The 72089-nt window shown below is 39.0% G+C and overlaps 3 protein-coding genes, 2 long non-coding RNA genes and 2 other non-coding genes across 8 annotated transcripts; 4 read left to right on the top strand and 3 right to left on the bottom strand.

Annotated features, from left to right (window-relative positions):
- Positions 1–2195: 2195 nt before the first annotated feature.
- LOC148577520 (small nucleolar RNA R71) lies at positions 2196–2302 on the bottom strand. Its single transcript, XR_015902789.1, has one exon. It is a non-coding gene; the product is annotated as a small nucleolar RNA R71 (small nucleolar RNA).
- An 18835-nt stretch (positions 2303–21137) lies between these two features.
- On the bottom strand, positions 21138–22016 carry LOC107610089 (uncharacterized). Its single transcript, XM_016312166.2, has one exon. The coding sequence runs from the start codon at positions 22014–22016 to the stop codon at positions 21138–21140; it is 879 nt and encodes a 292-aa protein (XP_016167652.2).
- Positions 22017–34239: 12223 nt separating this feature from the next.
- Positions 34240–40326, top strand: LOC107632687 (DEAD-box ATP-dependent RNA helicase 20). 2 transcript variants are annotated; one of them, XM_016336356.3, is made up of 11 exons: positions 34240–34312; positions 36265–36551; positions 36653–37230; positions 37342–37521; positions 37630–37791; positions 37875–38029; positions 38232–38324; positions 38413–38498; positions 38576–38802; positions 39580–39813; positions 39886–40326. In XM_016336356.3, exons 2-11 carry the CDS (start codon positions 36496–36498, stop codon positions 39999–40001), a joined length of 1887 nt encoding a protein of 628 aa, XP_016191842.3. In that variant the 5' UTR covers positions 34240–34312; positions 36265–36495; the 3' UTR covers positions 40002–40326. The 2 variants fall into 2 exon arrangements, 1 of the variants encoding a protein (XP_016191842.3); XR_015902383.1 differs by lacking the exon at positions 34240–34312 and having other exon boundaries at positions 36262–36551; positions 38576–39433.
- Positions 40327–45145: 4819 nt separating this feature from the next.
- LOC110271577 (uncharacterized) lies at positions 45146–45881 on the top strand. The gene is made up of 3 exons (XR_002362188.2): positions 45146–45190; positions 45305–45412; positions 45795–45881. It is a non-coding gene; the product is annotated as an uncharacterized LOC110271577 (long non-coding RNA).
- Positions 45882–46275: 394 nt separating this feature from the next.
- LOC148577519 (uncharacterized) lies at positions 46276–47412 on the top strand. Its single transcript, XR_015899745.1, has 5 exons — positions 46276–46349; positions 46536–46604; positions 46860–46936; positions 47180–47258; positions 47348–47412. It is a non-coding gene; the product is annotated as an uncharacterized LOC148577519 (long non-coding RNA).
- Positions 47413–47841: 429 nt separating this feature from the next.
- LOC107618916 (phosphoglucomutase, chloroplastic-like) lies at positions 47842–48484 on the top strand. Its single transcript, XM_016321099.3, has 3 exons — positions 47842–47924; positions 48106–48244; positions 48384–48484. The coding sequence occupies exons 1-3, from the start codon at positions 47842–47844 to the stop codon at positions 48465–48467; spliced, it is 306 nt and encodes a 101-aa protein (XP_016176585.1). The 3' UTR covers positions 48468–48484.
- Positions 48485–54265: 5781 nt separating this feature from the next.
- On the bottom strand, positions 54266–54373 carry LOC148577518 (small nucleolar RNA R71). Its single transcript, XR_015904010.1, has one exon. It is a non-coding gene; the product is annotated as a small nucleolar RNA R71 (small nucleolar RNA).
- Positions 54374–72089: the final 17716 nt, after the last annotated feature.

Raw genomic sequence — 72089 nt, 5'->3', positions numbered from 1 at the left:
CCAAGCACACATAATGGGCATGGCACGCCAGACCCTGGGCGTGCCATGCCAGTTCAACTTTCCAAAAATCTAAGAAGAGGAGGAAGAAGGCCTGGGCGTGCCACTTTGGCTCGAAGGCGTGGCACACCAGACCACACAAGTGTTTAAAGAACCCTCGGCTTGCCACATGGGCTTGAAGGCGTGGCACGCCAGGGTGATCAATGCAGGAAGGCGTGCCACTTGAGAGCTGGGCATGGCACGCCAAGTCAGATTCAGAGCAGGCGTGGCACGCCACTGAAGCGCCAACCACATGCCAGCTGCGAGATCACGTTTATTGAGTTTCTTTTCCCTCCAAATTGTATTTTTCTTTTCAATTTTTGTAATTCCTTTATTTGCTAGTGCTAGGAGTAGTATAAATACCCCCTGAAAGTACTGAAAAAGGGGGTTAAGCTATTGAGCTATTAGTTGAAGCATAGTTAGATTCACTTTTCCATCTCTTACTTTTTCTTGAGCTATGAGTAGCTAAATTCCCTCTCATTGAGAGAGGGAGCTCTGTTGTACTTGATGGATTAATGATAGTGAACTTCTTCTTCTCTTCATCTTCTCTTTGATTTGCTAGAAGGAATTTCATTTTAATGTTAGTATTCAATCACCTTGGAAAAGGGGTTGAATGCAAAATGGGTTTCATAGGAACCTTGAAAAAGGAAACATGAAACCAAGCTAGAAATTCCTTCTCACACTTGAATAGGATCTGGGTTTTGGTGTTTGGATATGGTGACATATAATCCTCCCTCTACTTGGACCTATGATGATGTGTGGTATAATCATGGACCAAGCATATCTCTCTTCATGAGCAATTAGATCAAGGAATTGGCTATTGATCAAGATCTGAGAGATTGAGTCACCAAGGGTTTGGGGCTCAATCAATCATGATTGCCAAGAGGTCAATGAGTTGCATGATTGAAGAGGATATAAGCTGGATTTAATCCAAAGATACAACATCTCCTGATCTCAATGAATCCCCCTATTCTTATCTTCCACTTTCTTTATAGCTTTCTTTATACTCTGCAAATCCCCATTCCCATTTACTTTGAGTCATTTATGTTTATGCACTTTACTTTATTGCCATTTACTGCTTTCCTTTACTTTTGATGTCATTTATATTTCTGCACATTTATAATTCTGCAATCACAATCTATTCTGCTTAGCTTGACTAATTCACCAATTGATTAAAATTGTTCAAATCTACCAATCTCTGTGGATACGATCCCACTCCACTGTAGGTTATTACTTGACGATAATTTTGGTGCGCTTGCCAAAAGAACGGATTCACCATTTTTATATGGGGAGTGAATTCGGCTCATCAAGTTTTATGGCACCGTTGCTGGGGATTGGTTTGAATTTGACAATGATTAAATTGATTGGAGAGCTAGATTAAGCATTTTTTTTATTACCTTGTTATTTTCCCGTTAGTTCTTTAAATTTTCTGTTCACTCTGTTTTCTTTTTTTTTTTACTTTGATTCTCTTAGTTATCCGTTGTCCATATTTCCATTCTTCTAACTGTTTGATTAATTGCATCAACCAAGCTAACCACTAATCTTAACTAGAGTGATTCCTTCACTTGTCCTCTACTTGCTGTTTGTTGAATGTATGACAGGTAAAAGGGGAGAAACTTCATCCTCTTTTGATAGTGAACATGAGAGGACCTTCCTTAGATTAATGAGGGAAGCAAGAGGCAAAGGCATAGTTGGAGAGGAACTAGTGGAGGAAGATCTAAGAACCACAATGGATGACGAAGTGCAAGACAATGTTGGAGGAGATGCTGGCAATCATGTTGGGCAAGAGAGGAGAGTCTTAGGCTCTTACATCAACCCAAATCCAGGAAACTGTGGCAGCAGTATTCTGAAGCCAACAATCCATGCTAACAACTTTGAGTTGAAACCTCAGCTCATCACACTTGTCCAGAACAACTGTTCATATGGAGAAGGAGCTCAAGGAGGACCCAAACCAACATCTCACTACATTCTTGAGGATTTGTGATACTGTAAAGTCTAATGGTGTGCACCCTGACACCTACAATCTACTTTTGTTCCCTTTCTCACTCAGAGATAAGGCAGCAAAGTGGTTGGAAGCATTTTCTAAGGAGAGCTTAACCACATGGGATGATGTTGTAAACAAATTTCTAGCAAGATTCTACCCTCCAAAGAGAGTCAACAGGCTAAGAGCTGAGGTGCAAACTTTTAGCCAGCAAGATGGTGAAACTCTCTATGAGGCCTGGGAGAGGTTCAAAGATTTGACAAGAAAATGCCCACCGGATATGTTCAATGAGTGGGTGCAACTACACATCTTCTATAAAGGGCTGTCATATGAGTCAAAGCAAGCAGTAGATCATTCTTCTAGAGGATCACTCAATAAGAAGAAAACCATTGAAGAAGTCATAGATGTCATAGAGACTGTAGCTGAGAATGAGTACTTCTATGCTTCAGATAGAACTCAAAAGAGAGGAGTAATAGACCTCAATTCAATGGATGCCCTGCTAGCCCAAAACAAACTGATCACTGCACAACTAGCAGCCTTGACCAAGAAGATGGAGAGTAATCAAATCTCAACCATTCAAGCCCAAGCCCCTCAACAAGAAGGAGATGCACCAGAAGTTGAAGGTGAATAGGAGCAAGCTAACTATGTGAACAATTCTAGACCAGCATATGATCCAAACTCCAAGACATACAACCCAGGTTGGAAGATTAATAGCAAAGATCGTGTTGGTTAGGAATTTCTCTTATAGAAAGAGGAATTTCTTCGTTGTAAGCATAGCTCCAAACCAACAAACAATTCTCGCATCAAATTAAGATATGGTTTTGTCACAAGTACAAACCCTAATAAAATTAACAAAAGTATTTAGACTCTGGGTCGTCTCACGAGGAATTACAATGAAGTGTATGCTTATTGGCTATGAAGGAATAAGAGGGTTTGATTTATAAGGGGCGAAAATAAATGGCAAGAAAAGTAAATCAAGCAAGCAATTAAAGAAAGCAAAATAAAGAAAAGCAATTAATAAAGAGAGATATTCATGGCAAGAATTGAGATTATAGGCCTTCCATCCTAGTCACTAATAACAATAGTTAACAAGAATTTATCTTATTAGAGTCAATGAAAATGATATTAACTAACAACTCTAGATCACCAACATAGGTTGGGTTTTCATGACTCAAGATTGCCTAATTACTCTTTCCAAGCCAAGAATGCTCAAAGTCTACTGTAAAGCCCAACCAAGCATTTTGTCAAACACTTGGTGGGTACAAATTGAAAGCATAGTAAAAGTGCAAGAATAATAAATCTACCAACTACTAATTGCAAGAAAAGTAAATTCACAACTCAAATCAACAATTAAAAGAACATCAAACATAAATTTCATAAAAGAGATTCAAATCCATCAAGAGTTCATCATCACAAAAGAGAACAAAAAGGGAAATTAACAAGAGAGAGCAAGAAAGTTATATCACTAGAGCATAAAATTGTAGAAGAAACAAGATGAAAGCAAATAATTAAACATGGATCTATGATGCAATTAACCCTTGGAACCTTAATTCTAAAGAGAAGAGGGAGCTTCTCCCTCTCTAGAAACTAACCTACATGATGCTAAGTTACAAAACAATTGCTCCCCCTTTACCCAAACTTGAATTATGCATGAAATAGCATTAGAAATGAGTTAGATTGGGGCCAAAATGCTCTACAAATCGCTGGCCACGATTTCACTTTAGTGAATCACGCTGCTCCATCGGTGCACACACGTATAGTGCACGTGCGCATCCCTAAACCTGAAGTAACTATGGCAAATTTTATATCATTTTGAAGCCCCAGATGTTAGCTTTCCAACGCAACTAGAATCGTCTCATTTGGACCTCTGTAGCTCAAGTTATGATCGATTGAGTGCGAAGAGGTCAGGCTTGACAGCTTTACGGTTCCTTCATTTCTTCATGGGTTCTCCCACTTTGCATGCTTTTCTCCTCACTTCTTCTATCCAGTACTTACCTTATGAACCTGAAATCACTCAAGAAATACATCAAGGCATCGAATGGAATTAAAGTGGATTGAATTTAGCTATTTTAAGGCCTAAAAAGCATGTTTTTACATTTAAGCACAAATTTAGGGAGAATTACAAAACCATGCTATTTCATTGAATAAATATGAGAAAAAGTGATAAAATCCCCCAAATTAAGCACAAGATAAACCACAAAATTGGGGTTTATCAATTCTCCCCACACTTAAACTAAGCATGTCCTCATGCTAAAATCAAGGAAGAAGCAAAGGGGTATCAACATTTATTCAATGCAAACTAATTAAATGCAATCTATCTATATGCAATCTATCTACATGAAATCTATCTATATGAATGCATCCACTTGGTCAAACAAGTCAATTTCCAATAATATATATACAAACACAAGGGCTAAGGTAATAGCAATCAAATCAACCCACAATTGAATTGAATTATTGAAAGATTTTACGAACTTGCAAGAAAAGATAATCATGGGTGGAAACATATAATTGAACAATCGAATCCTCACCGGATGTGTATCCGCTCTAGTCGCTCAAGTGACACTGATGAAAAATAGTTGTATGGGTTCTAATTTGCATGTGGGTTAGAACTCACACCCTAGTATTTAAAAATCATGTCACAATTATACAAAAGAAAACATGCACTTCACTCATTCTAGTGTGCTTGAGATACTTTAAAAGACTTGTAGGCTAAAATAACCCAACAAGTAGTGAAGAAGCATAAAATCATTCAAGCAAAACTCAAGCAATTGTGAAATTGGATAATGCATGGACATTGATTGATGTGTAGGTAGGCTTAGTGAACAAAATAGTATATGAAACTCACACAACAATCAATGATACATATTGAAGTTGTTGCAACACCTAAGTGACATAGAAGTGAAACACATGGATGCTATGGAACTTAGGAAAAAGAAGATAGAAGTGAAAATCAATCACATAGCAAGCATGGCCCACAAAGCTTTACAAAGCTAAAAAATATTTCATTAGGTAAGCTTTCGATCCAATTTCACAACTCTACAATCTCAATGCATGAAATAAGTGATGTGAATAAGGGTAAACCATAAACAAGCATCACCAAAAAATGCAATGATAATATACAATTGCCTAACAATAGATGATGAATGCATGGTGGCCAGAACATGCAATTCAAAAGAGTTAAGAAGCTTAAAGGCAACGTAACATTCACTTGGTGCTCACAAATGTTAAACATGAAAACTCAAAACCAAGTGATAAAATATAACCTCAACAATTAAATCCAACAATAAAATTAAAAATAATGATGTTAAAATAACATCTCATCAATAATCAGCAGCAAGAAATAGTAAATAATATTAATAATCCAACACTTATAAAGAAAAATAGAAAACAAAATAAAAATGTACTAATTAAAAAATTAACTAACTAACTAAAAGAAGTGGTTATGGATGGTGTTCGGTAGTGTTGGATGATGATTAAGGGGTGGAAAGAAAAGAGAGAAGAAGGGAAGAAATGGAAAGAAGAGAAGAAAAGGAGGTGGGTGAAACAGGGCAATCCACGCGTGCGCATCATGTGCGCGAAAGCGTGGATTGATGAAATGGAAGCGACGCGTACGCGCAGCTGACGCGTACGCGTGCATGGCAAAGCAGAGAGTTGACGCGTACGCGCAAGGTACGCGTGCGCGTGCCTTGGGTACAAAGTTGGCACACTTTAGGCACAACTCTCGGGTGAATGTATAGGAAGTGGAAAAATTCAATCCACGCGTGCGCGTACATGACGCGTGCGCGTGGATGGTCGAAATTGCTTGATTCACGCGTATGCGTGAAGCACGCGTGTGCGTGGATGGTACTCTATTTTTCAAATTTTTTCTATGTTTTTGCACCAAACCAAGCATTCCAAACCTCCAAACAACTACCAAAACACCACAGAACCTTATTCAACACACTAAACTACCAAACAAACTTAACAAATCAATCAAAACATGAAATTAAACGTATTTTACCAATATGTACAAAAGAGAAAAATGAAAGGATATTACTATGGTGGGGTGTCTCCCACCTAGCACTTTTGTTTATTGTCCTTAAATTGGACTTATGGGGAGCTATCCATCAAGATGGCTTGTGCTTGAATCCATCCTTGAACATCCACCAATGCTTGGACTTCCATTGCGCTTCATCATTCAAAGTTAATAACTCCAAGCTTTGATGGAGTTCTTCACAAACCATGGGCTCCCAAAGTTGATTTTCCTTCTGTGATCCGGGATCCGACACTTTGTTTTTACACCCATCCTTGAGTGGATCATGGTGATTTCCTCCGAGTGGCAAGAGAGATGAATTCTCATGGAAGCACCAAATTATCCTCCTAGACCCATTCAATTGAGCACTAGTCCAACCTTTGCTCCTTGAAGCTTCAACCATAATGAGCCTAGACTTACAACGCCAACCACTAAACATCCTCCTTTTACGCTTAATTCCACAAAGTGCCCTAAGTTTGCCATCCGTCTCAAGCAAACCAAATTCAAATGGTATAATAAAGCTAAGAGTTAGATGTTTTACCCACTCAAATAAAGGAATAGATGACAACCTAGGTGGAGGAGTTCCCAATGATCTTGACAAGGCGCGCTCTACTCCCTTCCATCCTCTCCTAGAGGCTTCCACCACTTGGCAAGGTTCTTTAAGCTTTACCTCTTGCCAAGCTTCCTCAAGTTCAAGTTCTTCTTCACCAATGTCCTCTAGTCCTTCCCCATCACTCAAATCATAAATAGGAGGTTGAGTAAAATCTACCTCATCATCAATTCCAAGTATAGTGGGGAAGGGTTCCTCACACTCAAAAGGATCATATGTTGATGCGGAATCATCATAAATAGGAGGCCTATTGGTTGGAACACTTCTTCCAATTCTTCAATCACATTGTGTCTTGGAGATTGTGCACTCTCCTCCTCAACATTAACTTCAAACTCCATGGAAGAAGGCTCTTCAATTTGTGACTCCTCTGTATACTCAACATATCCTAAGGTTCCAACCACTACTTCCCTTGGTTTAATCATCTCTACCTTCTCTTCTTGTTGCACTTCTTACTTTAACTCATCTTCTTCACCTTGAAGCTCCAATTCTACTCCCTTACTAAGCTCTTTGGGTGCTTCTCCATATTTAACAATGGGAGTGCCTTGATCGCATAGGCTTAGGCGGGATGAGACTATGTTGCCAATGGCTTCTACCATGATAGCCATTTTTGCTCTTAACTCCTCAAACTTCTTTTCATCCTCCTCGTGTCGCCTTAAGATATGAGATTCAAGATCTCTTAATTCTAGTATGAGGGCTTCATCGGGAGGTGATGATGGAAGAGAGGGTTCACTGTTTGAGGGAAGGTTGTTGTAATTAGAAGGTGGTTCATATTGGTGAAACTCTTGAGGTGATGTGTGTGGAATTTGTGGCTCTTGGGAGTATTAGTGTTGGAATGGTGGTGGCTCTAGATATGGTTGATATGGTGGTTGGTATGGTAGGTATGGGTTAGGATCATATGGAGGTGGATGGTAGTATGGGGCATGTAAGTATGGTGGAGGGCTATATTGAGGAGGGGGTTCATTTGCATATGATGATTGTGGTTGACAACCACAATGAGGGTCATCACATACATTTGATTGGTATGCATCAAGATTTGAATTGTACCCATAAGAAACCGGAGGAGGTTGTTGCCAAGAAAGTTGTCCATAAGCTTGGGACTCCTCCCACCTTTGATCTCCAAATCCTTGATGCACGTCTCCATTGAAGCTTCCATTTCCTACAACATAGTTGTAACCATGCTCATAGCCAAAAGGATGAGAATTCATAGTGAAAGAGAAAATAAAAACAAAGACTAATAAGAAACAAAGAGAGCAAAATTCTACACTAGCAAAAACTAACAAATAAACCAAAATTCAAGCTATTCACAATATATACAATAGCCAATAACATAGAACAATTGCAACTCCTCGGCAACGGCGCCATTAATTTGATAGCAAGGATCGTGTTGGTTAGGAATTTATCTTATAGAAAGAGGAATTTCTTCATTGTAAGCATAGCTCCAAACCAACAAACAATTCTCGCATCAAATTAAGATATGGTTTTGTCACAAGTACAAACCCCAATGAAAATTAACCGAAGTATTTAGACTCCGGGTCGTCTCACGAGGAATTGCAATGAAGTGTATGCTTATTGGCTATGAAGGAACAAGGGGGTTTGATTTATAAGGGGCAGAAAATAAATGGCAAGAAAAGTAAATCAAGCAAGCAATTAAAGAAAGTAAAATAAAGAAAAGCGATTAATAAAGAGAGACATTCATGGCAAGAATTGAGATTATAGGCCTTCCATCCTAGTCACTAATAACAATAATTAACAAGAATTTATCTTATTACGTCATCCCCAATAATGAAAGAAGATATAGGTTATCTTCCATGAGAGAAAGTCTAACAAGACTAGCTAATCTCAATCTAAATGTCCTAATCAACTCACTAATTGGATTAGCAAGAGATTAGAGTCAATGGAAATGATATTAACTAACAACTCTAGATCACCAACATAGGTTGGGTTTTCATGACTCAAGATTACCTAATTACTCTTTCCAAGCCAAGAATGCTCAAAGTCTACTCTAAAGCCCAACCAAGCATTTTTTCAAACACTTGGTGGGTACAAATGGAAAGCATAGTAAAAGTGCAAGAATAATAAATCTACCAACTACTAATTGCAAGAAAAGTAAATTCGCAACTCAAATCAACAATTAAAAGAACATCAAACATAAATTTCATAAAAGAGATCCAAATCCATCAAGAGTTCATCATCACAAAAGAGAACAAAAAGGGAAATTAACAAGAGAGAGCAAGAGAATTATATTACTAGAGCATAAAATTGTAGAAGAAACAAGATGAAAGCAAAGAATTAAACATGGATCTATGATGCAATTAACCCTAGGAACCCTAATTCTAGAGAGAAGAGGGAGCTTCTCTCTCTAGAAACTAACCTACATGATGCTAAGTTACAAAACAATTGCTCCCCTTTTGCCCAAGCTTGAATTCTGCATGAAATAGCATTAGAAATGAGTTGGATTTGGCACAAAATGCTCTACAAATCGCTGGCCATGATTTCACTTTAGTGAATCACGCTGCTCCATCGACACGCACACGTATGGTGTGCATGCGCGTCTCTAAACGTGAAGCAACTATGGCAAATTTTATATCATTTTGAAGCCCCAGATGTTAGCTTTCCAACACAACTAGAACCGCCTCATTTGGACCTCTTTAGCTCAAGTTATGATCGATTGAGTGCGAAGAGGTCAAGCTTGACAGCTTTACGGTTCCTTCATTTCTTCATGAGTTCTCCCACTTTGCATGCTTTTCTCCTCACTTTTTCCATCCAATACTTGCCTTATAAACCTGAAATCACTCAAAAAATACATCAAGGCATCGAATGGAATTAAAGTGGATTGAATTTAGCTATTTTAATGCCTAAAAAGCATATTTTTATATTTAAGCACAAATTTAGAGAGAATTATAAAATCATGCTATTTCATTGAATAAATATGAGAAAAAAATGATAAAATCCCCCAAATTAAGCACAAGATAAACCACAAAATTAGTGTTTATCAAACAACCACCTAAATTTTGGGTGAGGGAACCAACAAAGCCACAACCAAGACCATAACAAGCCATACCAAGCCAATTAATACCACAATCATAACCCCAACCATCAATCAAACAACAAAAGACCCTATCACAACTCACAAAACACATCATACCATTCTACTCAACAAACAAACAACAACCCCCATCAAGAAGCATCAACCTCAACCATGCAACCATGTGAAATTAAGAGCAACTTTGAGAGAGTAGAGGCTGCAATAGCACAACTGTCATCACAGCTGACAGGAGCTATTTCCACTCTTTTGGAGAGACAAACACAAGCTGACAAGAGGATAGATGCCAACCAAGAATAATACAGATCGAATCTAAAGAATCAAGGTGCAACTATTTCAAAATTGGAAGCACAAGTGGGGATTCTATCCAAGCAAATTCCTATGTCTACACATACATTTCCTAGTGATACCATGGCCAACCCAAGAGGAGAATGCAAGGCTATCACACTTAGAAGCAGAAAAGTTGTAGAAGAGGCAACCCCAAGCCAGGACGACCATGAAAAAAAAGCTGCAGAAAAGCATGAAAATAAGAATGAAGAAGCAACCCCTGCCCCCTCCTCACCAAAGCCAGTCTTGAAGCCTTATGTGCCAAAGGCACCATATCTACAAAGGCTGAGGAAAGATGGGAAGGATAGCCAGTTCTCTAGATTCTTAGAGATCTTCAAGAAGCTCCAAATCAACATACCATTTGCTGAGGCATTAGAGCAAATGCCACTTTATGCCAAATTTTTAAAGGAGCTCTTGACAAGAAAAAGAAACTGGGGAGAAAAGGAGACCATAGTGCTAACTGAGGAGTGTAGTGCCATCATACAAAAGAAGCTCCCTCAAAAAATAAAAGACCCAGGGAGTTTCCAAATCCCCTGCTTCATAGGGAATATCAATATTGTGAAAGCCTTGTGTGACTTGGGAGCTAGCATCAATATCATGTCCCTAACCATGATGAGGAAGATAAATATTGAGGAAGCCAAGCCAACAAGAATGGCACTCCAATTGGCTGACAGAACATTCAAATTCCCACATGGGGTAGTGAAAGACTTGTTGGTGAAGGTGGGAGAGTTCATTTTCCCAGCTGACTTTGTTGTGTTGGATATGGAAGAAGAGGCTAACACATCAATTATCCTAGGAAGGCCATTCCTAGCAACTGTTGGAGCCATCATTGATGTGTAAAAAGGGGAACTAGTCTTGAGGTTACATGATGAGAAGATGGTCTTCAATGTCTTTAAGGCAATGAGTTACCCCAAGGAATCCATAGGAGAATGCATGATGGTAGACACCATAGAACAGTAGTTCAAGGGGTTTTGGAAGAAGAACAATGTGAAAGAACTATGGGGTTAGAACAACAAACACCAAGTGGAGAACTACCACAAAAAACCATGGAGAATTCAATCATGTTGAACCACAAGGACAACAAAGAAGTGGAGGCACCAAAACTAGAGCTGAAGACCTTACCACCAAGCTTGAAATATGCATATTTGAGTGATAACAACACTTATCCAGTGATCATCAATTCAAGCTTGAGTAACGAGCAAGAAGAGGAGCTTATCCAAGTGCCGAAACAATATAAGGATGCTATAGGTTGGACACTTGCAGACTTAAAAGGAATCAATCCTTCAATGTGCATGCACAAGATCCTACTTGAGGAAGGTGCTAAGCCCTCAAGAAAACAACAAAGAAGGCTGAATCTAACCATGAATAAAGTGATCCAAAATGAAGTGTTGAAGCTGTGGCAAGCAGGGGTGATTTACCCCATTTCAGACAGCCCTTAGGTAAGCCCTGTGCAAGTATTTCCTAAGAAAGGAGGGGTCACTGTTGTGCCAAATGAGAAGAATGAGCTGATACCAACAAGACCAGTGACTGGCTGGCACATGTGCATTGACTATAGGAAGCTTAATGAGGCCACCAGGAAGGATCACTTCCCCTTACCGTTCATGGATCAGATGCTTGAAAGATTGGCAGGACATGAATATTATTGCTTTCTGGATAGTTATTCGGGTTACAACCAAATAATTGTAGACCCCAAGGACCAGGAGAAAACCTCATTTACTTGTCCATATGGTGTCTTTGCTTATAGGAGAATGCCCTTTGGATTGTGCAATGCACCTGCAACATTCTAAAGGTGTATGCTCTCCATATTTTCAAACATGATTGAAAGATTCATTGAAGTGTTTATGAATGACTTCTCTGTATTTGGTAACTCATATTCTAATTGCTTACACCACTTAGCCTTGGTGCTAAAGAGATGCCAAGAGACCAACCTTGTCTTGAACTAGGAGAAATGCCATTTCATGGTTACAGAGGGGGTGGTTCTTGGTCATAAGATCTCAAAAAGGGGCATAGAGGTGGACAAGGCTAAGGTGGAGGTGATTGAAAAGTTACCCCCACCTTGCAATGTCAAAGCAATTAGAAGTTTTCTAGGACATGCTGGCTTCTATAGGAGGTTCATTAGAGACTTCTCCAAGGTTGCCAAACCTTTGAGCAACCTACTTGTCTCTAATGTACCTTTTGTTTTTTATAATGAATGCATGCTAGCCTTTGAAGAACTTAAGAACAAACTCTCCTCTGCGCCTATCATAGCACCACCATGCTGGGATTTACCTTTTGAGTTGATGTGTGATGCATCAGATTTTGCTGTGGGTGCTGTTTTAGGACAGAGGAAGGACAAATTGGTGCATGTCATTTATTATGCTAGCAAGGTCCTTAATGAGAATCAAAGGAACTATACCACTACAGAGAAGGAACTACTTGCCATTGTCTTTGCTTTTGATAAATTTAGATCATATCTTATTGGTTCTAAAGTAATTGTATTCACTGATCATGCAGCACTCAAATACTTGCTTACCAAACAAGAGTCCAAGCCCGGACTAATAAGATGGATCCTGCTACTCCAAGAGTTTGACATTGAAATTAAAGATAGGAGTGGAGCAGAAAACAAAGTAGCTGACCACCTCTCAAGGATTTCACAAGAAGAAGAGGAGGCATACCAATTTGCAGTGAATGAGAGCTTCCCTGATGAGCAGTTGATGATGATCCAAGAGGCCCCTTAGTTCGCAGATATAGCCAACTTCAAGGCTATTGGGGAACTACCAACTAACATCAACAAGCACATGAGGAAAAAGCTAGTCAAAGATGCTAAACATTACATCTGGGATGAGCCCTATTTGTTCAAAAAATGTGCATATGGAATCTTGAGAAGGTGTATTTCCCATGAAGAAGGACAAGAAGTGCTTTGGCAATGTCATGAATCTGTATATGGAGGCCATTTTAGTAGGGAAAGAACTGCAGCCAAAGTGCTACAATGTGGATTCTACTGGCCAACCATTTTCAAAGATGCAAAAGACTTGGTGTCAAGGTGTGATGAATGCCAAAGGACTGGCAATCTACCTAAAAGAAATGAGATGCCACAGAGGTTCATAATGGAGTTAGAATTTTTTGACGTGTAGGGAATTGATTTTATGGGACCATTCCCATCCTCCTACTCAAACAGTTATATATTGGTGGCTGTAAATTATGTGTCAAAGTGGGTAGAAGCCATAGCCACTCCAATAAATGACAACAAGGTTGTGATGAGCTTTTTGAGAAAGAATATCTTCAGTAGATTTGGAGTTTCTAGAGCTCTCATCAGTGATGGAGGAACACACTTCTGCAATAGGCAACTTGAAGCACTCCTCTCTAAGTATGGAGTCAAGCACAAGGTGGCAACTCCATACCACCCACAGACCAACGAGCAAGCAGAGATTTCAAATAGAAAACTCAAAAGAATTCTTGAAAAAACTGTTGGAAGCTCAAGAAAGGATTGGTCTAAGAAGTTAGATGATGCATTGTGGGCCTACAGGACAGTCTTCAAAACACCTATTGGGATGTCTCCATACCAACTAGTGTTTGGTAAGGCTTGCCACTTACCAGTTGAGCTTGAGCATAGAGCATTCTGGGCTCTAAAAATGCTAAACTTTGATGATTAAGCTACTGGAGAAAAGAGACTAATGCAACTCAACGAGCTGGAGGAGTTTAGGAATCAAGCATATAAGAATGGAAAGATCTACAAAGAGAACACAAAAAGGTGGCATGATCAGAAGATAGCATGGAGGGAGTTCACTAAAGGATAAAAGGTGCTGCTGTATAATTTAAGACTCAAGTTCTTCCCAGGAAAGCTTAAGTCTCGCTAGTCAGGACCCTTCACCATCCTCAAGGTGTCCCCCTATGACCATGTAGAGCTTATGGAGGACAAAACACAAAGAACCTTCACTATGAATGGCCATAGACTCAAGCCTTACCTAGGGGACTCACTGGATGAGAAGAGAGTGAGCTACAACCTCAGCTAAGAAAGGAAGAACGTCAAGCTAGTGATGATAAAGAAGCGCTCGTTGGGAGGCACCCCAACACTTTATATCCTTTTTGATTTATTGCTTTCTTAGAAGTAGTTACAATTTGCCAATTTACGTAGTTTGAGTTTCAATTAAAAGTTGTGTTTTCTTGCCTTCTAGAAGTAGATTGTAGGTAGTGAATTAAGAAGTTTAATATTAGTTCTGGTAGTTTACGAGATCCTTATATTCTGTTCTCTTTTATTCTGAAAATGCAATTTGATGAATACATTTGCTAATGATAAGTTATTGGGCTGGGAACTAGCTAAAGAGCTAAGTTTGGTGTGGCCACCAATCTACTTAATCTAGGCTTACTACCGTTGAACAAATTATATTTGAAGGTAAGCCCAGAGATTAAGTTTGGTGTGACCACACCCATATAAAATACTATCATCTAGCAAACCCAATACTACTCGATCTGAAAGCATTTAATATATTGGGAAGAGCATGAATGTGGTTTGATTGTGTTCAGAAGAGGATGGAAGCAAAAGGATATGAAAGGATTGGAATTATTCTACCTTTATGAACATATTAAAAACCCAATGATGAACCCAATTTATTATGATGCAATGGGATTAAGTTTGGTGTCCCAAGGGACACCCATCAGTTGCAAATTCATTCACTCATATTAAAAAGGAATGTGGAGGATTCTTTTGTCATTACTAAAAGGGTTTCAGTTTTATTTTCAGGAGAGAGAAAGGGGCCCACATGATTGATAGCGCATAAAGCAAAGAGGTCAAAGTGTACTTGCACTTTGGAACTCAAAACATGCAGGAAGCAAAGTGGGATAAGGATTGGCGCCTCTTCCCACGCTAGGCGCCACTCCCTAAGTGGGAAAACATTGAATTGCCTTACTTTCTACCATTCGAACCACACTTTCCACCCCTATAAAAGCCCCCACTTTTCCCACCTCTCCTTACACTTTAAACCCCAATTCACATACGAAAAGACTCCACAAGTCTTTCTTTCTTTTCATCTCTTTTCTTTTATCCTTACCTTTCTTTCCTTACTTCTTTTCCTTTTCTTGATTGGGACAATCAAGCTCTAAGTTTGGTGTTGGGACAAAACTTTATTTTACTTGCTCTTGCAACATTCCCTAACTTTCTTTAAACCTTCAAACACACTTTCTCAACCCAATGGCACCACCAAAAACCTCAGCATCAAAGGAAAAAAGACTAAGGAACCAATCTATGGATCCTCGAGTTCAGGCTTCAATGAGTACAAGTTCCTCTCCGTATTCAACCAAAACCAGTTTTATAGTTGGATGAGTGAGAGGGGAATCATTCCAGAGGTTGGTTTCTAGCTGGGGAGAAACGAGCACCCTGAGATCAACAGGGAGATCAACAACAGAGGCTGGGCACTCTTGTGCAACCCACCAAAGAAGGTGGTGGAAAGCTTGGTGAGAGAGTTCAATGCCAATGCCGTGCCTCAACCAGGACAACCCTATGGCTATCTTAGCTATATGAGGGGGAAATCCATTGATTACAGCCCCACTAACATAGAGAGGATGCTGATGGTGAAGTGGACAACCTCCAATCGAAGCTATGAGGAAAGAATGAAGCAACAAGACCCATGATTTGATGAAATTCTCAATAAAATCTGTGTGTTGAATGTACAATGGATAAACGACAAGGATGGGAGGCCCAACCAGCTGAGAAGAAGAGATTTAAGGCCCCTAATCCTCACATCCAACACTTCAGAGGTGACCAAAGAGAGAGATGTGCTCATATACAGTATCATGAAAGGTGAGAATGTCAATATTGGGGAATTGATTGCCAACAACATCAATAAAGTGCTGAAAAGTACCAAAGATAGCTCAAGGTTACCATTTTCCAGCATCATCCAGAGGCTGTGTGATAAAGTTGGGGTAGAGAAAATTATTGATGAAGTGCTAGTGGAGTAAGAAAAGCCCATAACTGCCAAGAAGATGGCCAAAGTGGTGGCCGTCAACCCACTTCAGACGGCCAGGGAGCATAGAGCTCATGTTCATGAGCCACATGTGCAACAACAACAAGAAGAAGAAGAGGCAGAGGAGCAACCACATTTTCTAGCACTCCAACCACCATATCAGCAATACCAACAATTTCTAGAAGGATTCAGTTGGGAACAATTGCAAGGGGATGTACACCAAATGAAGGGAGACCTACATCATCTGAGAGAGGATGTCAACCAACTCAAAAATAATCAATAACAACAATGGAACCAAGTAAATGAGAACATACAACAACTCCAAGGGAGTATGGGGCACCTAAAAGAGCAGCAAGACCATATCAATTGGGGAGAGATGCAAGGCAGCCTAGGAATGATTCTGGAATATCAACTACAACAAATGGGGAGCCTTGCTGAATTCAGACACCTTTACGAAGCAAGAACTGTAGCAAGAAGGGAATATAATTGCTATGCACAAACAAAGTTGAGCTACTTGTGCAATGTAGTAGCCAACATGAATCCCAATTACCCTACCTATATGCAAAAAATGGAGGAACTCAGTGCACGGCAGGAAAAAATCGCATACCAGCACAAAGAAAATGTGAAATCCTACATGAGAAGGCTAGGATTTTGGAAGCCCAAAGATGATAAGGCACAAGAGGGATCTTCCAAAAAGGATGAAGATGACTCCTCCCCTTCCAAGAAGAAAGACAAAGGAAAAGGGCCAATGAACTAAAGTTGAAGCTGCTCAAGGTTGTTAAGTCCCATGGTTGACACTCTCTGATTTCTGAATTTTGCTTAGTTTTCTCTATGTTTTAAATTCTGTCTCTGAATAATTGCAACATTAGGATAGTTTAATTTCAATGCTTAGTTTTTTTTCATGTCTTGAAAGCCTTTTATGAGTCCTTTTTAACTACAAGAAAAAAAATGCAATGTTACTTCAAGTTTTTGCAACATCAATAAAAGCATAGTTGTTTCCATAAGAGTTATTGTGAGTTGTTATAAGAACAAGATTAAAAGAGACTAAAACCAAGAGAGGCCATTCAAAAACTAAGAGACAAGGAACTAAGTGTAGAATCTTGAATGAGCTAAAAAGAAAATGAGTCATGAAAGGCAACTAGTCTTTGAAGGGTATAACAAGTAAAGGTTAAAGGGTGTTCCTTGAACATCTATAGAACCAAGAAGTAGTAAGCAATAAAGACCCAAGGCTCTGAGCATCAACAACTAGGATGGAAAGAAACATTAAAAAGCTCAAAAGAGTTAGAGAACCTAGTAGATGCTTGTGGTGAAGAATGTGTCAAGAAGAGACCTGGGCAAGTAAATTCTTAGGGGTGTTTCAACACCTAGTACCCTAAAGCCAACTGGTTTGAGAGTACTAATTGAAAGCCTAACTAAAGGGTTGTCTTGAGACAAAACACTTAGAGTCGTGGTCAATAAATAGAAAAGAAAGAACATCCAAAAAGAAATTAAAACAACTCTTGCTACTTCAAGGTGACAATCAATAAAAAGGACCCCTAAAGCTTATACTTGAAGGAACCCTCAAAGATCTAGGAGTTCTTTGTGACATTGAAACAAAATTATTCATGCATATGTTAAGCACTTAGTCCTACTCTTAGTCATGTTTGCATCCATTCAAGGTCAAAGTCTCAAATCATAAAAGGGCTACTCACACTAATTTGCTTGGGACAAGCAAAGCTTAAGTTTGGTGTTGTGATGACTTGCATCATCTACCCTTTTTCTTTCATAAAAAGGACCATAAAAGAGAATAATCTCATTTGATCATTGTAATTCATGCATTATTTGATGAACATTATAGTACATTGCTTTGAAATGAGTTTGTGCTGAATTTCAGGTAAAAAAGACATCAAAATGGGGAAGAAAACAACAAAACAAGCTGGGCGTGTGAAACTGGCATGCCACTTGGAGCAAACGCCACAAAAATGCTTTGGCGTGGCATGCCAGGAGCTGGGCGTGGCACGCCAGTACTGAAGTCCAGAGGGGATTCTCTAAGCATTTACACGGGCATGGCACGCCAATACAACTTTCCAAAGAACAACAATGAAAGCCACTAAAGGGGCGTAGCACGCCAGGCTGGGCGTGGCACGCCTAACCCACCACTTGAGCCATGGACATGCCACTTCGTATCGAAGGCGTGGGACGCCAGCTTTAAAAATCACTTGGGCGTGCCACTTGGTATCGAAGGCATGGCATGCCAGCTACTATTCTCCACCCAGGCGTGCCACTTGAGTCTCAGGCGTAGCACGCCATCATCACCAATCAAGCAAGAGAAGACCTGGGCGTGCCACTTGAGTTCTGGGCATGGTACGCCAGCAAAGAAGCCAAGCACATGATGGGCATGGCATGCCAGACCCTAAGCGTGCCACGATAGTTCAATTTTCCAGAGAGGAAGTCCAAGCACACATAATGGGCGTGGCACGCCAGACCCTGGGCATGCCACGCCAGTTCAACTTTCCAGAAGCTAAGAAGAAGAGGAAGAAGGCCTGGGCATGCCACTTGGGCTCGAAAACGTGGCACGCCAGACCACACAAGTGTTTAAAGAACCATGGGCGTGCCACTTGGGCTCGAAGGCATGGCACGCCAGGGTGATCAATGAAGGAAGGCGTGCCACTTGAGAGCTGGGCGTGGCACGCCAAGTCAGATTCAGAGCAGGCGTGGCACGCCACTGAAGCACCAACCACACGCCAGCTGTGAGATCAGGTTTATTGAGTTTCTTTTCCCTCCAAATTGTATTTTTCTTTTCAATTTTTGTAATTCCTTTATTTGCTAGTGCTAGGAGTAGTATAAATACCCCCTGAAAGTACTGAAAAAGGGGTTAAGCTATTGAGCTATTAGTTGAAGCATAGTTAGATTCACTTTTCCATCTCTTACTTTTCCTTGAGCTATGGTAGCTAAATTCCCTCTCATTGAGAGAGGGATCTCTGTTGTACTTGATGGATTAATGATAGTGAATTTCTTCTTCTCTTCATCTTCTCTTTGATTTGCTAGAAGGAATTTCGTTTTAATGTTAGTATTCAATCACCTTGGAAAAGGGGTTGAATGCAAAATGGGTTTCATGGGAACCTTGGAAAAGGAAACATGAAACCAAGCTATAAATCCCTTCTCACACTTGAGTAGGATCTGGATTTTGGTGTTTGGATATGGTGACATGTAATCCTCCCTCTACTTGGACCTATGATGATGTGTGGTATAATCAGGGACCAAGCATATCTCTCTTCATGAGCAATTAGACCAAGGAATTGGCTATTGATCAAGATCTGGGAGATTGAGTCACCAAGGGATTGGGGCTCAATCAATCATGATTGCCAAGAGGTCAATGAGTTGCATGATTGAAGAGGATATAAGCTGGATTTAATCCAAAGATACAACATCTCCTGATCTCAATGAATCCCCCTATTCTTATTTTCCACTTTCTTTATAGCTTTCTTTATACTCTGCAAATCCCCATTCCCATTTACTTTGAGTCATTTATGTTTATGCACTTTACTTTATTGCCATTTACTGCGTTCCTTTACTTTTGATGTCATTTATATTTCTACACATTTACAATTCTGCAATCACAATCTATTCTGCTTAGCTTGACTAATTCACTAATTAATTAAAATTGTTCAAATCTACCAATCTCTGTGGATACGATCCCACTCCACTGTGGGTTATTACTTGACGATAATTTTGGTGCGCTTGCCAAAAGAACGGATTCACCATTTTTATATGGAGAGTGAATTCGGCTCATCAATAGGATTCTTTAATTCTTATTCCCAAGTTAAGGCTCTTTTATGTATTTATAGCATTTTCACTAATTAAGTTTTGATATTATTTCCTTTTTACTTGCATTAATTTCAATTTTGATCTCTTCTTAGTTCTTTCATTCCTTAGTTCTTTTAATTTTCCATTTTATACTTGAAAAACCCCTTTTCTTCACAACTAAGAGTATTGACACCTTAATTGCAAATCCTAGGGAGATGACCCGAGGTTTAATTACTCTCGGTTATTTTTATTTTGAAAATTAAACTTTGACTGAGAGTTAGTTATTGGTTTGGACTATACTTGCAATGAGATTCTATTTTGTGAAATTCTAGACCAACACTAATTCTCGCAACAACAGCCCCTATAGCATAATCACTGGCATCGCACATTAGCTCAAATGGTAAATCCTTTTTGGGAGGGGCTATGATGGGTGTAGAAACAAGCTTTGCTTTTAGAGTTTCAAAGGCATGCAAGCAATCATTGTCAAAATTAAAAAGAGTGTCAGCAACCAAGAAGTTGCTCAATGGTTTTGCAATTTTAGAAAAGTCATTTATGAACCTCTTGTAAAATCTTACATGTCCTAAGAATCTCCTTATTGACTTAACATTAGTAGGAGGTGGTAATTTTTTAATCACCACCACTTTAGCTTTATCAACCTATATTCCTTTGTTTAAAATCCAGTGACCAAGAACAATACCATTAGTTACCATAAAGTGGCATTTTTTTCCAATTTAAAACAAGGTTTATTTCTTGACACTGTTTCAAGACGAAGGATAGATGCTTAAGGCAAGAATTAAAAGAATCACCAAAAATAGAGAAGTCATCTATAAATATCTCAATGAACTTTTTAACTATGTCTGAGAAAATAGAAAGCATACACCTCTGAAAAGTTGTTGGGGCATTACAGAGTCCAAACGACATCCTCTGATAAACAAATACTCTAAAAGGACAAGTGAACGCCGTCTTCTCCTGATCTTGAGGGTCTACAGCAATCTGATTATAGCCAGAGTATCCATCTAGAAAGCAGTAAAAAGCATGGCCGGCTAACCTCTCAAGCATCTGATCCATGAAATTTAGGGAAAAGTGATCCTTGCATGTAGCATTGTTGAGCCTTCTGTAGTCAATACACATGCGCCACCCTATGACGGTTCTTGTAGGAATGAGCTCTTTTTTATCATTCTGAATTACTGTCATCCCTAATTTTTTAGGACCCATTTGTACAGGACATACGCATGGGCTGTCAGAAATAGGGTAGATGATCTTGGCTTCCCAAAGCTTCATTATTTCTTTCTGGACCATTTCTTTCATGGTTGGATTTAGTCACCTCTGTAGTTGCATAATTGGTTTAGCATCATCCTCTAATAAGATCTTGTGTATACACTTGGTTGGACTAATCCCCTTTAAATCACTAATGGTTTATCTAATAGCAGTTTATGACTCCAGAGTACTTGAATCAGCGCCTTTTCCTCCTCATGTTTTAGAGAAGAGTTAATGATCACTGGATAAATGTCTTGTTCTCCCAGGAAAGCATACTTTAAAGATGGAGGTAGAGGCTTCAACTCAAGTTTCGGAGCCCCTTCCTGAGTGATAGCCGTGTGGGATTTCTCCTTATGAGGTGTTGAATCATCAATTTCAAGCAAAGTATCCTCAGAGGGAGGCTCTAGAACATCATCAAGTTTCTCAACTTCAAATGCCTCTTTAATCAGAGGTTCAATCATATCAACTCTCATGCACCTTTCGGAGTCATTAGGGTATTGTAAGGCTTCGAACACATTGAGGACAATTTCCTCTTCATTGACTCTCAGAACCAATTCGCCTTTTTCTACATTAGTCAGAGCTCTTGCTGTGGCTAAAAAAGGTCTTCCAAGGATTATAGAGGCATTTTTGTCCTCTTCCATATCTAATATCACAAAATCAGCAGGAAAGATGAAATGTCCTACTTTCACTAACAAATCTTCAACAACTCCAAGGGGATACTTAATAGAATGATCACCAAGTTGAAGGAAAATGTGAGTGGATTTTACCTCATCAATTTGAAGTTTTTTCATCAGTGAAAGAGGCATGAGGTTAATACTAGCCCCAAGATTATATAAGGCTCTCTGAATCATGGTGTCTCCAATGGCACAAGGAATGAGAAAGCTCCCGGGATCCTGCAACTTCTCTAGAAGATTTTTCTGGATAATTGCACTACATTCCTTAGTCAGCACCACTGTCTCACTTTCTTTCCAATCCCTCTTCTTACTCAACAACTCCTTCATAAACTTGGCATAAATAGGCATTTGCTTAAGGGACTCTATAAAAAGGATGTTGATCTGAAGCTTTCTAAAAAACCCCAAAATTTTGGAAAATTGCTTGTTCTTAGATGCCTTCTAAAGTCTCTGAGAGTATGAAATCTTAGACATATATTCAAGCCTTGGGCAATGCAGGATGTGTATCAAGAGTGACCAAAAAGGGGTTGTCAGGGTGCTTAGAGGGGACATGCTCTGCCTCCTCATTTTTCCTCTCTGAGGTCTCTTTTTCAACCTGCTCCTCATTAGCCTTAATCTATGATCATGTTATCTTCCCACTTCTCAATTGAATGGCCTGACACTCTTCTTTTGGATTAGGTGTCATGCCACTGGGAGCAGTATCAGTAGTTCTCTCTGGTGCTTGCTTTCTTAACTGACCCATTTGAGTCTCCAAGTTTCTGAGTAAGGCTCTAGTTTCCTACATAAAATTTTGTTGATTTTTGGAGAGTTCTGCAATAATAGATACCAAGTCAGAAGTACTTTGAGGTTGAGCTTGTTAAAACGGGGGACTATTGAAATAATTTTGATTAAAATCGCCCTAAAAGCTTGTTAAAATGGGTATTATTTTTCTTGTTAATTTCGAATTTTTCCGTCCTAATTTTACCTACAATTTTTGAAATTTACTTATTTATTTTATTTAGTATTTTTATTTTATTTGTTTACACAGGTTACCTCACTGAAAATTCTCTATACTCTAACATAGAGAGTCCCATCATTTCTTTTCTTCTGTCTGTTTATGAGCAAGAACAGAGACAAAGAACCTCTGTTAGACTTTGATCCTGAACCTGAAAGGACTTTTAGGTGACGTTTACAATAACCAAGACTTTACAAGGCTACAGAGTCCAACATGGATCATAATAATCATGCTGCTAATGCCAATGTGGCAAATCCAATTGGGAATGAGGAACCTAGAAGAGTACTTGGCTCTTACACTGCTCCTAATGCAGACCTTTATGGAAAAAGCATTGTGGTGCCTCCTATAGCTGCAAATAATTTTGAACTGAAGCATCAGCTTGTCACTCTTGTACAACAAAATTGTCAGTATCATGGACTTTCTCGTGAAGACCCAAATCAATTTATCTCTGATTTTCTGTAGATTTGTGATACTGTGAAGACCAATGGAGTGAATCCTGAGGTGTACAAACTCATGCTCTTCCCATTTTCTGTGAGGGATAGAGCAAAACTATGGTTAGGTTCTCAATCCAAGGAGAGTCTGGATACTTGGGACAAGGTTATCACTGGATTTCTGACAAAATTTTTTCAACCTCAAAAGCTTACTAAGCTAAGGGTGGAGGTTCAGACTTTCAGACAGAAAGAGGATGAGACCCTTTATGAAGCTTGGGAAAGATTCAAGCTACTGATTAGGCAATGCCCTCCAGACATGTTCTCTAGATGGACTCAGCTGGATATCTTTTATGAGGGCTTATGTAAAATGTCCAAGATGCGCTTGGATAATTCTGCAGGTGGTTCTTTGCACATGAAGAAGACACCAGAGGAGACTATTGAGCTTATTGAGTTGGTTGCTAATAACCAATACTTATATTCCTCCAACAAGAATCCTTTGCACTCTGAGACCTCTCAGAAGAGAGGCGTGTTGGAAGTGGAAGCTGTTAATGCTCTTCTTGCTCAAATCAAGCTTATGTCTCAGCAAATAAGTCTACTTACTCAACGGATGAGTGGAATGCAAGTTTCAGCTATCAATACTCTGCACCTCAAGAGGTCCCTTATAACATGACAGGTAATTTTGTGCAGAATGATAATTCTGATTATGCTTGATAAACCCATATTTTATGATATATTTTGTGCTTAATTTGAGTGATTTATTCAATCCTTCACCCACTTATTCATATTAATTGCATGGTTTTACTTTCCCTTCCTTATTATGTGATGTATGTGAAAAACATGTTTCCTATGCTTAGAAATAATTATTTTGATTACTCTTTATTTCCATTCAATGTCGTGATTCGTGAGTTGAGTAGTTTCAGATCTTCTAAGGCAGGAATGACTTAATGGATGGAAAGGAAACATACAAAATTGGAAGGAAAGCATAAAACGGAGTTTTTGAAGAAACAGGCAGCGACGCGATCGCATGGACGACGCGGCCGCATGCCAGCGCGAATTAACAGCGACGCAACCGCGTGCTTGATGCGATCGCGCGCCTTAAGCGAAACGCATATGACGCAGACGCATGACTGACGCGACCGCGAGACAAGGAAAACTCCAAGTGGCGCGACCGTGTGACCCACGTGGCCGCGTGACAGAGGCCACGCACCAAAAATTACAGAAAATGCTCCCAGCAATTTCTGAAGCCCTTTTTGGCCCAAATCCAAGTCCAGAAGGCACAGATCAGAGGTTATGAAGTGGGGGAATGCATCCATTCAGAGGAGAGTCTCCAATTAGTTACTATTCATGATTTAGATTTAGTTTTGAGGGAGAGGTTCTCTCTCTCTCTTTTAGGATTTAGATTTAGGATTTTATTCGCTTTCAGGATTATCTCTTTCTATCAAGTTCAATATTCCTTTTTATTATTTTCTCAATTTAATTTATGAATTCTTCTATGTTACAGATTACTCTTTGAATTAATGTTATTTGAGGTATTTCAGTTTACAATTGCTTCCTTTTTAATTATGTTACTTTTATCCCCAATCTGAAGACATTTTTTTATTCCAGTAGATTTACTTTTCCCCTTTTGGTCTTGGTTAAGAAATCAGTAACTCAGGAGTTATCAAACTCAATATGATTGATAATTGTTATCTTTGCTAATTGAATTGAACTTCAATAATCCCAATCTTTCCTTAGGGATTAACTAGGATTTAAGGATCTAACTAATTAGTCACTTGACTTTCCCTTGCTCTAGCAAAGGTTAACTAAGTGGAATTAAGATTCTATTTTTATTATCATTGATAAGGATAACTAGGATATGACTTGTAATTTCTCATACCTTGCCAAAAGTGTGTTTTACAGTTATTTATTTAAATTATAGTCTTTTACTTACTTTAATTGCAATTTAAATTACTTGTTCCTCATCTTCAAAACCCCAATTTACAATCTTCATAATCAATAATAAGAACATACTTCCCTGCAGTTCCTTGAGAAGACGACCCGAGGTTTGAATACTTCGATTATCAATTTATTTAGGGGTTTGTTACTTGTGACAACCAAAACGTTTGTAAGAAAGGTTGATTGCTTGGTTTAGTAACTATACTTGCAACGAGAGTTTACTCTAACTTCTAAACCATCAATCTTCAGTTCTTCAAAATGGCGCCGTTGCCGAAGAACTGCAATCGTGTGCCTTATTATTGGTTATTGTAAATATTTTTCTTTTACTTGTTTATTTTCCCTTTTTATTTCCATTAGATACTATGAATTCTCACCCCTCTCGCTTCGAGTTTGGTTCTAATATTGTTGAAAGGAATGAAAGTTATAACAGGAACATGCATCAAGGTCAGAGCAATCAAAGATGGATGCAGCCAAGAGGATCTGATCAACCCTTTAGGCAACAACACCCTCCAAGATATCATGGACAAAGACCATTCTACAATGCATACCAAGCAAATAGACATGGTGGACAACCTTGTTGCTACCAACAAGTCCCACCCTGTGTTTATAGGCCATCCTCTCAACATAACTTCGAACCACCACACTCACAAGCTTCTTTTCACCATTCGCCACCATACGATCCTCATTTACCCCGATTCCAATCCAATTACTCCCAAACACCACCACTTTCCAATATACCACGTCCAAATCCAGCACCCCGAGAATCAGAGGTTTGCCTCAAGGAAACAGTAGATCAATTTCAAACAACCCTTTATCAACTGAAGCAAGCAATAAGTCAATTATCTTCTAGACGTTCAAACATTCAAAGACCCCCCACAATTCCGCATGGACAATCTAATGATGAGCGTAGCATGAAGAAAATACTAGAAACTCCAACGGACAGAACAGAGCATGACTTCGTACTGGAGCAAGTAGAGAAAGCTGTCATTACACAAGAAAGAGAGTTGGTTGAAGACCTAGGTGACGCTGAGCCTCCATGGGAATCTAGAGTTGTGGAGAATTCTGTCAAGGACATTACAATTGATGCTGAGGAGGATAGTACACAGCCCCCAAGGCAAGTCTTTTATGAAGAACTGGATGGAATAATCCAAGAAGCAAGTTTCCTTGATGATAATGATCTCAAGTTAAGTTCTCCCAGTAGTGAACTTGCACCAGCAAGTGAATTCTCTGAGATTGCAGAATCTTCCCCAAGTGAATGCGAAGATGATGCGGAGGTAGATTTCTCTCAATCTCCCGTTTATGACTTAAGTGACGAGGAAGACATAGAAGGCTTTGATCAGGACATGGATGCAATTGAAGAAGTCTGCAAGGAAGTGAAAAAATTCATAGAAGAGCACAAGGGAATAGAACTCACAGAACCACTGAAAACACCTATCCCAAGGCCATTACCACCTAATACAAGCTTCAAGTGGGTACAATCCTTAACCTTTATCTTTACTTTTTCGCTTGAATATGGTTTGCTTGAAACAGATGGCCAGCTTAGAGCTCTCTGCGGCTTTAAGAGTAAGAGGGAAATGGCTCGTGCTCAGACCTGGTGCACAAGGTTCAATAAGGTTCCACGCTTCAACTTGAAGTGTGCGGATTGGCATCATGATCTATCGAATGGATCTCGCAAAAGGTTTGGTTATCTTGGTGAGAATCTAATTTCTAAACCACCCAGATGGAAAAATATAGATCAAGACAAAGGCAGATCTAAAAGCAAGGTTTGGGATCCTGGAATCCATTCTGACATTCGTTACCCCGGGAGCCTGACAATCTGTTTGAAGCTGCTCAGAAGCTTCACATGCCTAGTTTGGGACCTTGGAGGCTATTGGCATTCCAAGCATTGGTGGAGATTTCTGGATGAATTTAAGCATAAGCCACCAAAACAGAAAGCTCATCCAATGTCCAACTTAAGGACTTTAACTAAAAGTGCTAGGTGGGAGACAACCCACCATGGATGTCAGATACCCAGAGAAAAGGAAAAGGAAAGGCTACCAATGGCAAACGGAAAAGAGGAGAAGCCTCCATGTCCATACTGGACCTCATGCATGATGACTCCTGGCGGGAGAAACACTTTACCCCGCAGGAGAAGGCTGACCAACTACTCCTTGCTACTGATCCCATTAAATTTGCAAACCGATACTGTGAGCTGAAGTATCCGGTGTTTGCAAACTCTAGGAACCTGTACCTAGAAAGGACTCTGAAGATCCCAGAAGAACTCCAGTAATACACCTCTGATCAGATCAAACAAAGAGGCTGGTTCTTCCTGGAGAGAAACCTAACCAGCGCGAATTAACAGCGACGCGACCGCGTGCTTGACGCGGACGCATGACTGACGCGACCGCGCGACAAGGAAAACTCCAAGTGGCGCGACCGCGTGACCCACGCGGCCACGTGACAGAGGCCACGCACCAGAAATTACAGAAAATGCTCCCAGCGATTTCTGAAGCCCTTTTTGGCCCAAAACCAAGTCCAAAAGGCACAGATCAGAGGTTATAAAGTGGGGGAATGCATCCATTCAGAGGAAAGTCTCCAATTAGTTACTATTCATGATTTAGATTTAGTTTTGAGGGAGAGGTTCTCTCTCTCTCTTTTAGGATTTAGATTTAGGATTTTATTCGCTTTTAGGATTATCTCTTTCTATCAGGTTCAATATTCCTTTTTATTATTTTCTCAATTTAATTTATGAATTCTTCTATGTTACAGATTACTCTTTGAATTAATGTTATTTGAGGTATTTCAGTTTACAATTGCTTCCTTTTTAATTATGTTACTTTTATCCCCAATCTGAAGACATTTTTTTTTATTCTAGTAGATTTACTTTTCCCCTTTTGGTCTTAGTTAAGAAATCAGTAACTCAGGAGTTATCAAACTCAACATGATTGATAATCGTTATCTTTGCTAATTGAATTGAACTTCAATAATCCCAATCTTTCCTTAGGGATTAACTAGGATTTGAGGATCTAAGTAATTAGTCACTTGACTTTCCCTTGCTCTAGCAAAGGTTAACTAAGTGGAATTAAGATTCAATTTTCATCATCATTGATATGGATAACTACGATAGGACTTCTAATTTCTCATACCTTGCCAAAAGTGTATTTTACAGTTATTTATTTAAATTACAGTCTTTTACTTACTTTAATTGCAATTTAAATTACTTGTTCCTCATCTTCAAAACCCCAATTTACAATCTTCATAATCAATAATAAGAATATACTTCCCTGCAGTTCCTTGAGAAGACGACCCGAGGTTTGAATACTTCGGTTATCAATTTATTTATGGGTTTGTTACTTGTGACAACCAAAACGTTTGTATGAAAGGTTGATTGCTTGGTTTAGTAACTATACTTGCAACGAGAGTTTACTATAACTTCTAAACCATCAATCTTCAGTTCTTCAATGCTCAACCCTCTTCTGAACAGGTCAATTACATGGGAAGTGGTCCTAAAAATCCCAACAATGATCTGTACTCTAAGACGTATAATCAAGGATGGAGAAATCACCCAAATTTTGGGTGGAGAGACCAACCTCAAAGATCTCAGAATTTCAACAATAATTCTCAGGGCTGTTTACAACAGAACAATCACAGTAACCACCAATTTTAGTCTCATCAACAACAACCACCTCAGCAGGCAAATTCTAAATCCCAAGAAGATTCTAATTGGGAGATGATGAGGAGTTTTATGCAGGAAATCAGAGCTTCCATTAGAAACTTGGAGGTGCAAATGGGCCAATTGAATGAGCAAATGCCTGAGAGGTCTTCAAATACATTTTCTGGTGATACAATGGTGAACCCAAGAAAAGATTGCAAGGCTATTCAATTGAGGAGTGGTAAAGTAGCTGGTTCTGAGACCAAGGTCAATGAGGATCTAGTTGAAAAAGAAGCTCTAGAGGAGAAGAAGGAAGAAGTAGAGTACAAGCCTCCAAAGCGTACAGACAACACATTCCCAGACTCTCTTGACACATATCCTACATTGCCAAAGGCTCCTGAATACAAGCCAAAAATGCCATATCCTTAGAGGCTTCAGAAGGCTTCCAAGGACAAGCAATTTTCCAAATTTTTAGAAGTCTACAAGAAGCTGCAGATCAACATTCATTTTGCAGAGGCTCTTATGCAAATGTCTCTTTATGCTAAATTTATGAAAGAATTGTTGAATAATAAGAGGAATTGGAGGGAACAAGAAATAGTGGTGTTAACCAAGGAATGCAGTGCTATTATTCAACATAACATTCCTGAAAAGATGTAGGATCCAGGAAGCTTTGTGATTCCTTGCACCATTGGAGATGTCATCATTCAGAGAGCGTTATGTGATCTTGGAGCTAGCATTAATCTAATGCCACTTTTAGTGATGAAAAAGCTTCAAATTGAGGAGGTAAAACTCACTCGTATTTCTCTTCAACTTGTTGATCTTTCTATTAAATTACTTGTAGGTGTTGTTGAGGATTTACTTGTGAAAGTAGGACCATTTATTTTTCCTGCTGATTTTGTTATTTTAGACATGGAAGAGGATGTAAAATCCTCTATTATTCTTGGTAGACCCTTTTTAGCTATAGCTAGAGCTCTGATTGATGTACAAAAGGGTGAATTAACCCTGAGGGTCAATGAAGAACAGGTGGTCCTTAATGTTTTTAAAGCTCTCAAGTACCCTAATGACTCTGAAGGGTGTATGAGAATTGATGTTGTTGAACCACTTGTTCAAGAAGTGTTAGAAACTGAGGTACTTGATGATGTTCTAGATCCTATTTCTGAGTATGAATTAGTTGAAGTTGATGATTCACCACCCTAAAAGGAGCTGATGAACATGCCAATAAAAGGAGGAGGAAGTCCCCAAGCTTGAGCTCAAATCTTTGCCCCCTTCTCTGAAATATGTGTTCTTGGGTGAAAATAATTCATATCTAGTTATTATTAGCTCTTCCCTGAAGCCTGAAGAGGAAGAGGCGCTTATTTTAGTACTCAGGAGCCATAAAACAGCTCTTGAGTGGACCATTAGTGATTTAAATGGGATTAGTCCAATCAAGTGCATGCACAAGATCCTTCTTGAAGATGATGCTAAACCAGTTGTGCAATCACAAAGAAGACTCAATCCAACCATGAAAGAGGTGGTCCAAAAAGAGGTAATGAAATTATGGGAAGCAGGTATTATTTACCCTATTTCTTGTAGTCCTTGGGTAAGTCCTGTGCAGGTAGTTCCCAAGAAAGGAGGAATGATAGTGGTCAAGAATGAAAAGAATGAGCTTATTCCTACAAGAACAGTCACAGGATGGAGAATGTGCATAGACTACAGGAGGCTCAACACTGCTACAAGGAAGGACCACTTCCCCCTGCCGTTCATTGATCAGATGCTTGAGAGGTTAGCTGGTCATGCTTTTTATTGTTTTCTAGATGGATATTCTGGATATAATCAAATTGCAGTGGATCCTCAAGATCAGGAAAAGACAGCATTCACATGCCCTTTTAGAGTATTTGCTTACAGAAGAATGCCATTTGGACTTTTTAATGCTCCAGCAACTTTTCAAAAGTGTATGCTTTCAATTTTTTCAGATATGGTTGAAAAGTTTATTGAGGTATTTATGGATGACTTCTCTGTTTTTGGTAATTCTTTTGAATCATGCCTTACGCACTTATCTCTGGTCTTGAAACAGTGTCAAGAATCAAACCTTGTTTTAAATTGGGAAAAATGTCATTTTATGGTTACAGAAGGTATTGTTCTTGGACACCGAATTTCAAGTAAGGGGATTGAGGTTGATAGAGCAAAGGTGGATGTAATTGAAAAATTACCACCACCAGCCAATGTTAAGGCAGTCAGGAGTTTCTTGGGTCATGCAGGATTTTATAGAAGATTTATAAAGGATTTTCAAAAATTGTTAAGCCACTAAGAAACCTATTGGTTGTTGATGTTCCTTTTGTGTTTGATGCTGAATACCTGCATGCTTTTGAAACACCGAAAGCAAACCTTACTTCTACTCCCATTATAGCTCCCCCTGACTAGGATTTACCATTTGAATTTATGTGTGATGCTAGTGATTTTACTATAGGAGTTGTTTTAGGACAGAGGCATGGCAAGCTTGTACATGTCATTTACTATGCTAGCCGTGTGTTAAATGATGCTCAAAAGAATTACACAACTACAGAGAAAGAACTATTAGCTATTGTGTATGCTGTTGATAAGTTTAGGTCCTATCTAATTGATTCTAAGGTTATTGTTTATACTTATCATGCTGCTTTGAAGTACCTTATAACCAAACAAGACTCCAAACCAAGATTAATCAGATGGGTGTTGCTCCTCCAGGAGTTTGACATTGAGATAAAGGACAGGAAAGGGTCAGAAAATCAAGTAGCTGACCATCTTTCTAGAATAGAGCATGAACAAGGAGTGCAACCACCCACAACTGTGACTGAGACATTTCCGGATGAGCAATTATTCCTCATTTAGCAGGCTCCATGGTTTGCAGACATTGCAAATTACAAAGCCATGAATTTTATTCCAAAGGGGTACAGTAGGCAACAAGTAAAGAAGCTATTGACTGATGCAAAGTACTACATTTGGGAGGAACCGTACCTTTTTAAAAGGTATTCAGATGGTATCATTCGGAGATGTGTCCCAGATGAGGAAAAATAGCAGATTCTTTGGCACTGTCATGGTTCTGATTATGGAGGCCACTTTGGTGGTGAAAGGACAGCTACAAAGGTCCTTCAGAGCGGGTTTTACTGGCCGACTCTCTTCAGGGACTCAAGAGAATTTGTGAAGCACTGTGACAGATGTGAAAAAGTCAGGAACCTCCCTGCCAACCATGAGATGCCATAGCAGGGGATTCTTGAGGTTGAGTTATTTGATGTATGGGGTATTGATTTCATAGGACCTTTTCCACCCTCACATTCAAACAACTATATCCTAGTGGCAGTTGATTATGTGTCCAAGTGGGTGGAAGCTGTGGCTCTACCCACCAATGATGCCAAGGTGGTGATGAGCTTTCTTCAGAGATATATCTTTAGCCGGTTTGGTGTCCCAAGGACACTCATTAGTGATGGTGGAAGCCACTTCTGTAATAGACAGCTGGACTCACTTCTGCAAAAATATGGAGTCCGTCATAAAGTGGCCACCCCTATCACCCTCAGACAAGTGGACATGGTTGAAGTTTCCAACAGGGAACTCAAGCGGATTCTAGAAAAGACCGTCAGTGTTTCACGAAAGGACTGGTCTAGGAAGCTTGATGATGCTCTCTGGGCATACCTGACGGCTTACAAGACTCCTATTGGCATGTCCCCTTATCAGTTGGTCTATGGCAAAGCCTGTCACTTGCCAGTTGAGCTAGAGCATAAAGCTTACTGGGCAATCAAGTATCTGAATCTTGATTCAAAAGCTGCAGAAATTAAGCGAATGCTTCAGTTGAATGAGCTTGATGAATTCAGATATTCAGCCTATGAAAATGCCAAGCTCTATAAGGAGAAAACCAAGTTATTTCATGACAAGAAGATTGCCATCAGAGTATTTGAGCTAGGACAGAGAGTGCTTCTGTATAATTCAAGGCTCAAACTCTTTCCCAGGAAGCTGAGATCTCGATGGTCAGGACCGTTTGTGGTTACCAAAGCTTCACCATATGGCCATGTGGAAATACAGGAAGAGAATTCAAACAGGAAATTTACAGAAAATTGCCAGAGGTTGAAGCACTATCTTGGAGGCGAGATTGATCGCCAGAGGTCCGCTCATCTGCTTAATTAGCAGAACTGACTATTAAGCTAGTGACGTTAAAGAAGCGCTTGTCGGGAGGCAACCCGATGATTTCGTATCCTTAGTTATTTTTCCATTGAGTTGATTATATTATATGTTTAATTTTTCTTGAGTTTTTACTGTTTTCCTTTGTTTTACTTGTGTTTTGATCATGCAGAAAATTTAAAACAGGAACCGGACACTTAAAAAAATTTTTGAACACTCTGGAGGAGGTTGATTCTGCCAATTCCACGCTAAACTTGGGATTTTCCAAGTTCAGCGTGGTTAGAAGCATGCAAAGAGGGAGTTCTTACTATCAAGTCCACGCTGAACTTGGAATTTCCCAAGTCCAAGTTCAGCGTGGATGCATGCGTACCAAGTGAGAGTTGCCACTGCCATTCCTACATTGAACTTGGCCTTCTCCAAGTTCAGCGTGGGAATATAAAAAAATTCAAAAAAATGAATATTTAAAAAAAAAGCGCAAGGCCCACGCTGAACTTGGGCTGCACCAAGTTCAGCGTGGAGAGTGGAAATGCATTCGGGAACATTGGCGCTGAACTTGGTTTTTACCAAGTTTAGCGTGGGAGCTGCATAACACACACAATGTATACGACACTGAACCTACTTTTCCTCAAGTTCAGCGCTAGCTAACACCTAGTCCCCAACATCCTCGCCGAATCAACTCCAAATCCCATCAAATCCTCACCATATCCCTCTGATTGATTCCCTATAACATTTATCCCCTTCCCCCCATGTTCCCTCCAAGTTTCCCTTTTACCAACATCAACCCGCGAAGCTTTCCACCCACTTCCAATATATTCCCCTGCCATTCCCTTCCCAACGCGCCACACCTCTGCTGTCCTTGCCCAAGAATAAACCCAGCCTTTCTTTTTTTTTCTTTCCCCATATATTCCCCTTTCTAAACTAAAACCAAACCTCCCCACAAGCAACACAACCTGCACCCCTTGACCGAACCCCTCCTCCATTCCACCCTCACCTTCCCAACATATTCCCCCTGCACTGTTCCCAGTCTCCAACCACTAAAGCTTGTCTTTTTCCCAGCCTACCGAAGTCCTTATTCCCTTGACCACAACATTCCCCTTCCTCATATATTCTTCCCCAGCCCCCTCCTATATAAACACTACCCCTTTTCACCCTATATAAACCCCCCTCCCAACTTCCAACATTAACCCGTGACCAATTCTCTCCTTTCTATATAAGCCTCCATCCTTCCTCCTAGTTCCTCCCCACTTCCTTTCTTTTAGAAACACAAGATTCCAACCTCCCTAACCCTCCACTACTATATAAAGCCCCCCACCACTGCTTCCATACACCCACCATTCCCCACACACAGGCACTTATACACGCAGTTTTCCCCTCTCCCCTGTAGCCTTTCCGAACCCTTCTCCCCCATCACACAACCTAAATCCTTGCTCCACCCTCGATAGAATTCACCTTAAATTAATTAATAAATTAAAAAAATAAGAAGGAAGGAAGGTATAAAATTTAAGTGGATGGTTAATACTCTTGGGTAGGGGTGTTCAAAACCGATCCGGACCGAACAAAACCGATCAACCGAACCAACAAAACTGAGAACCGAATTAACCGAAAACCGAAAAAACCGAAAAATCATGTTTTGTTATTTTTTATGCGGTTCGGTTCAATTTTCAGTTCTGACACTGAAAATCCAAACCGAACCAAACCAAATTGGTAACTAAAAAACAGAAAAAACCCATTAGTTAACCCAACCCACTAGGCAGCCCAATAGCCTATTATCCCACGGCCCACATCCCCACCCCATCAGATAACCTAGCTTCCCCATTACCCCACCCCCACATCTCCCCGCAGCCAAAACTCTCAAAGAAACCCCATTACCCTGACCTCCCAGCAGCCCCTCCCATCCCCGCAAAACAGCACCTCCAGCCCCTTCCATCCCCGCCGAACAGTGCCTTCCAGCAGCCCCTTCCAACCTCGCCGAATAGCCCCTCCCAGTAGCCCCTCTCAGCCCCGACGAATAGCGCCTCCCAGCCCCTCCTACCAGTAACCCTAACTCCGCTTAGCCTCTCTCTAGTCTCTAATCCTCTGAGCTCTCACCACTTCTCAGCGCCGAAAACTCCTCCCCCTTCCCCGCTGTCAATGCCGTCAGACAACACCATCGCGGCGGTGCGGCTCTTTTCTCTCCCTCTCCCTTCGTCGTAGCAGTTCTCTCTCCCCGTCGTCCTCCACACACCACCTCTTCCAGCAGCACATCGTCTACTCCACGCACCAGAGCCGTCGTTCGTTGTCCTTCGCAAGTTCGTAGCCACTGTCGTCCTCGCGTTGTAGTCATCGCAGTAGCCATTCCATTGCATCTAGAATGGGGATGCCTCTTAGTTTTCAGGTAAATTATTTATTCTAAATTTTTTGGAGCTAATTAGTTGTTCTTAGTTCTGTTTTAATAATTGGTTCTATTTTTATTTTGCTATATGGTTTTTGGTTTCGGATTTTTGGTTCTGTTCTTTCTAATTTGTTCTTGCAGCTTTGGTAATTTGTGGTTCTGTTTGATCATTTCTATTTGAAAATTTGTTCTGTGTTCTTATTTTTATTATCTAAGTTTATAGTGTTCTCTGTTTTAATTATTTAATTTGAGTTTGTGGTTTGGTGTTCTAATTTATGTTATTTAATTTTAGTGTTGTTCTAATCTATGGTTTATTTTTTGTTAGGCAAAGTTGACTATAATTTTACATTGTCCTGTTTTATGATAAAATCTGAATCCTTTTCTTGATTTTTTTTATCATGACAGGTATAGGATGCATCCAGAGATATGCAAATCCTCTTCACTGCATTTTGATAACAATAAAGCACAAAATAGGAGCCAATAACGTATATTTGATGGATTGCTGCTGGTTGTTGACTTGTTTATTTCATTGTTGCTGCCTTACTGGTTGTTCTATTGAATTATTGAAACTGCTTTTGTTTTATTTTGTTTTGTTTTGCTGTTCTAATGAATTACTGAATTACTTTTGAGTTTTGAAGTGATTTAGTATGATTTATCAAGTGTTGGAGGTTTTGAATTACTTAATTATTGTTGAATTACTTTTGTTGAATTACTTTATTGTTGGTATTGTTACTGGTTGGTAAATGATTTTGTAAATTGATTGCAAATTAATTTTGTTGTTTAATGTATTTGTTTAGTAAGTTTGATGTCAGTTCAAGTGAAAATATGGGTGACACCTGATTGTTGATTTCAATTGTGTATTTGTGTTTGTCGATTTCAATGTATAAGACTTTGTGAAATAGTATTGTAGTCTTTGTTTTAATTGATTAAAAAAACCGAACAAATCGAACCAAACCAAACCGATTTTAATTAGTTTGGTTTGGTTCGAATGACCTCAACAAAAAAATCGAACCAAGTCGAACGATAGTTTAATTAGACGATCCGATCAGATGACATTCCTCTCAAAAACCGAACCAAACCGCACCACGAACACCCCTACTCTTGGGTCCGAGATTCACGGCGCAGCAAAGGCTGCAACCACCCTCCACCGCGTCGTACTTACGAAGACGCCACCAAATCAAACCAAATTGCACTCTAATTCAAATACGCTTCTATTCTCTCTCTCGCCCCCCCAAACCCAAGTTTCCCCATTTGTTTCCAAGTTGCACTTCAAATTCATCACGCTTTTTCCATTCATCTCAAATTCTCTCCAATTTCAAACCCTAACCCTAGCCTCTCCGCAGATGAACCCCTACGATAACAGATACTCTGACGCCGCTTCTTATCGCAATCGTCGCAGGTTTATTCATTCTTACCTCATCCACGCTTTTTTCCTTTTTCTCATCATGCTCCTTACTTTGATATCAAAACGCACGCGTTTAAATCCTTTTCACTTTGCAGCGATATCCTCGGTTCTGGACCATTCATGCCGCCTCCTGTTGTAGGTCGTGGTGCTTCGGTCCCCTACGGTGCCCCTCCGGTCCCTTATGGTGCAGGAAGAGGAGCTCCGAATGCCTTCGGGTCCTCGTCGGTAACTTCCTTTACGCCCCCTCCTGGTGGTTTCAATATAGGCCGAGGCGGTGGTGGACTTGGTAATGGCCATGCTGGTGGCAGAAAAGACGGCGGAGGTCGTTACGGTGCTGGTGGAAGAGGTCGCGGAGGTTCTGGTAGAGACGGCGGAACTGGTAGAGGCGGTGGAAGCGGTTTTAGGGGAGGCAGAAGTCATGGTGGTGGAAGAGGAGGAGGAGGTGGTAGACATGGTGGACGGTCATCGAAGGATGAATTGAACAAGATTTCCTTGCCAAAGCAGGATTTTAAGAATTTGGTCCCTTTTGAGAAGAATTTCTACGTTGAGTCCCCTGCAGTGAGGGCCATGTCCGATCAAGAAGTGATGCATTATCGTGCCAGTAGAGAAATAACAGTGCAAGGCCATGATGTGCCGAAACCCATTCGGATGTTCCATGAGGCCAGGTTTCCTGGTATAGCTTTTTTCACGGCATTTTTCTCATGCTTAAAAACTGAAAGTGATTGTTTTATATTATTTCTTGTGTGTCATGTGTCTGTTTTTGTGATGTTTGATTTGATTCTAGATTACTGCCTTGAGGTGATTGAAAACCTGGGATTTGTTGAGCCGACTCCAATCCAGGCCCAGGGTTGGCCGATGGCTCTTAAAGGCAGAGATTTGATTGGCATTGCGGAGACTGGCTCCGGCAAAACTTTGTCATATCTGCTTCCTGCTTTGGTGCATGTCAGTGCACAACCTGGACTGTGTATGTACTGGATCTGCTGTTTAATCTAATCTGGTGAACACAAAGTTTCCTTGTTCATAATAGTCCATTTATTTCTATATAATGATGGATGTGTTTGCTGATTTTCAGCACATGGGGATGGTCCCATTGTCTTAGTTTTAGCACCAACTAGAGAGTTAGCTGTTCAAATTCAAGAAGAAGCTCAGAAATTCGCAGGGCGGGCAAATATTAGAAGTACATGCATCTATGGTGGTGCACCAAAGGGACCGCAAATTCGTGACCTTCAAAGGGGTACTTGTCTTTTCTTGTGTTTTTTGAATGACTTATTTCTGTTGTGGAACTTAAAATTGGTTGTTTAACTTTGGGCATTGCAGGTGTAGAGATTGTTATTGCTACACCAGGTCGCCTTATAGATATGCTGGAAGCTCAGCACACAAACTTGCAGAGAGTTACTTACCTTGTCTTGGATGAAGCTGATAGGATGTTGGACATGGGTTTTGAACCTCAGATAAGGAAAATTGTAGGCCAGGTATTGTGCTCAATTAACTGCCAACATGGAAGTAGTGAGAAAATATAATTAATTAAAACTGTTTTCCTTAGAAGAGCATCTTATTCATTCTTTGTAATCAAGTTTAGCATTATAGCTCATGACATACTTTTATATACAGCTGTAAAATCATATTAAATACATTAGCTTTAGTTACAATCCTTCAGTGACATTGGTTAAACAGATTCGACCAGATAGACAGACGTTATATTGGAGTGCTACATGGCCAAAGGAGGTTGAAGCTCTGGCAAGGCAGTTCCTGCGCAACGCATATAAGGTTACTGCAAGTCATTATGAATCATGTGCTTGCTATCTTTTTGTTGATTGTAATGGATATCTTATCATTTGGGATATCTTTATTATAGGTAATTATTGGGTCACCAGAACTGAAAGCAAACCAATCTATAAATCAAGTTGTTGAAGTTGTGACAGATGCAGAGAAATATAACAGGTTTATATCCTCAACGGTAAAAGATAGTGACTATTGTCTTTGCATGCTAGATTGATTCTTTACCTTTGTGAATGCAGATTGATTAGATTGCTGAAAGAAGTGATGGATGGGAGCCGAATTCTAATATTTATGGAGACAAAAAAGGGATGTGATCAAATTACAAGACAATTGAGGATGGATGGATGGCCAGCTCTATCCATCCATGGTGATAAAAACCAAGCTGAAAGAGACTGGGTTTTGGCTGAGTTTAAGAATGGTAGAAGTCCAATAATGACTGCCACTGATGTTGCTGCACGGGGTCTTGGTAGGATCACTGTGTATTAAGAATCATAGGAATTTTGGAATAGGTCTAAAACTTTAACCATAGGTGAGTCGGCCGGCTGCTGTCCAGTTCTTGATATAATTTGTGGTTTGGGTTCATGGGGGAGCCATATTGTCACTTTGTCAGGGTGTTGGGACCGCCTGTAACTTGACCAGGGGATCAATGAGTTGCATTCAGTGGTGAAATTATTTTACTGCAGTAAGTGGACTGCCTCTTGCTATTAATCTGAGAACTATCCTTTTCAAATGTCAAGTTACATGGATGCCTGAGGCAGAGTTCCATTGGTATGGCTTGGATGTTTATCCCAAAATTTGAGGTGGTACATCATGTTGTGTTATCCTGAAAATGTGATAAATTGGGTTATTCGTGCATTTTACATGGTTGGGAAAGCAAGATTGATTATCAATTATAAACTAGTGTTGCCAATGCAAGTCATACCACATTATCACCACTTGTAAATTTTTTAACAACATAGTTGAACTGATGATCCCCATCCACAGTTATGGAGCTGGTTACTCTCTGCAGCCTGGTTGACTAATGCATACTTAGTAGATAATTGGATGTGGTAGACGGCAGTGATGGTGAGGCTGCTCCTTATCCCTGAAAGGTTAAGGTGGGCACATTTATTTGATGAATGTGTTTACTTGAGTTTGATCTCTTAAAATCTTAAGGAGCAGGGATAAGGAATTTTGCAGTTTTCTCCATGTCTGAATCATGACTCTTAACTTGCTGACTTCTACATGTTTTCTTTCCTTGTAGATGTGAAAGACATAAAATGTGTGGTCAATTTTGATTTTCCTTCAAGCCTGGAAGATTATGTACACAGAATTGGTCGAACTGGTCGTGCAGGGGCTAAAGGGACTGCGTACACCTTCTTCACGCATGCTAATGCTAAGTATGCGAGGGCTCTGATAAAGATTTTACAAGATGCAGGTCAGGTTGTGAGCCCTGCACTATCTGCATTGGCTCGGTCAGCTGGTTCTGCTCTATTAGGTAACTAAATTTCCTCTTTGACGCTGATATATGTGAGTTGTCGACATGCAAATCATTCTCATCATCGTGCAGGATCCAGAGGAAGCTTTCGATCAAGAGGACGTGGAGGCTTTGGTGGCAACAGAGGTGGAAGATCAGGATCCAATACCATTCCTCTAGGTTCAAAGAGGCCTTGGCATGGTATGTAGTTGATATTGCCTTGAGCAATTTGTACCACTACTATTTATTAGAGAATCGTCATCAAACATTTTTTTGGGGGATTTGTGCAATAGGTATTTCCCCGCATGACATTTGAAACAACAAATTGATTGCTAGTTTTAGGAAGAGAAACAATTAATCTTAGAATGACTGTAGTCAAGAAGGTATTTGGTGTAAATAATTAGTACGTGGCGGACCATGGCCTAATGCGTTGTTTGGAATATTTGGTTAGCGTTGGTTGTACTAAATTAGCAGTTCAGATTGCCATAATAGTTATGCAAAGTAATTGAAACATTTGAGATTATTATTTTTCAATTTGTTTGTGTTACGAGTTATAATCATAGGAGCGGCGTTTATTTCTTTAGATCTAGTTATAGTTATCAACCATGGCATGGCCAAGTAATATAATGCCAATGGAGATTACAAGTATCACGGGAAGTTTTTTATACATCATCGCGGAGGAAGAGTAATTTGGCTCTTATTTTAATTTTAATTTTTAATTTTTTATTTATTTTTTTTACGGAAGATAGGTAGACTCGAACTCGCGATCTCTTTAGATGATGAATACGGAGAGATTATATCATTTGAACTATAACTCATTGGCTCTTATTTTAATTTATTACTACAAACATAATTAAGAGAAAATATAATAAAAACGTATTTATAATTAAATGTATAGAAAAAATTATATATTCATAAAGAAAATTAGAATATCTCTATAACTCGAGTTAAGACTCAAAGTGGTCTCTCAAGTTACACTCGAGTCTCATAGTAGTCTTTGAAATTAATAGTTACTCATATACATCTCTGAAGTTGCACTCTGGGACTCAGAGTCGTCCGTCAAGCATTTTTCGTCAACTAGGCTCCACCGAAAAGCTAACGTGGACTTCCTTTTAACATGTTGGCAAAGTAAGGGATAGATGATGTGGACGAGAAAACATTTTGTGAGCAATTTGGTCCCTGAATCAATTTTAAAAAATCCTAATCCCCAAAATTGAAGATCTTATCTACATCCCTTTTGCTTTTCTTTTCTAACCTAGCAGACGCTGTCCTCTCCATCTTTAAAGTTATATGGTTATGGCCAGTGCGAGCTCAAAGCCTCAACCTTCTCTGTTGCCTCTCGTGGGCATCCATTTCGTCGCCACACTGCTCGCTAACCTCTCTGCATCATTGCGTCGTCTCGTTTCTCGCCCTCAGTATTGATGCTGTCACTGCTGCCATTCTGGATGCAACAACTTCAACCAGTTGACCCAAATGCTTCTAAAAAAATATTAATAACTGTGTCCCTTTGCCAGATAAAACTGAAACAATCAATAAAACAAGTCTAGTAATACATATGTTATTAACCTAGAAAAGGACTTCCATCTTATGTGAAAGAGAAGTTTTTTCCAACAATTCAGAGGATGTGTAATAAATTACTACTCAACATCCAAACTTATCTTTTTAACAAGTCGACTTCAAATGCAAAATAAGACTACTAATTGACATCTCCTCCAATAATTAGAAGATACACAATTTAGAATCCGAACTAGCAAGAATAAATTTAACTGCATCAGTTTTAAACAATGATTTTTTTGGTATATGATAGCAACATCAACCCTGGACAAACTACATTACCAACTAAGAAGATCAAAATGTTACTTTAGCAGAGAGAATTACAATCTAAAACTGAATACACCCATACTATAAGGATTGCATGGAGCTTCTCTCTCAACCCCTCCATTTTAAACTTAAAAATCAAGAACATTCATGTCATGTCAGGATAATGAATAAATAAACAAATTGCTAATCCAACACAAGGTTTTTGATATACTCAAGACGAAATTAAAACCTCAACCTACTATAAATATAAGTAACTTTCTTGTACCAATACACTTTAGTTATTTGTGGCTGAAGGCTAAGAATCAATCATGTGTTAACTCAAATCACTATGTTTCCATATCTATAAAACTTGTAATCAAATAAAAAAGTTCACCTCACTATTAATTTATAAGTAAATTAAAAAAAAATCCAAAAAGTTCATCCAAAAACATTCACAACCCTTAAATATTGATTATTGAAAAGGTAACAATACCCTATATAAACAAGGGTACCAAAGAAAACCTTGAAAATAAATATGTCATATATAACAATTATTATCATATCCACAGCAATCAAATACGGTTAAACAATTGAAATTAAAGAAAATATCATTAACAGGTACCTGTGGTCTAGATAATGTACATGAATCCAATAGACTGTGAAGGATCTCAAGAAATTGGCAATGCATGTTGTCCTTAAAATTTGTTATCATTTCTTTAACCGGTATAGGATAATATGTCTAATAAATGTCTTATGAGTAATTTTATACATTCATGTCATAAGAAAAATGTGACCTCATTCACATACAAAACATACCAAAAGTCCAAAAAGTGTTATTCCTTTCTGCTGAACGACATAGAATCGCAAAAGATTAAGAACTTGATTCAAGAAGAGAATCAGGATATCTGTTTTGCAACCATCATAATAAATTCACATTAGAAATTAAACATAGAAAATGCATGAACACCCAAAACTGAATCATAAACAGATCAAGGTGACAAAGGGGAATTAATACCCAATTAGCACCAACTTTTTATCTGGACTTTGCAAAACCTGGGTGATGACATCAAAGATGCCTTCATTCATTAAAACCCTAAAAACATGCAGAAAAATTAAAAGCTGAGAACTAACAAGGTTAATAAAACCTGCAAACCTAGCTAAAAAAAATCAAATAAAAAAAAATTAAGAGTTAAACATCAGTGCTACAAGTCAGAAAAGTTATTATAAACGATTATAATACCATACTATAGTTGCACACTATTACAATGTGAAAGATTACATAATATCAGTGCTATAATCTTGGTCGAAAAGCTCTAAGTATTTCCATGATCACAATATCACATGTAATTACCTAAAGAGCCGTAGCTGTTGGATAATCTGTAAGCTCTTGCTTAAGGTACAAAACTCGTGCAGGAAATATTCCTATTCATCCCATAAATGATGCATATCAAGTTTAAAATAAGAATTAGCACCAACAAAGACAATAATTATTAAGCAATACAACTTTAAAATTTAGGATCTATAATGATACAAGTTAGGATAATATCCTCACTAATGTAGCATATCAATATATGATAAAATTCAAATATTCATTTAGAAAGAGAGACATCAGCCTGATGCTAATATCAATATATTACAAGAAGTAAAACTTAAACCCTATAGTCAACAGTAAATGCATTTCAATCCTAAACCACATTATCACTAACACAAAACCAAAAAATTGAAACAGGAATCAATCAAATAATCCTATGTAACTACTAAGGAAAAATAAAAATAACAAGATTTACCACAAAATAGAACATCTTCTATGGCTAGAGAGATCCCTTTTGCTTATCTCTGTTAGAGAAATCCTTTTTTGAAAATACTCTAACAAACGACAACGAAAAAAACAACTGTGGAGACCAGTCGAGTTTTGAAGAAAGACGCTGTAGCAACGTCACTCAGAGCAGCGCCATTGAAGACAGGTTTTGAAGGAAGACGTTTGTGTTTCTGTTTTGGAAGGGAGAGAAAATTTTGAGTTATGCTTCTGCCCATGAAAACGACGTCGTTTGGCCTAAATTAGACGCCAAACCAACACTGTATCGTTTTGGGCTTGCCAACATGTCAAAAGAGAGTCCACCTCAGCTTTCCAGTGAAGCTTAGTTGACGGAAAATGCTTGAAGGACGACTCTGAGTCCTGGAATGCAACTTCAGGGATGCATATGAGTAACTATTAATTTCAGAGACTAGTATGAGGCTCGATTGTAACTTGAGGAACCATTTGAATCTTAACTCCTATAACTCCTATAAAAAATTCTCTTTATAACTCATCTTCCATCCTCTTTTTCAATCATTACCTATCTCCCATAACACATGTAAACATACTAAATTTTCTACTGAAATCAAATACTAGTTTATATCTCGTGTCGTCATAAATGATTCTATAATAATTATTTCTACTTGATTCGCTTGTATATAATTGTCATCTGATTCTCCTATACTGGATGTGAATGTCGTATTTTGTCAGATCTTAACCCTTTAAGACCAAGAATAAAGGTTCAAGGTTTTTTCTTAGACTTCAATAAAAAATGGTCAAATCTCGAGTGTGCTGTATGACATTTCCAATCAACAACGTGCAAATCAAATCTATTGACAACATGCATGTTGATAAGGCACTACAAGACAAAAGGTCTGTCGGCACACTTTTTTCTTGCTACGCTTTTACGAGGGTGGCCACTGATTTGTGATTTGGGCACACTTTTTTTTGTCACGCTTAAAAAGCATGGCCATAAAGGAAAATCGGCACACTTTTACAAGGGTGCCCACTTATTTAAAATTTGGCAACGCTTTTTTACTGTCACGCTTAAAAAGTGTGACGATAGAAGGAAATTGGCACGCTTTTACGAAGGTGGCCACTGATTAAAAATTTGACCATCCATTTTTTTTGTCACGCTTAAAAAGCGTGGCCATGGAGAGAAACCGGCACGCTTGAAAAGCGTGGCTATACCGTGTTTATTTTGGCACCGTAAAAAAATGTGCCGATAGAATTCTCTCCCCTAAAATTTAGTTTCCCACCTATTTTTCCCACACTTAACCTTTTTTTTTTCTAAGTTATCAAATTTTACTCTAAAAATGATAACAACAACACACACTAACTTAACATTGTAATCAAATTCACTTTTAACTAAAAATGATAACAACAACACACTACTAAAAATAATGAAACCCTAAAAATTCACTTACAAACCCTAAAAGCTAAGGCGCCGTCAGCTTCATCTTCTTGAAAGCTCTTCTCGAACCCAGCCTTGGCGTCGTTCATCCATCCTCAGCGTTCAGCTTCATCTTCTCGAACCCAGCCTTTGTCGTTCATCCATTTCCATCGTCATCTTCATCACTGGCCTTCATCGCACCCAGAAAACCCTAACCTCCATCACGCCGCCATCGCACCCTAACCCTAACCTCTTGCTGTCCTTCTCGCCGTTCTGGTCGTCGTGCTGCTCGCCTCTCTCTGTCGCGGTTCTGCTCGCCTCTCTCTGTCGCGGTTCTGCTCCCCTCTTGTTTTCCCAATATCCGTCCCCTTGACACAATTTACAGCAACTTCATCGATGCTCTCCCTGTGGTACGTGTTCTTCGTGTGATTAGGTCAAATTGTAAATAATTAAAGGCCAAATATTCATGTTGGAGCTGAATGGGATGTGTGATTTTGATTTTTGATGTGTTGTTTCTGTTTCAGGTGAAGTACTGCTCTGAGAATAACAATAGGCTTATTCACTTCTCTACTTGTGAAGTGTACGGGAAAACGATTGGAAGCTTTCTCCCCAAAGATAGTCCTCTTCGTCAGGTAACCTTTCCTTTTTTGTTGATTTTATTTTATTTTATTTTTTTAAATCTTTCTTTGTTTGTTAAAGGAAGTTTGAAGATACTGTTTGTTTGTTTCTTGATACTCACTTCTGTTTCCCTTCTTTTTTTTTGGTTTAATGTATTCAGTTGCTTTCCTTTGCATACTTTATCTTTTGAATATATTCTCTGCTATCTCTTTAACTGAATGGTTCTATTTTAAGTTTTTTGAAATCACAAATTGCTTTGTCCTTCTTTGTTATTTTGTGTTCTTTCTAACTGGAATTTAGTTAACTAACTAAGCACCTTTTTCTCTTCTTGTTTAGTTCAAAATGTTGTCTCTTCTATTGTTCAGTTAATCATTACTTTTACTATGCCTTGTTTAGGATCTGTCGCGGTTCTGCTCGCCGTGCTGCTCGAAGGTTAGTGCTCAGTTGTGCTGCTGTAAGGTTAGTGATTAGCTCTTGCTGTGCTGCTGTTTTAATTTGTAAAATAGATTATTATTGAATGTTTTCTGCTATTTTATTGATTAGTGATGAGCTTTTGCTGTGTTGCTGTTTTAATTTTTATTGATTAGTTCTCTATCTCTCCCTCAATCGGCACCGTAAACACCGGTAAGTCTTTCTTCTCTGATTCTCTGTTTCTTTGTGTCTCTATTTCTCTGACTCTCTTCTTAATAGAAATTGAGGACAACTTATCTTTCTAATACAGGGAAGGTATATTGTCAACACCAGCTGTTTCTGCTGTGATAAGGAAGCAAAAGGCAAGTAGCAGGCCTATCTAACTAACTCCCTTTTTATCCTGCAGTATTTTAGATATACCTTTTCAACTCACTTGCTAATCATTTATCTCATTTTCTTATACTTTAACAGGCAAATGGTGGATTTATTATGAGTGCTAGCCATAATCCTAGAGGGCCGGAATATGATTGGGGTATTAAGGTGAACTAATATTTTTTAATTATGGGTCAATTGTGAATTGACTAATAGGTTATTTGATATTCCATAAACATAATAGATACAGCTCTGTCCCATAAAGAAGATTTGTCTTGATATATCTGTAGCCAATTTCCATGTTGTGTGCAAGTTTGCCAGTTGGTGTTTCTGATCCTATTTTATTTACCCTAGTTTAATTACAGTAGTGGACAACCTGCTCCAGAATCCATCACTGACAAGATTTATGAAAACACACTATCTGTAAGTGTTTGTCATGCTGTCTTGCTTTTTGCATCCTTATTCTATTCTTTGAAATTATTGACTTGATCATATATTGTCTGGTTGGAGGATGAAAGTTCTCATGTAATATTGCCATAACCAGTTTAGCACTTAATCTTTCTTCTTGAACTCCTTACATTACTCTAGAATTAATTTGTTGGTGATTTTTTTCTTTTTTCATTTTTTTCCTTGAATGGTGCTATTAATGCATCTGAAATCTTGCACACTATTTTGCAGCATCAGCCTACCCTGATCCTATGCGGGATTACTCTAATCAGCCACTAACATGTGCTATCCTTTTTTTTCCCCTTCTGGTGAACATATACCTTGATCTTTTTGTTCTTCCTTGCAATTCTTATGGCTTGACTTCCTGGATCTTGCATGTCTTCTTTTGGTTGTCTAATCTTTCTTGGTTGTTCTTAAGATTCCATATATAAAATTTATCATGTTTTGAACAAATTGAGCATATCATGGCCGATGTATGTTGCTGGTTATTATGCTCACAATTTATGAAAGTCTCAGTCTTGAAATTCATTACATCTTTTTTTATGTTTCAGGTTTACATTTGATGCAATGCATGCAGTTACTGACACTTATGCCAAACCTATTTTTGTTGATAAACTTGGTGCAAGTCTGGTATGTTTTGCCCCTTTAAAATGTTTTATAATGAGTTGAAAGTAATTTATTTGTAGTTGTTGATAACAGATTTTAATTATGCAATGTAGGATTCAATCGCAAATGGAATCCCTTTGGAAGATTTTGGACATGGTCATCCTGATCCTAATCTAACGTGAGTTTAGCTCTTTATTTTATAAAATTGTCTTTTCACCCGAGATAAATATATTTGATGGATTGTTCAGGTAGAAATAGTCTTTATTTTATAAAATTGTCTTTTCAAGGATGGTGTTAAGGTAGAAATTGTATCCACTCGTTATTGCTAGGTGTAAATTTTTACAGGGAAAAAAATTCCATTTTCCTTCATTTTAATTTCAGGGTCTTGCTAGATCAATGCCAACAAGTGGTGCTGTAGATCCTGTTGTAGAGAAATTGAACCTTCCCATTTTTGAGGCATGTTTTAATTTATTTTATTTTGTATAATTGTTTATATTTTCTAACACTATTTTAAATGGAGTCTCATATATTTATAAACATTGTTCTTTAATAACAAAGATGGACTTGGGTTCAGGTCCCCACTGGTTGGAAAATTTTTGGGAATCTTATGGATGCTGGGAAGTTATCAGTTTGTGGGGAAGAAAGTTTTGGAACAGGCTCTGACCACATTCGTGAGAAGGATGGCATCTGGTAAGTATTCCACATGTTTTTGTAAGTTTATATAATTTGATTTAGTTTAATGTTTCCGGGCTACTACTTTGGTATATCTTGAAATTATTAGAATTCTGAAAAACAATGTTGACCATTTAGAATGGTAACGTCTATGTGTTCTCCAAGAAAAGAAAAATTGTTGTGTATCTTGTGTTTACAGGGCTGTTTTAGCTTGGCTTTCTATTATTGCACACTGCAACAAAGACAAGAAGGCAGGGGAGAAACTGATCTCTGTGGCTGATGTTGTGAAGGAACACTGGGCAACTTATGGACAAATTTCTTTTCTAGATATGACTGAGGTAGGTGTCATCATGGCTACAATTGAAGTTTCATTTGTAACATGATCTTGGCATTTCAGTTTTATCTTTTGATTTTCTTAGTAAAATGAGCATGGTTAAGTGTAATGGTTTATTTTACAAATCCATTTCCTTCATGTAGGAATGTAAATCTGAAGGTGCCAATAAAATGGTAGCATACCTACGAGAGACTGCATCAAAGAGCAAGACTGGTGATAAGTTCTAATGATAATTTTGATAGTTCTAATGATCTCCTAAGTTCTAATGATGAACTTATTTTGTCCTAATTATTAGTTTTGTTAAAGTATTGTAATTTTTTAATTATAATTTTAACATGTAAATAATTCATGTAAATCAATAAAAAATCAATTTTTTATACTGATGCACTGAAACTTGTCTCTCAACAAATTTTCCTTCGGCAAGTATACCGAATTGTCGTCAAGTAAAAACACACAATAGAGTGAGGTCGAATCCCACAGGGATTGATTGGTCAAGTAACTTTAATTAGAGGAATGTTCTAGTTGAGCTAAGCAGAAATTGAGTTGAGTAGTTGCAGAAAATTTAAATGGCGGAAAACTAAATAACAGAAAATATAAGTGCTGGAAATAAATGGCGGAATGTAAATGGCATAAAGTAAATTGCAGAATCTTAAATGGGGATTTGGGGAGATGAGCAGAAAAGTAAATGGCAGAAAATAAAGAGAATGGGTAAGATCAGAAATGGGGGATTCATTGGGTTTAGGAGATGTTGCATTCTCCGGATCAAGTTCATTCTCATTTCTTCCTCAATCAATGCATTCATTGATCTCCTTGGCAATCTTAAGTGATTGGATCCCAATTCTTTGGCAACCCAATTTCTCTAAGCTTGAATAATTGCCCAATTCCTTGATTTAATTGCTCATGGGAAGAGTTGAAGTATGGTCACTGATTATACCACATGTATTTCCAAATCAAAGTGTTGGTAGGATTATATGTGACTATATCCATCCAAACCCTAATTTGGTCCAACATGAGAAAGTATTTCTAGCATGATCTCCTCATTCCTCTTCCAAGGTTTAGAGGAGATCCAAGTATGAATAGCCTCTTTTTCAAGATAACTACCCAATTGGATGAAGATTGAAAGCTTTCTAGTAAAATCAAGAGAAAATAAAGAAGAAGAATAATGAAAACTATTGTTGATCCATCAAATTACAACAGAGCTCCCTAACCCAATAAAAAGGGGTTTAGTTGTTCATAGCTCTGGAAATGGAAGATGATAAAGAAGAATGCATTCTGAGTATTAAACTAGAAGTTGCAGAGAAAGTAAAATATACAAAGTGTAGTTCTCAAGTTCCAGATCCCTTTTTAATTCAAAACTATCCCTATATATACTACTCTTCTGATCTTCTAGTTAGCTCTTCAAGTCTTGGATATGGGCCTTTGATCTTTAGTTAAAGCAGTTACAGTCTTCAGTGGACTCAGCTTTGCTTGCAGACAGAATGTGAGTCAGGCATGGTAGGACGTTTAGTTAGGACATTAGTGGTGTTAACATTAAGTGTAAATTTTGGGTTCAAGAGCGTGAATGACGATAACTTTGTCACTAACCTTCCAAACTAGTTGATCCACGTTAACTTCAACGTTAGTGATACTAACGTAACCACTAACGTAGCCTCTTAGCCCTTCGAAAACGTTATTGGCATTCACCTTTACCAATAACGTTGCTCTTTGTCCCTTTCTTCCACGTTAATGGTCCACGTTAGTGTAACTAACGTGGCCCTTAATGTGGGCATGCCAAGGCTCGAGAGCGTTAGAGACACTTACCTTTGTCACTAACGCTTCAAAATGCCCCTTCCTTCCACGTTAGTGCTTCACGTTAATGGCATTAACGTGACCACTAACGTAGGTGTATTAGCCATCTCCAACGTTAGTGACAAAGGTGATTGTCACTAATGTTGGCTTATCATTCATTGCTCCACGTTACCCTTCACGTTAGTGGTCTTAACGTGACCACTAACGTAGGCAATTTAGGCTTGGTCTAGTGATGAGCGGATAATTTGTACGCTTTTTGGCATTGTTTTTAGTATGTTTTTAGTAGGATCTAGTTACTTTTAGGGATGTTTTCATTAGTTTTTATGTTAAATTCACATTTCTAGACTTTACTATGAGTTTGTGTGTTTTTCTGTGATTTCAGGTATTTTCTGGCTGAAATTGAGGGACTTGAGCAAAAATCAGATTCAGAGGTTGAAGAAGGACTGTTGATGCTGTTGGATTCTGACCTCCCTGCACTTAAAGTGGATTTTCTGGAGCTACAGATCTCAAACTGGCACGCTTCCAATTGCGTTGAAAAGTAGACATCCAGGGCTTTCTATCAATATATAATAGTCCATACTTTGGTCGAGTTTAGACGACGTAAAAGGGCGTTGAATGCCAGTTCTACGCTGCTGTCTGGAGTTAAACGCCAGAAACAAGTCACAAACCAGAGTTGAACGCCAGAAATACGTTACAACCTGGCGTTCAACTCCAGAAAGAGCCTCTGCACGTGTAACATTCATGCTCAGCCCAAGCACACACCAAGTGGGCCCCGGAAGTGGATTTATGCATCAATTACTTACTTCTGTAAACCCTAGTAGCTAGTTTATTATAAATAGGACTTTTTACTATTGTATTAGACATCTTTGGAATCTTTGAACATCTTTTGATCTGTTGATCACGTTTGGGGGCTGGCCATTCGGCCATGCCTAGACCTTCTTCACTTATGTATTTTCAACGGTAGAGTTTCTACACTCCATAGATTAAGGTGTGGAGCTCTGCTGTTCCTCAAAGATTAATGCAAAGTACTACTGTTTTTCTATTCAATTCAACTTGTTCCGCTTCTAGGATATTCATTCGCACTTCAACCTGAATGTGATGAACGTGACAATCATCATCATTCCTTATGAACGCGTGCCTGACAACCACTTCCGTTCTACCTTAGATTGAATGAGTATCTCTTAGATCTCTTAATCAGAATCTTCGTGGTGTAAGCTAGAATGATGGCGGCATTCAAGAGAATCCGGAAAGTCTAAACCTTGTCTGTGGTATTCCGAGTAGGATTCAATGATTGAATGACTGTGACGAGCTTCAAACTCGCGATTGCTGGGCGTAGTGACAGACGCAAAAGGAGGGTGAATCCTATTCCAGCATGATCGGGAACGTTAGATGATTAGCCGTGCCGTGACAGGGCATCTTGGACCATTTTCACAAGAGGAGGGGATGTAGCCACTGACAACGGTGATGCCCTTACATAAAGCCAGCCATAGAATGGAGTAAGACTGATTGGATGAAGACAGCAGGAAAGCGGAGGTTCAGAGGAACGATTGCATCTCCATACGCTTATCTGAAATTCTCACCAATGATTTACATAAGTATTTCTATCCTTCTTTTATTACTACATTTCGAAAACTACATAACTATTTTATATCCGCCTGACTGAGATTTACAAGGTGACCATAGCTTGCTTCATACCAACAATCTCCGTGGGATTCGACCCTTACTCACGTAGGGTATTACTTGGATGACCCAATGCACTTGCTGGTTAGTTATATGAAGTTGTGAAGATATGTTTAGACCATGGTTCTGTGCATCCATTTTTGGTGCCATCGCCAGGGAATCAATTTCGAACAATAATTCACAACCTGAGTAACAATTTTGCATACCAAGTTTTTGGCGCCGTTGCAGGGGATTGTTCGAGTTTGGACAACTGACGGTTCATCTTGTTGCTCAGATTAGGTAACTTTCTTTTTGTTTTCTTTTCAAAAAGTTTTCAAAAATCTTTCAAAAATTTCTCCTTTGTTTTCGAAAAAAAAAAGAAAAAAAAATGTTTTCAAAAATATATTTTTCTTCATAATTTTTAAGAATGAATTCTAGTGTTTCATGAAGCATGTTGAAGCCTGACTAGCTATAAAGCCATGTCTAAATTCTTTTGGACTGAGGCTTCCAAACCATCAGCATAGAGGCAAGTTACTTTGATAAGTAATGAGCAGTATATTCTCTGATGTTATTTGCTAAAGCTTGGCTGGCTATTAAGCCATGCCTAACCCTCAGATTGGAGCTTTAGACTAAGAATGCTAGATTCCTGGAATTCATATTAAAAATTTTGGAATCCTTATTTTTGTTTTTCAAATAATTTTTGAAAAAATACAAAAAAAATTAGAAAATCATAAAAATAAAAAATATTTTTTGTGTTTCTTGTTTGAGTCTTGAGTCATGTTATAAGTTTGGTGTCAATTGCACGTTCATCTTGCATTTTTCGAAAAAAATTCATGCATTCATAGTGTTCTTCATGATCTTCAAGTTGTTCTTGGTAAGTTTTCTTGTTTGATCTTTGCATTTGCATGTTTTGTGTCTTTTCTTGTTTTTCATATGTATTCCTGAATTCTTTATGTCTAAGCATTAAAGAATTCTAAGTTTGGTATCTTGCATGTTTTCTTTGCATTAAAAATTTTTCAAAAATGTGTTCTTGATGTTCATCATGATCTTCATAGTGTTCTTGGTGTTCATCTTGACATTCATAGCATTCTTGCATGCATTCATTGTTTTGATCCATAACTTTCATGCATTGCATCATTTTTCTTGTTTTTCTCTCTCATCATAAAAATTCAAAAATAAAAAAAATATCTTTCCCTTTTTCTCTCTTAAAATTTCGAAAATTAGATTTGACTTTTTTAAAAATTTTTAAAATCTAGTTGTTTTTATGAGTCAAATCAAATTTTCAATTAAAAAAAAATCTTATCTTTTTCAAAAATCAAATCTTTTTTCAAATTTTTTAGTTATTTTCGAAAATAACATCATCAATTAATGTTTTGATTCAAAAATTTCAAGTTTGTTACTTACTTGTTAAGAAAGATTCAAACTTTAAGTTCTAGAATCATATCTTGTGATTTCTTGTGAATCAAGTCATTAATTGAGATTTTAAAAATCAAATCTTTTTCAAAAACTAATTTCTATCATATCTTTTCAAAAATATCTTCTTATCTTACCTTTTTCAAAAAAGTGATTGCAAAATATCTTTTCTAACTTCCTAACTTCTTATCTTTTCAAAATTTGTTTCAACTAACTAACTAACTTTTTGTTTGTTTCTTACCTTTTTCAAAACTACCTAACTAACTCTCTCTAATTTTCGAAAATATCTCCCCTCTTTTTCAAATTTTTTTTAATTAACTAATTATTTTAATTTTTGATTTTTGATTTTTATTTTCGAAAAAAAAAATTTAATTACTAGCCTTTTTCAAAAACTATTTTCGAAAATCACTAACTCTTTTTGAAAAATAATTTTCGAAAATTCTCCTTCTCTCTCATCTTATTCTATTTATTTATTCATCTACTAACATCTCTTCCTCACATCATTCACCAAATTCGAACCCCCCCTTCCATCTGTGTTCGAATTTTTCTCTTCTTCTACTAACAATAAGGAACCTCTTTACTGTGACATAGAGGATTCCTCTTCTTTTCTTTTTCTCTTCTCTTTCTTATGAGCAGGGACAAAGAAAAAGGCATTCTTGTTGAAGCTGATCCAGAACCTGAAAGGACTCTGAAGAGGAAACTAAGAGAAGCTAAATTACAATAATCCAGAGATAACCTTATTGAAAATTTCGAACAAGTAAAGGAGATGGCAGCCAAACCCAACAACAATAATGCAAGGAGAATGCTTGGTGACTTTACTGCACCAAATTCCAATTTACATGGAAGAAACATCTCCATCCCTGCTATTGGAGCAAACAATTTTGAGCTGAAACCTCAGCTAGTTTCTCTGATGCAGCAGAACTGCAAGTTTTATGGACTTCCATCTGAAGATCCTTTTCAGTTCTTAACTGAATTCTTGCAGATCTGTGATACTGTTAAGACTAATGGAGTAGATCCTGAAGTCTATAGGCTCATGCTTTTCCCTTTTGCTGTAAGAGACAGAGCTAGAGTGTGGTTGGACTCTCAACCCAAAGATAGCCTGAACTCTTGGGATAAGCTGGTCACGGCTTTCTTAGCCAAGTTATTTCCTCCTCAAAAGCTGAGCAAGCTTAGAGTGGATGTTCAAACCTTCAGACAGAAAGAAGGTGAATCCCTCTATGAAGCTTGGGAAAGATACAAGCAGCTGACCAAAAAGTGTCCTTCTGACATGCTTTCAGAATGGACCATCCTGGATATATTCTATGATGATTTATCTGATTTATCAAAGATGTCATTGGATACTTCGGCAGGTGGATCCATTCACCTAAAGGAAACGCCTGCAGAAGCTCAAGAACTCATTGACATGGTTGCTAATAACCAGTTCATGTACACTTCTGAGAGGAATCCTGTGAGTAATGGGACGCCTATGAAGAAGGGAGTTCTTGAAATTGATACTCTGAATGCCATACTGGCTCAGAATAAAATATTGACTCAGCAAGTCAATATGATTTTTCAGAGTCTGACTGAAATGCAAGTTGCATCCAACAGTACTCAAGAGGCATCTTCTGAAGAAGAAGCTTGTGATCCTGAGACCCTGCAATAGCAGAGGTAAATTACATGGGTGAACCATATGAAAACACCTATAATCCATCATGGAGAAATCACCCAAATCTCTCATGGAAGGATCAAAAGCCTCAACAAGGCTTTAATAATGGTGGAAGAAACAGGTTAGCAATAGCAAGCCTTTTCCACCATCCACTCAGCAACAGACAGAGAATTCTGAGCAGAATCTATCTAGCTTAGCAAATTTAGTCTCTGATCTATCTAAGGCCACTGTGAGTTTCATGAATGAAACAATGTCCTCCATTAGAAATTTGGAAGCACAAGTGGGCTAGCTGAGTAAAAGGATCACTGAAATCCCTCCTAGTACTCTCCCAAGTAATACAGAAGAGAATCCAAAAGGAGAGTGCAAGGCCATTGAATCAATTACCATGGCCGAACCCACAAGAGAGGAGAAGGACATGAATCCCAAGGAGGAAGACCTCCTGGGACGTCCAGTGATCAATAAGGAGCTTCCCTCTGAGGAACCAAAGGAATCAAAGACTCATCTTGAGGCCATAGAGATTCCATTGAACCTCCTTATGCCATTCATGAGCTCTGATGAGTATTCCTCTTCTGAAGAGAATGAGGATGTTACTGAAGAGCAAGCTGCCAAGTTCCTTGGTGCAATCATGAAGCTGAATACCAAATTATTTGGTATTGAGACTTGGGAAGATGAATCTCCCTTGTTCACCAATGAACTAAGTGATCTGGATCAACTGACGTTGCCTCAGAAGAGAGAGGATCCTGGAAAGTTCATAATACCTTGTACCATAGGCACCATGATCTTTAAGGCTCTGTGTGACCTTGGTTCAGGGATAAACCTCATGCCCCTCTCTGTAATAGAGAAACTGGGAATCTATGGGGTGCAAGCCACTAAAATCTCATTAGAGATGGCAGATAATTCAAGAAAACAGGCTTATGGACAAGTAGAGGACGTGTTAGTAAAGGTTGAAGGCCTTTACATCCCTGCTGATTTCATAGTCCTAGACACTGGAAAGGAAGAGGATGAATCCATCATCCTAGGAAGGCCTTTCCTAGCCACAGCAAGAGCTGTGATTGATGTGGACAGAGGAGAATTGATCCTTCAATTAAATAAGGACAACCTTGTGTTTACAACTCAAGGATCTCTCTCTGCATCCATGGAGAGAAAGCAGAAAAAGCTTCTCTCAAAGCAGAGTCAACAAAAGCCCCCACAATCAAACTCTAAGTTTGGTGTAGAGAGGCCACAACCAAACTCTAAGTTTGGTGTCAAACCCCCATATCCAAACTCTAAGTTTGGTGTTGGGAGGTCTCAACAAAGCTCTGCACATCTGTGAGGCTCCATGAGAGCCCACTGTCAAGCTATTGACATTAAAGAAGCGCTTATTGGGAGGCAACCCAATGTTTAATTATCTAATTTTATTTTTGTTTTTCATGTTTTATTAGGTTCATGATCATGTGGAGTCACAAAATAAATATAAAAATTGAAAACAGAATAAAAAATAGCAGAAGAAAAATCACACCCTGGAGGAAGACCTTACTGGCGTTTAAACGCCAGTAAGAAGCATGTTTTGGGCGTTCAACGCCAGAACAGAGCATGGTTCTGGCGCTGAACGCCAGAAATGGGCAGCATCTGGGCGTTTGAACGCCAGAAATGCACCCTGGAGAAGAGCTGGCGTTGAACGCCCAGAACAAGCATGGTTCTGGCGTTCAACGCCAGAAATGGGCAACAAATGGGCGTTCAACTCCCAGAACAAGCACCAATCTGGCGCTGAACGCCCAGAGTTGTGTGCAAGGGCATTTTGCATGCCTAATTTGGTGCAAGGTTGTAAATCCTTGAACACCTCAGGATCTGTGGACCCCACAGGATCACCTCAGGATCTGTGGACCCCACAGGATCCCCACCTACCTCCACTCACTTCTTCTCACCCCTCTTTCACACAATCCCATAAACACTCTTCCCCAAAACCCTTCACCAATCACCTCAATCTCTCTTCCCCATCACCTCTTCACCACTCACATCCATCCACTCTTCCCCATAAACCTACCTCATAAACTCCACCTACCTTCAAAATTCAAAATCAATTTCCCACCCAAACCCACCCTAAATGGCCGAACCTTAACCCCCCTCCCTTCCCTATATAAAGCCTTCCATTCTTCCTCATTTTCACACAACACAACCCTCTCTTCTCTTCTTGGCCGAAACACACCTCCCCCCTCTTCTCCATCTTTTCTTCTTCTTCTTCTTCATCTTTTCTTTCTTCTCTTGCTCGAGGGCGAGCAAAATTCTAAATTTAGTGTGGTAAAAGCATAAGCTTTTTGTTTTTCCATTACCATTGATGACACCTAAGACCGGAGAATCCTCTAGAAAAGGGAAAGGGAAGACAAAAGCTTCCACCTCCGAGTTATGGGAGATGGAAAGGTTCATCTCCAAAGCCCATCAAGACCACTTCTATGATGTTGTGGCCAAGAAGAAGGTGATCCCCGAGGTCCCTTTCAAACTCAAAAGAAATGAGTATCCGGAGATCCGACATGAAATTCAAAGAAGAGGTTGGGAAGTTCTAACAAACCCCATCCAACAAGTCGGCATCCTAATGGTTCAAGAGTTCTATGCTAATGCATGGATCACTAGGAACCATGATCAAAGTAAGAACCCGAACCCAAAGAATTATCTCACCATGGTTCGGGGAAAATACTTAGATTTTAATCCGGAAAATGTGAGGTTGGCGTTCAACTTGCCAAACATGGAAGAGAACGCACGCCCCTACACAAGGAGAGTCAACTTTGATCAAAGGTTGGACCAAGTCCTCATGGACATATGTGTAGAAGGAGCTCAATGGAAGATTGACTCAAAAGGCAAACCGGTTCAACTAAGAAGACTGGACCTTAAGCCTGTAGCTAGAGGATGGTTGGAATTCATTCAATGCTCAATCATTCCCACTAGCAACCGGTCTGAAGTTACTATAGACCGGGCCATCATGATCCATAGCATCATGATTGGAGAAGAGGTGGAAGTTCATGAGATTATACCTCAAGAACTCTACAAGGTGGCTGACAAATCTTCCACTATGGCAAGGTTAGCCTTTCCTCACCTCATTTACCACCTATGCAATTCGGCTGGGATTAACATAGAGGGAAATATCCTCATTAAAGAGGACAAGCCCATCACTAAGAAAAAGATGGAGCAAGCAAGAGAGCCCATTCATGGAGCTCAAGAGGCGCATGAAGCTCATCACCATGAGATCTCGGAGATGCCTCAAATGCATTTCCCTCCACAGAACTATTGGGAGCAAATTAACACTTCCCTAGGAGAATTAAGCTCCAACATGGGACAACTAAGGGTAGAACATCAAGAGCACTCCATCATCCTTCATGAAATTAGAGAAGATCAAAAAGCAATGAGGGAGGAGCAACAAAGACAAGGAAGAGACATAGAAGAGCACAAGGACATCATTGGTTCCTCAAGAAGGAAACGCCACCATCACTAAGGTGGATTCATTCCTTTTCCTATTTCTTCTGTTTTTCATTTTCTATGTTAGGTGCTTATCTATGTTTGTGTCTTCATTACATGATCATTAGTATTTAGTAACTTTGTCTTAAAGTTATGAATGTCCTATAAATCCATCACCTCTCTTAAATAAAAACTGTTTTAATGCAAAAGAACAAGAAGTACATGAGTTTCGAATTTATCCTTGAACTTAGTTTAATTATATTGATGTGGTGACAATGCTTCTTGTTTTCTGAATGTATGCTTGAACAGTGCATATGTCTTTTGAAGTTGTTGTTTAAGAATGTTAAATATGTTGGCTCTTGAAAGAATGATGACTAGGAGACATGTTATTTGATAATCTGAAAAATCATAAAAATGATTCTTGAAGTAAGAAAAAGCAGCAAAGAACAAAGCTTGCAGAAAAAAAAAATAGGCGAAAAAAAATAGAAAGAAAAAGAAAATGCAAGCAGAAAAAGCCAAAAGCTCTTAAAACCAAGAGGCAAGAGCAAAAAGCCAGTAACCCTTAAAACCAAAAGGCAAGGGCAAATAAAAAGGATCCCAAGGTTTTGAGCATCAGTGGATAGGAGGGCCTAAAGGAATAAAATCCTGGTCTAAGCGGCTAAACCAAGCTGTCCCTAACCATGTGCTTGTGGCGTGAAGGTGTCAAGTGATAACTTGAGACTGTGCGGTTAAAGTCAAGGTCCAAAGCAAAAGAAGAGTGTGCTTAAGAACCCTGGACACCTCTAATTGGGGACTTTAGCAAAGCTGAGTCACAATCTGAAAAGGTTCACCCAATTATGTGTCTGTGGCATTTATGTATCCGGTGGTAATACTTGAAAACAAAGTGCTTAGGGCCACGGCCAAGACTCATAAAACAAGCTGTGTTCAAGAATCATCATACTGAACTAGGAGAGTCAATAATACTATCTGAACTCTGAGTTCCTATAGATGCCAATCATTCTGAACCTCAATGGATAAAGTGAGATGCCAAAACTATTCAAGAGGCAAAAAGCTATAAGTCCCGCTCATATGATTGAAGCTATGTTTCATTGAGAGATTAAAATTTATAGTATATTCTCTTCTTTTTATCCTATTTGATTTTCAGTTGCTTGGGGACAAGCAACAATTTAAGTTTGGTGTTGTGATGAGCGGATAATTTGTACGCTTTTTGGCATTATTTTTAGTATGTTTTTAGTAGGATCTAGTTACTTTTAGGGATGTTTTCATTAGTTTTTATGTTAAATTCACATTTCTGGACTTTACTATGAGTTTGTGTGTTTTTCTATGATTTCAGGTATTTTCTGGCTGAAATTGAGGGACTTGAGCAAAAATCAGATTCAGAGGTTGAAGAAGGACTGTTGATGCTGTTGGATTCTGACCTCCCTGCACTTAAAGTGGATTTTCTGGAGCTACAGATCTCAAACTGGCACGCTTCCAATTGCGTTGAAAAGTAGACATCCAGGGCTTTCTATCAATGTATAATAGTCCATACTTTGGCCGAGTTTAGACGATGTAAAAGGGCGTTGAATGCCAGTTCTACGCTGCTGTCTGGAGTTAAACGCCAGAAACAAGTCACAAACCAGAGTTGAACGCCAGAAATACGTTACAACCTGGCGTTCAACTCCAGAAAGAGCCTCTGCACGTGTAACATTCAAGCTCAGCCCAAGCACACACCAAGTGGGCCCCGGAAGTGGATTTATGCATCAATTACTTACTTCTGTAAACCCTAGTAGCTAGTTTATTATAAATAGGACTTTTTACTATTGTATTAGACATCTTTGGAATCTTTGAACATCTTTTGATCTATTGATCACGTTTGGGGGCTGGCCATTCAGCCATGCCTGGACCTTCTTCACTTATGTATTTTCAACAGTAGAGTTTCTACACTCCATAGATTAAGGTGTGGAGCTCTGCTGTTCCTCAAAGATTAATGCAAAGTACTACTGTTTTTCTATTCAATTCAACTTGTTCCGCTTCTAGGATATTCATTCGCACTTCAACCTGAATGTGATGAACGTGACAATCATCATCATTCCTTATGAACGCGTGCCTGACAACCACTTCCGTTCTACCTTAGATTGAATGAGTATCTCTTAGATCTCTTAATCAGAATCTTCGTGGTGTAAGTTAGAATGATGGCGGCATTCAAGAGAATCCGGAAAGTCTAAACCTTGTCTGTGGTATTCCGAGTAGGATTCAATGATTGAATGACTGTGATGAGCTTCAAACTCACGATTGCTGGGCGTAGTGATAGACGCAAAAGGAGGGTGAATCCTATTCCAGCATGATCGGGAACGTCAGATGATTAGCCGTGCCGTGACAGGGCATCTTGGACCATTTTCACAAGAGGAGGGGATGTAGCCACTGACAACGGTGATGCCCTTGCATAAAGCCAGCCATAGAAAGGAGTAAGACTGATTGGATAAAGACAGCAGGAAAGCGGAGGTTCAGAGGAACGATTGCATCTCCATACGCTTATCTGAAATTCTCACCAATGATTTACATAAGTATTTCTATCCTTCTTTTATTACTACATTTCGAAAACTACATAACTATTTTATATCCGCCTGACTGAGATTTACAAGGTGACCATAGCTTGCTTCATACCAACAATCTCCATGGGATTCGACCCTTACTCACGTAAGGTATTACTTGGACGACCCAGTGCACTTGCTGGTTAGTTATGCGAAGTTGTGAAGATATGTTTAGACCATGGTTCTGTGCATCCGTTTTTGGTGCCATCGCCAGGGAATCAATTTCGAACAATAATTCACAACCCGAGTAACAATTTCGCATACCATCTAGCGTTAGTGACAAAGGTGAGTGTCACTAATGCTTACGACTTCCTCTTTATTCCATGTTAGAGTCCACGTTAATTGGATTAACGTGGCTCTTAACGTGGCTTAGTATGGCATTTTGGAACGTTAGTGGAGTTCACTTTTACCACTAACGTTGGAGCTCCCCCTTTCGTTCACGTTAGTTCCCACGTTAGTGTAACTAACGTGGCAACTAATGTGGGTTAAGATGGCATTCGAAGGCGTATTGGTGGTAACTTTACCACTAACGTTGCAAGCTCGCTCCCACTCCACGTTAGTGGTCACATTAGTGAAGCTAACGTGGCTGCTAACGTGGTTCTTCTTTGCTTCCTTTGTCCTGAAATTAAACAAACAAGGTGCATCAAAGTTTTGTTTCAAGTCATGAGATCATGCATCATCCATATTATCATTCAATTCATGCATAATTCTCATGAAATCATGTAAATTTCACAATGTTTGCTTGAATCAAGATGTAAGTGTATATTCACCTAAAACTTGCTTATTTACTAAGAAAATGCATGAAACTATCCTAAAATAGTAAAGAAAAAGGTCAGTGAATCTGGCCAAAATGCCCTGGCATCACACCACCAAACTTAAAGCTTGCTTGTCCCTAAGCAAGTACTGAAAAATAAGAATGATGAATGAAAGAATAAGAGAAACAAGTTCTTATTATAGAATTAAAATTCTTGGTTTATGGGGTTTCATGCATAGCAACTTAGGTTCATTCCTTCTCTGGTTTCCAGGTCCTTATCATGCTCTTGAATACTTGCTTGATTGCATCCTATGAGATCCTTATTCCTTGATCCCCCCTTTCTTTTCAGGGTTTATTGCATTCTTAGGCTAAGTGCTCTGTGAGGGGGCAACTCTTTAAAATAAGCTTTTAGCCAACACTCCCGAACTAGTTGGTTCAAGGTGCTAGGTGTTAAAACACCCTTAAGGACTTACTCCCTCAAGTCTCTCTCTCCCATACATGCACACCACATGCATATGGTTTGTTATTTTACTTCCTTGAGGCCTTGGTGTCCAGCACCTCTTTGGATTACTAAGTGTTCTGTAGCAAGGTTGCTCTTGATAGTGAATTTTCAGTTGATAATCCCGGGTTAGTTAACCCAAGTTACCAAGTGATGAAGCACTCCTGAGAACTTATTCATCCAAGCAGATCCTTGGCACAGGAACACCACAGACACATCCCTCAAGATTTAAACCCTTGATGCCTAGCCTTATTTCTTATTCCTTTTCTTTCTTTTTTCAACTTTTACTATTCTTTTTCTTTTTCTTATTAGGACCTTGTTATTTAACTAGTCTCATGGAATGTGCTTCAAGCATAGGATTCAGAGCATGTAGTTGCCTCTATACCTTATTGGTGGACCAACTTAGCTAACCAATTACTACACCACAAACATTAAGAACTTACTCCACAAGATGAACCCCACTCTGGTTTTTCATAACATTTTCTTTTATTTATCTTAAAGGGCAAGCATACATTTAAGCAGGATGTAATTAAAAGCAGGGAACTTAGACTAGCACACATATGACAAAAGCAATGAAATCTTAAAGATAGAATTGAAAGTTCCTAAGCTACTATGGATGCATGTTCTATTTCATACATGATTTTCCTTATTTAGACATTGAAAGAAAGAAAATGAAAAGGAACTCCGCCACCTTTTACTCATGTGGATGCCCATGCTCTCTCTCTTGTTTATCCTCTTTGTGTCTACTTGCGCTTCCTTGTGTCCGTGTCATTCTGGCTCTTTTCCAATCCTCAAGTGCCTTCCTTACTGACTCATGACTCTTTTCTGCTCTTTCTCTTTCCTCTCGTTCTAATTCATCCTTTACTTCTTCATATCTTGTGATCCCAGGGTGTAATATAGGCAATTGTTCGACTAGGTATCCGAGCCTGGCTTGAGTGTTCACATGATATCCAATCTCACTCATATAGACTCCTTCTGAAAATGCCCTGTATTCATCGAAAAGATCTGCCTGTTCTCTTTATTTTCGATGCATCTCATGTATGTGCGCACCTTGATGTGCTTGGATGTTGATTAGCTTTTGGATGGCTTCTTGTTGTTGATCTTGCTTTTGGTTCAACCTATGGAAGGATTCACCCCATTGTTTTCCTTGTTCCAGTTGCTGCTCTATTAATTGCTGCTCTATTTCAGCGAATTTCTGAATGCCTTGAGCTATGAATTTGTGAACCTTGATCTCTCTTCCTTTGAGTATACATTGCACCATTGTAGCTCTCTTAAGGTTTACCTCTGAATTATTTCCGGCGGGGAGGATGGATCTCCTTACAATTTCGAACCACCCCTTTGCTTCAGGAGTGAGATCCCCTTTCTTAATGAACTTGGGCTTTCTATGGGAATCTCGCACCCAATCAGCTCCTTGGATGCAGATGTTTTGCACAATCTGGTCATAGTTGGGGCTGCTATCTATTCTGGGTTGATAACTCTCTTCTGCAAATGGTATGGTTCGTAGCTTTAACGCCCTCATGATGTTCATGAGACTGAAATCCACTGTTACTCCTCTTACAAAGCTTATATAGGATTCATATGCTCTATCGTACCTGACTGCATTTGCATAAAACTCTCTTACAAGAGTTGCATTTACCTTTGTAACAGGATCAGTGAGGAGCTCCCATCTTCTCTTTTCCACCTTCTCTGCGATTTCGGGGCACTCGATTTTCTTGACTTGAAAGCCTAGCTCATATATGATCTCTTTATCAGCCATCCACCCAAATTGTAATGCATGGTGAAAAATTCTAAATTTCTTCTCATCAAAAGGGCGTTGCTCCATAGGTTCCTTCCCTTTTCTTCTTTTAGAGCTCGATGATGCCATGGGTGACCTTTGAATTTGAATTTATAGAAGTATGGATGGTTGAAATAGAGTAGCTAAGGGAGTGAGTGAGAATGCTTTTGATGGAGTAAGAGGTGTTGAAGGTGTGTTCCGAGAGTAAGAAGTATGAAGAGGGGAGAATTGGAATATGAAGAGGTACGGACTAAGAGCCACTTATATGGAAAAGTGGTGAGTAAATGGAAGGTGTGGATTGATGGTATAGGCTAATAATGGACGGTTGGTGTTTAGCATGAAATGAGCACAAGGATCACCATTTTTATGATGGGGTTGGTTCGGTTTCCAAGGGTATCATTCTTCCAATGTTGCATGGCAACATTTCCCAATACATTTCCTTTGAAGACATGTGTATAGTCCCTCTTTGTGAAGTGGCCGAACCCCCTTCTTCATTTGTCCCATCAATTTCATCCAATCTTCCCTTCATTTCTCCTACAAGATAAAGGAACTAATGAGTTTGGATAGTGGCGGCAAAATTAGAAAGTGGAATAACTACTTTTTAAATTTTTTTTATTGTTAAATAACTAAGTGCTATTCATGAATACAACCCAACTGAGTGATTAATTGTTCATATATGCAACATTGGTGACACCAAACTTAGTTTGTGACTATGTGGTGTAAAAAGAGTTAATTAAGGCTCTAAGAGTAACACAGTGTGAATTGTGTTCTTGTCCTCTTAGTTTGCCTGGAACACCAAACTTGTTGTTCACTATATGTTGCATATAAGGATTCATCTAAGTGTTTGTCAAAGTTGATTTGGAATTCATGAATCTTGATTTATTAACTACTTCAGACATCCTAAAAAATTAAAATATGGGTTGCCTCCCATGAAGCGCTTCTTTAGCGTCATTAGCTTGACGTTTCGCCCTTGTCAGGGTAGTAGGTAGTGCTTCAAATCTTCCCCTCTCGCAGTGAATCTATCTCCGTTGGCTTCATTAAAAACCTCCACATGTTCCAAGGAGATAATTTTACTGATGGTGAAAACTTTAGGCAGCTGAGATGGAATAGTGGAGAGATGAGGTGGGATAGCTGGAAAATGAGCAGAGATTACTTTATTCCCTGGAGAGAAATCCTCTGTAGGGATATTTTTGTTCCTCCATCCCCTTGGCGCCTTCTTCCTTGTTTCTTTTAGTGCTATCCTGCTCCTTGTGGCCTCTTTTTCCAGGAAAATTTTGTTGCTAGTCTCATATGACTCTGGTGGGTTTAGCTCTTCTTGAGTTTCCTTTAGCTGTTGTACCTTCTGACTGTATTATTTACCAACCAAAGGGATTTTCAGGTGTACCATTTGTGCTTTAATGCTTGTTTCTTCCACCAATGTCTTATTGTGATCTCCCCTTGATTCCTTATTTTCTTGATCTGTTTCTTGTGAGGGTTTGAAGATATTGAAGGTAAGTTGTTCATCATGTATCCTCAATATTAGCTCTCCTCGTTCCACATCTATGAGTGCTCTGGCTGTGGCTAGGAATGGCCTTCCCAATATGATTGGATGGAGGTGACTCTCTTCCATCTCCAAGATAACAAAGTTTGTGGGAAGGAAGTAGTTCCTAACCTTCACCAACATGTTTTCAACCACTCCTATTGCTTGTTTTTGAGTTTTGTCAGCCAACTTGATGATTACATCTGTGGGCATTAGCTCATTGATCTGAAGCTTCTTCATGAGGAATAAAGGCACTAAGTTGATATTTGCCCCCAGGTCACAGAGTCCTTTATCAATCCTTGTTTCTCCTATAGCACAGGGGATGTGAAAACTCCCTGGATCCTTTCTTTTTGTAGGTAATTCTGGTTGAATGAGAGCACTGCGCTCCTTATTCAACACTATTATTTGTCCTCCTTTTAGTGAGTTTTTCTTGGTCAGCAGCTCTTTCATACACTTAATGTATGAGGGCATTTGTTGGAGGGCCTTGATGAATGGTATGTTTACATGGAGGGATGCAAACATGTCGAGGAACTTTGAGTACACTTTCCTTTCTACACCACCTTTGAGTCTATGGGGAAAAGGTGCATATGGGTTCAGAATCTCCTTCTCCCTTAGCCCCTTCTTTTGTATGGAGTTGGTTTCTTGGTCACCCTTTTCCTGCTTCTCTGCTGGAATATCTCGAGAGTGTCCTAAGGGTTTGTTCAGTTCTTCCTCACTCCCCTTATTACTTATAGTGACCATCTTGCATTCCTCCCATCTTACTTTCTTTGCTTCACCTCTCAGGTTTTTCTCCGTATCACTTGGGAAGCTATCAGTGGGTTTGGGAATCTGCTGAGAGAGTGATAAACCCATATTTTATGATATACTTTGTGCTTAATTTGAGTGATTTATTCAACTCTTTACCCACTTATTCATATTAATTGCATGGTTTTACTTTCCCTTCCTTATTATGTGATGTATGTGAAAAGCATGTTTTCTATGCTTTAAAATTAATTATTTTAATCACCTTTAATTCCATTCGATGCCGTGATTAGTGTGTTGAGTAATTTTCAGATCTTCTAAGGTAGGAATGACTTAAAGGATGGAAAGAAAACATACAAAAATGGAAGGAAAGCACAAAACGGAGCTTCTGAAGAAACTGGCATCCATGCGATCGCATGGACGATGCGATCGCGTGCCAAGCGCGAATCAAAAGCGACGCGGCCGCATGACTAACGCGACCGCGCGCCTTAAGCAGAACGAATATGACGCGGTCGCATGACTGACGTGACTGCGTGGCAAGGAAAAGCTCCGAACGACGTGATCGCGTGACCCACGCGGACGCGTGACAGAGGCCACACACCAGAAATTGCAGAAAACGCTCATAGCGAATTCTGAAACCCTTTTTGGCCCAAATCCAAGTCTAGAAGGCATAGACCAGAGGTTATGAAGTGAGGGAATGCATCCATTCAGGGAGAGCTCGCCAATTTCCACTTTCCATGAATTAGATTTAATTTTGAGAGAGGTTCTCTCTCTCTCTTTAGGATTAGGATTTAGATTTAGGATTTTTATTCACTTTCAGGATTATCTCTTTGATCAGGTTCAATATTCGTTTTATTTACTTTTGCAAGCTACTTTATGAATCCTTTCATGTTACAGATTACTCTTTTATTAATGTTATTTGAGGTATTTCAGTTTAATATTGATTACTCTTATTCATGCTATTGTTACTTTTACTCTGAAGACATTTTTTATTCCAAGTAGATTTATTTTTCTCCTTTTGGTCTTGGTTAAGAAATCAGTAACTCAAGAGTTATCCAATTCAACATCATAATTGATAATTGTTATCTTTGTTAATTGAATTGAACTTCCATAATCCCAATCTTTTCTTAGGAAATAAATAGGATTCGAAGATCAAACTAATTAATCCCTTGACCTTCCTTTACCTTAGTAAAGGTTAACAAAGTGGAATTAGGATTCAACCATCATCATCATTGATAAGGATAGCTAGGATAGGACCTCTAATTTCTCATACCTTACCAAGAGTTTGCTTTACAGTATTTATATATTTTCAATTGCCATTTAATTTACTTGTCATTAAATTACTTGTTCCTCATTCTTGAAACCCCAATTTTACAATCTCCATAACCAATAATAAGAACATACTTCCCTGCAGTTCCTTGAGAAGACGACCCGAGGTTAAATACTCGGTTATCAATTTTAAGGGGTTTGTTACTTGTGACAACCAAAACCTTTGCACGAAAGGGATTTTTGTGGGTTTAGAAACTATATCTACAACGCGATTGTTTTTATGACATTATTTACTGGCAAAAATCTTGTTCGTCAAAATGGCGCCGTTGCCGGGGAACTGCTAACGTGTGCCTTATTATTAGTTATTGTACATATTTTTTCTTTCACTTGTTTATTTATTTCTGTTTTTCCTTTTTTATTTTATTTGCTACTATGAATTCTCACCCCTCTCGCTTTGAGTTTGGTTCTAACTTTGTTGAAGGAAATAGAAGTTACAGCAGGAATATGCATCAAGGTCAGACCAATCAAGGATGGATGGAGCCAAGAGGATCTAATTAACCCTTTAGGCAACAACACCCTCCAAGATATCACGGACAACGACCACTCTACAATGCATACCCAGCTGATAGATATGGTGGACAACCTTGTAACTACCAACAAGTCCCACCCCGTGCCTATAGACCATCCTCTCAACATAACCTCGAACCACCACATTCACAAGCTTCTCTTCACCATTCGCCACCATATGATCCTTTCCTACCCCAGTTCCAATCCAATCACTCCCAAGCACCACCACTTCCCTATGTTTCATGTCCAAATCCATCACCCAGAGAATCAGAGGTTCGCCTCAAGGCAACAGTAAATAAACTTCAAACAACTATTCGACAACTAGAGCAAGCAGTAATTCAATTAGCTTCTAGACGCGCGAACATTCAAGGACCAACCACAGCCCCATGTGGACAATCTAATGAAGAGCGTAGCATGAAGGAGACACTAGAAACTCCAGTGGACAAGACAGAGAATGAATTCGTACTAGAACAAGTAGAAGAAGCTGTCATTGTACAAGAAGAAGAGTTGGTTGAAGATCTAGGAGACGCTGAACCTCCATGGGAATCCAGAGCTGAGAAGAACTCCGTCAAGGACGTTACAGTTGATGCTAAGGAGGATATTGCACAATCCCCAAGGCAAGTCATTTATGAAGAACTAGACGGAATAACCCAGGACACAAATTCCCTTGATGATGATAGTCACAAGTCTAGCTCTCTTAGTGATGAACTTGCATCCACAAGTGAATTCTCTGAGATCGAAGAATCTTCCCCAATTAAATACGAAGATGATGCAGAGGTAGATTTCTCTCAACCTCCAATCTATGACTCAAGTGATGAGGAAGATATAGAAGACTTTGACCAGGACTCAGATGCATTTGAAGAACCTTACAAGGAAGTGGAGGAATTCACAGAAGAGCACAAGGGAGAAGAACTTACAGAACCACCAGAAACACCTACCCCAAGGCCATTACCGCCTAATACAAGCTTCAAGTGGGTACAATCCTTAACCTTTAACTTTACTTATTCACTTGAATATAGTTTACTTAAAACAGATGGCCAGCTTAGAGCTCTCTGCGGCTTTAAGAGTAAGAGGGAAATGGCTCGTGCTCAGAGCTGGTGTACAAGGTTCAATAAGGTTCCACGCTTCAACTTGAAGTGCACGGATTGGTATCATGTTCAATCGAATGGATCACGGAAAATGTTTGGTTACCATGGTGAAAATCTACTTTCTAAACCGCCCGGATGGAAACATGTAGATCAAGACGGAGGCGGATCTAAAAACAAGGCTTGGGATCCTGGAATCTATTCTGACATTCGTCACCCCGGGAGCCTGACAATCTGTTTGAAGCTGTTCAGAAGCTTTACATGCCTAGTTTGGGACCCCAGAGGCTATTGGCATTCCAAGCATTGGTGGAGATTTCTGGATGAATTTAAACACAAGCCACCATAACAGGAAGCCCTTCCAATGTCCAACTTAAGGACTTTAACTAAAAGTGCTAGGTGGGAGACAACCCACCATGGTATGATCGTTCCTTTTGCAATTTTAATTTTACTTCGTTTTGTTTGTTTTTGAATTTTATTTTTATTTTATTGAACCTGGAATCATGCATAGCATTCACATTAAGCGTTGCATTCTGCATACTGCATAAAAAAAAGGGGTGCGCGACGTGACCGCATGTCCCATGCGATCGCGCCAAATGGCGAACTACACTTTCCACGCGACCGCGTCATCCACGGACCGCGTGACCTGGAGATCGGCGTAAAGATCCAACGTCCAGAAAGTTAGGCTGTAATCGTGCGGCCATTGTGCGTTTCGCACAATTGACCCACGCGATCGCGTCCTCCATGCGATCGCATCACTCGTACAATACCAATCCCACGCGACCGCGTCAACGACGCGACCGCGTCGCATGGATTGCACGAACACCCCCAAGGAGACAGAGAGTTGTGCTGAAATGACGCTGGATTCGTGCGTGACAAACCCCATTTGCAGGGTTTATCTTGTATTGATTTTTGGGGATTTTATCACCTTTTACCCATATTTATTCAAGAAATAGCATGGTTTTGTATATTCTCCTTTAATTGTGCTTGAATGTGAAAACATGCTTTTTAGGACTCAAAATAGCTAAATTTAATTCACCTTGATTCTATTAGATGCCTTGATATGTTTGTTAAGTGATTTAAGGTTTAGGAGGCAAAGATTGGATCAAGGGAATGAAGAAAGAAGCATGTAAAGTTGGAGAACTCATGAAGAAATGAAAGAACCGGAAAGCTGTCAAGCCGACCTCTTTGCACTTAAACGACCATAACTTGAGCTACAGAGGTCCAAATGATGCGGTTCCAGTTGGGTTAGAAAGCTAACATCCGGGGCTTCGAAACGATATAAGATTTGCCATAGTTGCTAAACGTATGGTGGCGCGCACGCGCATAGTACGCGCACGCGCCGTTGCTGCCACCTGGTTCACTTAAAGCAAAACGTGGCCAGCGATTTTAGAAGCCTTGTGGGCCCAATCCAACTCATTTCTGATGTTATTTAAGCCAAGGATTGAAGAGGAATCAACATACTTTTAATCATTAGCTTAGTTTAGTAGTTAGAGTTAGTTTCTAGAGAGAGAAGCTCTCACTTCTCTCTAGAATTAGGATTAGGATTAGGTTTAGTTCTTAGATCTAGATTTTAATTCATCTTCTTCTACTTCTATCTTCTCAATTACTTGTTGTTACATTCATTCTTCTTCCATTCTTTTATTGTAATTTCCTTTATGTTGTTCTTATACTTTGTTGTAGATCTACTATTGTTCCTTCCATTTTCTTTCAATTCAATAAGAGGTAATTCATAATAATTGTTCTTCTTTGCTTTTCTATTGTTGATCTCTTGCCTTTGTAGTTAGATCTCTCTTTAATTCTTGCAATTTATGTTGTTTACTTTTATTGCCTTTTATGTGTTTGTTGAAATGCCTCTTCTAGATATAGTATAGATTTTGTTCCTCTTGGCCTAGGTAGAGTAATTAGTGACACTTGAGTTATCTAATTCCTTTGTTGATTGATAATTAGAAGTTGCTAATTGATTTGAATGCCTCTAAAGCTAGTCATTCCTTTAGGAGTTGATTAGGACTTGAGAAATCAAATTGATTCATCCACTTGACTTTCCTTTCTTTAGTAAGGGTTAACTAAGTGGTAGCAATGAACAATTCTCATCACAATTGAGAAGGATAACTAGGATAGGACTTCTAGTTCTCATATCTTGCCAAGAGCCTTGTTAGTTGTTAGTTTATTTTCTTTGCCATTTATATTTCTTGTCCAAAAGCTTAAAAACCCCAAATATAACTCACAACCGATAACAAGACACTTCATTACAATTCCTAGGGAGAACGACCCGAGGTTTAAATACTTCGGTTTATAGAATTTAGGGGTTTGTTACTTGTGACAAACAAATTTTTGTATGAAAGGATTATTGTTGGTTTAGAAGCTATACTTTACAACGAGATTTCAATTGTGAATTCTAAACCATCAAAAATCCAATCGTCAAAATGGCGCCGTTGCCGGGGAATTGCAATGGTGTTATGTTATTGGTTATTGTACATATGTGAATAGTGTAAATATCTTGCTTTTTGCTTTATTTGCTAGTTGTAGAATTTTATTTCTCTTATTTTCCATTATCTTTTGATTTTTGTTTTCTCTTTCCATTATGAATTCTCATTTTGGCTATGAGTGTGATTACAACTATGTTGTAGGTGATGAGGACTATAATGGAGATGTGTATCAAGGATGGGACAATCAAAGGTGGGAAGAGCCATATGCTTATGATCAATCATCATGGCAACAACCTCCACCAATGCACTATGAAGAAGAGCCATTCTATGATGCATATCAATCCAATGGCTATGGTGAATCTCCTTGTGACTTTCAAGAACCACCACCATATGCCTATGAGTCATATCCTCAACATGAACCTCAACCACACTCACAAGCCTATTTTCAACAAACACCTCCATATGACCATGATCCTTACCTACCATACCAACCTCCTTTTGAACCATATGAGCCATACATGGAACCACAATCCCAAGATTACTACTCCTAAGAACCACCTCAATACACACCACCACCTTACCAAGAAGAACCACCTTCCTATAATGAACTCTTTCTCCAAGACAATGAACCCTCTTATCCACTCCAATTCTCAATGGATGAAACCCTTAGCCTTATACTTCAAGGGCAAGGAGAAATGCAAAGGGAGACAC

The sequence above is a fragment of the Arachis ipaensis genome, chromosome B1 (assembly GCF_059453495.1).
Source record: "Arachis ipaensis isolate K30076 ecotype BB chromosome B1, ASM5945349v1, whole genome shotgun sequence".
Taxonomy (NCBI): Eukaryota; Viridiplantae; Streptophyta; class Magnoliopsida; order Fabales; family Fabaceae; genus Arachis; species Arachis ipaensis.
This window is presented reverse-complemented; position numbering and strand designations above follow the sequence as displayed.

Excerpts from the sequence above, each read along its gene's own strand:
- LOC107610089 (XM_016312166.2), bottom strand. The coding sequence starts at position 22,016 with ATGCCTATTTATGCCAAGTTTATGAAGGAGTTGTTGAGTAAGAAGAGG.
- LOC107632687 (XM_016336356.3), top strand. The coding sequence starts at position 36,496 with ATGAACCCCTACGATAACAGATACTCTGACGCCGCTTCTTATCGCAAT. Across the intron at positions 38,030-38,231 it reads TAAGGAAAATTGTAGGCCAG|ATTCGACCAGATAGACAGAC; the intron begins GTATTGTGCTCA and ends TTGGTTAAACAG. Across the intron at positions 38,803-39,579 it reads TGTTGCTGCACGGGGTCTTG|ATGTGAAAGACATAAAATGT; the intron begins GTAGGATCACTG and ends CTTTCCTTGTAG.
- LOC107618916 (XM_016321099.3), top strand. The coding sequence starts at position 47,842 with ATGGATGCTGGGAAGTTATCAGTTTGTGGGGAAGAAAGTTTTGGAACA. Across the intron at positions 47,925-48,105 it reads CGTGAGAAGGATGGCATCTG|GGCTGTTTTAGCTTGGCTTT; the intron begins GTAAGTATTCCA and ends TTGTGTTTACAG. Across the intron at positions 48,245-48,383 it reads CTTTTCTAGATATGACTGAG|GAATGTAAATCTGAAGGTGC; the intron begins GTAGGTGTCATC and ends TCCTTCATGTAG.